The following is a 69,890-nucleotide window of genomic DNA, read 5'->3' as shown; positions in this document are numbered from 1 at the left end:
TTGTAGCCCATTTTGCATAATTGAGATACAGAAAGCAAATTGTAATCTAAAGAATCTACAAGAAAAACATTGGAAATAGAATGGTCAGGAGATATAGCAATTTTACCAAGACCTTTGACCAAACCTTGATTTCCATCCCCGAATGTGATAGCTCGTTGGGGATCTTTGTTTTTCTCATAGGAGGAGAACATTTTCTTCTCCCCTGTCATGTGGTTTGTGCACCCGCTGTCGAGTATCCAACTTGAGCCCCCGGATGCATAAACCTACAAAACAAGTTTAGTTCTTGACTTTAGGTACCCAAATGGTTTTGGGTCCTTTGGCATTAGACACAAGAACTTTGGGTACCCAAACACAAGTCTTGGAGCCCTTGTGCTTGCCCCCAACATATTTGGCAACTACTTTGCCGGATTTGTTAGTCAAAACATAAGATGCATCAAAAGTTTTAAATGAAATGTTATGATCATTTGATGCACTAGGAGTTTTCTTAGGCAACTTAGCACGGGTTGGTTGCCTAGAACTAGATGTCTCACCCTTATACATAAAAGCATGATTTGGGCCAGAGTGAGACTTCCTAGAATGAATTCTCCTAATTTTGCTCTCAGGATAACCGGCAGGGTACAAAATGTAACCCTCGTTATCCTGAGGCATGGGAGCCTTGCCCTTAACAAAATTAGATAATCTTTTAGGAGGGGCACTAAGTTTGACATTGTCTCCCCTTTGGAAACCAATGCCATCCTTGATGCCAGGGCGTCTCCCATTATAGAGCATACTTCTAGTAAATTTAAATTTTTCATTTTCTAAGTTATGCTCGGCAATTTTAGCATCTAATTTTGCTATATGATCATTTTGTTGTTTAATTAAAGTCATGTGATCATGAATAGCATCAACATCAATATCTCTACATCTAGTACAAATAGTGACATGCTGAAAGGTAGATGTAGATGGTTTGCAAGAATTAAGTTCAACAATCTTAGCATGTAGAATATCATTTTTATCTCTAAGATCGGAAATTGTAACTTTGCAAACATCAAAATCTTTAGCCTTAGCAATCAAATTTTCATTTTCTAATCTAAGACTAGCAAGAGAAATGTTCAATTCTTCAATCCTAGCAAGCAAATCATCATTAGTATCTCTAGAATTAGAAGTTGAAACATTACAAACATGAGAATCAACTTTAGCTAACAAATTAGCATTTTCGTTTCTAAGGTTGTCTATTGTCTCATGGCAAGTGCTTAGCTCACTAGATAATTTTACACATTTCTCAATTTCTAGAGCATAAGCATTTTTAACCTTAACATGTTTTTTATTTTCCTTGATAAGGAAGTCCTCTTGGGTGTCCAAGAGATCATCCTTTTCATGGATGGCACTAATCAATTCATTAAGTTTTTCCTTTTGTTGCATGTTGAGGTTGGCAAAAAGGTTACGCAAATTATCTTCCTCATCACTAGCATTATCATCACTAGAGGATTCATATCTAGTGGAGGATTTAGATTTAACCTTCTTTTTGCCGTCCTTTGCCATGAAGCACTTGTGGCCGACGTTGGGGAAGAGGAGTCCCTTGGTGACGGCGATGTTGGCGGCGTCCTCATCGTCGGAGGAGTCGCTTGAGCTTTCGTCGGAGTCCCACTCCCGACAAACATGGGCATCGCCGCCCTTCTTCTTGTAGTACCTCTTCTTCTCCTTTCTTATCCCCTTCTTGTCGTCGCCCCTGTCACTATCACTTGATAATGGACATTTAGCAATAAAGTGACCGGGCTTACCACACTTGTAGCAAACCTTCTTGGAGCGGGACTTGTAGTCTTTCCCTCTCCTTTGCTTGAGGATTTGGCGGAAGCTCTTGATGACGAGCGCCATTTCCTCATTGTCGAGCTTGGAGGCGTCTATTGGTTGTCGACTTGGTGTGGACTCCTCCTTCTTTTCTTCCGTCGCCTTGAATGCGACGGGTTGAGCTTCGGATGTGGTGGGTTCGTCAAGCTCGTTGATCTTCCTCGAGCCTTCGATCATGCACTCAAAACTTACAAAATGCCCGATTACTTCCTCGAGGGTCATTTTAGTATATCTTGGATTACCACGAATTAATTGAACTTGAGTAGGGTTAAGAAAAATAAGAGATCTTAGAATAACCTTAACCACTTCGTGGTCATCCCACTTTACGCTCCCGAGGTTGCGCACTTGGTTTACCAAGGTCTTGAGCCGGTTGTACATGTGTTGTGGCTCTTCCCCTTTGCGAAGCCGGAACCGACCGAGCTCCCCCTCGATCGTTTCCCGCTTGGTGATTTTTGTGAGCTCATCTCCCTCGTGCGCGGTTTTGAGCACATCCCAAACCTCCTTGGCACTCTTCAACCCTTGAACTTTGTTATACTCCTCTCTACTTAAAGAGGCGAGGAGTATTGTTGTTGCTTGAGAGTTGAAGTGCTCGATTTGGGCCACCTCATCCTCGTCATAGTCTTTATCCCCTACGGATGGTACCTGTGCACCAAACTCAACAACATCCCATATACTTTTGTGGAGTGAGGTTAGATGAAATCGCATTAAATCACTCCACCTAGCATAATCTTCACCATCAAAAGTTGGTGGTTTGCCTAATGGGACGGAAAGTAAAGGTGCATGTTTAGAAATGCGAGGGTAGTGTAGGGGGATCTTACTAAACTTCTTACGCTCTTGGCGTTTAGAAGTTACGGAGGGCGCATCGGAGCCGGAGGTCGATGTTGATGAAGTGTCGGTCTCGTAGTAGACCACTTTCCTCATCCTCTTTTGCTTGTCCCCACTCCGATGCGGCTTGTGGGAAGAAGATTTTTCTTTCTTCTCTTTGTGGTGAGAAGAAGATTTCTTCTCCTTCCCTTTGTTGGAGGAGCTCTTCTTCTTCTCCCTCCTCTTGGTGCGGGACTCTTCCGATGAAGTGCTCCCGTGGCTTGTAGTGGGCTTTTCGCCGGTCTCCATCTCCTTCTTGGCGTGATCTCCCGACATCACTTCGAGCGGTTAGGCTCTAATGAAGCACCGGGTTCTGATACCAATTGATAGTCGCCTAGAGGGGGGGTGAATAGGGCGAAACTGAAATTTACAGATATAAACACAACTACAAGCCGGGTTAGCGTTAGTAATAAAGAAACGAGTCCGCGAGAGAGGGCGCAAAAACAAATCGCAAGCGAATAAGTAAGTGAGACACGCGGATTTGTTTTACCGAGGTTCGGTTCTCGCAAACCTACTCCCCGTTGAGGAGGCCACAAAGGCCGGGTCTCTTTCAACCCTTCCCTCTCTCAAACGGTCCCTCGGACCGAGTGAGCTTTTCTTCTTCTCAATCAAACGGGAACAAAAACTTCCCCGCAAGGGCCACCACACAATTTGTGCCTCTTGCCTTGGTTACAATTGAGTTTTGATCACAAGAACAAGTGAGAAAGAAAGAAAGCGATCCAAGCGCAAGAGCTCAAAAGAACACGGCAAATCTCTCTCGCTAGTCACTAAAGGCTTGAGTGGAATTGGAGAGGATTTGATCTCTTTGGTGTGTCTAGAATTGAATGCTAGAGCTCTTGTAGTAGTTGGGAAGTGGAAAACTTGGATGCCATGAATGGTGGGGTGGTTGGGGTATTTATAGCCCCAACCACCAAAAGTGGCCGTTGGGAGGCTGTCTGTTCGATGGCGCACCGGACAGTCCGGTGCACACCGGACATGTCCGGTGCCCCTGCCACGTCATCACTGCCGTTGGATTCTGACCGTTGGAGCTTCTGACTTGTGGGCCCGCCTGGGTGTCCGGTGCACATCGGACATGCACTGTTCCTTGTCCGGTGTGCCAGTATGGGCGCGCCTGACTTCTGCGCGCGCTGCGCGCGCATTTAATGCGCCGCAGGTAGCCGTTGGCGCCGATTAGCCGTTGCTCCGGAGTTGCACCGGACAGTCCGGTGCACACCGGACAGTCCGGTGCACACCGGACATGTCCGGTGAATTATAGCGGAGCGGCTGCTACGCGTGCCCGAGGCTGGCGAGTTCCGGAGGCCGCGCTTCCTTGTAGCACCGGACAGTCCGGTGAATTATAGCGCGCCGGCCTGAGAAATTTCCGAAGGTGGCAAGTTCGAGTTGGAGTCCTCTGGTGCACCGGACACTGTCCGGTGGTGCACCGGACACTGTTCGGTGTACACCGGACAGTCCGGTGCTCCCAGACCAGAGGGCCTTCGGTTGCCTCTTTGCTCCTTTGTTGAATCCAAAACTTGATCTTTTTATTGGCTGAGTGTGAACCTTTTACACCTGTATAATCTATACACTTGGACAAACTAGTTAGTCCAAATATTTGTGTTGTGCAATTCAACCACCAAAATTAATTAGGGACTAGGTGTAAGCCTAATTCCCTTTCATACCACATACTTCAACTGGTCCCCGTCTGGGCCGACGAGGACCACTCCTGCGCCAGCACTCTCTTGGCGGGCGGACCCGTCGAAGAAGATTGTCCAGTGGGGTTCGGTGAAGACTGGGCCCCCACGCCCCGCAGGTGTGGGGCCTGGCTCGGGGTCCGGCCCCCAGGGGCGTACGGGGGCAGAGTCCACTCCACAATGAAGTCGGCTAGGACCTCACTCTTGATAGCGTGGCGGGGCTGGAATTCCAGCTGGAATTCGGCGAGCTCCGCTGCCCATTTGGCGATGTTGCCGGTGGCGTTTGAGTTGTGGAGGATGGCCCTTAATGGAAAGGAGGTCACCACCACAACTCTGTGCGCCTGGAAGTAGTGGCGTAACTTCCTGGACGCAACCAGGACAGCATAGAGGAGCTTATGTGTCTCGAGGTACCTGACCTTCGCTTCATGGAGGACCTCGCTGACGTAATAAACTGGTTTCTGGACGGTCCGGGCGCCGGATGCTGGTTCTGAGTTCTCAGACCTATGTCCTTCTGGTGTCGCCTTTTCAGCGACTAACACCATGCTCACTACTTCTGCGGCCGCCGCAATGTACAAGTACAGCGTTTCTCCTGGCTCTGGGGCGACCAGGATCGGCAGGGAGGTTAGGTGTTGTTTCAATTCCCAGAAGGCTTGTTCCGCCTCTTCGATCCAAGCAAAAGGGCCAGATTTCTGTAGGAGCTTGAAGAAGGGCAGAGCCCTCTCAGCCAGCCTTGAAATGAAGCGGCTTAGAGCAGCCAAAGATCCTGTAAGCTTCTGGATGTCCTTGACACGGGCGGGAGGCCTCATTATCTCGATAGCCTTGATTTTTTCTGGGTTAGCTTCAATGCCCCGGTATGAAACCAGGAAACCCACCAGCTTTCCTACGGAACCGCCGAAGATGCATTTCTTCGGGTTCAGTTTGGTGCGGGTTGCCCGCAACTTGTCAAAGACCAGGGTTAGATCTTCTACTACAGTCGACCCCCTTCTAGTCTTGACCACGATGTCATCGACGTAAACTTCCACCTTGTCCCAGATCAGGTCCCCAAAGGTCTTACTCATCGCCCGAACAAATGTTGGCAGGGCGTTTTTTAGACCATAGGGCATCACAACATAACAATACAACCCATCTACCGTTACAAAAGCAGTGTGCTTCTTATCTTCCCTAGACATCCGGATTTGATGAAAACCGGAATAGGCATCTAGGAAGGACAAAAAGTCGCACCCTTAGGTAGAGTCCACGATCTGATCTATACGTGGAAGTGGGTACGGGTCCTTGGGGCATGCCTTATTCAGGCTGGTGTAGTCGATGCACATCCGGAGTTTCCCATTTGCTTTTGGCACGATGACTGGGTTGGCCAGCCACACGGGGTGGTGAACCTCTTCAATGAAGCCAGCGTGCAACAGTTTCCGAACCTCCTCACGGATGAAGTCCTGTCGTTCCACGGACTGTCTCCGAGGCTTCTGGCTTACTGGCTTGGTGTTCGGATAGATCTTCAGATGGTGCTCAATCACCTCCCTGGGGATCCCAGGCATCTGCGATGGCTCCCAAGCGAATACGTCGGAATTTGCCCGGAGGAAGGCGATGAGCACGAGTTCCTATTTCTCTCCCAGATCTCCCGCGATGCGGGTGGTCCGGGATGGGTCTGCGTCGACCTGGATGGTCTTCGCAGTCACCTTTGAGTGCCCGTCATCTGCTTCGGTTGTTTGCACCTTCGGTGCTTTGGGCCGGGGGCTGAGGAGCTTCTTCCTCCACCGTTTGGCCGAGCGGTCTCGGCCGCTAGAGTGTGTAGTTTTTCAACAGCTGCCAGCGCGGCTGTGCGGTCACCCCGCACGGTGAGGACTCCTGCGGGGGATGGCATCTTGAGGACCAAGTACCCGTAATGGGCGATGGCCATGAAGCGGTACAGAGCTAGCCTCCCAATGATGGCGTTAAATGGGAGGTTGACCTCCACGACGTCGAACTGGACGTTCTCCGTGCGGAAGTTTTCCTCCGTCCCGAATGTAACCAGGAGCGTAATACTCCCGAGGGGATATACGGGCTACGGGCCTACCCCGGAAAATGGGCGGGAGGCCTTCAGCCGGGACCCCGAGATCTGCAGCTACCTGAACGCTGCATGGCTGATGACATTGAGGCCAGCCCCTCCATCGATCAGTACGTGATGCATCCGCATATTGGCGACAATGGGGGCGGTGATGAGCGGTAGTACGCCGGGCCCTGCCATGTTGTCAGGGCAGTCGAGTGCCCTGAAGAGATAGTGGTGCCCCTCCATCGTTGGTGTGGGGCAACTTTGGGGATTCATGGGACTGTCGACAGGACCTCCCATCGGAGGGTCTGGACACTCCTACGGGAGACGAGCTCCCAGCTTCCGCCGTACATGACTGTAACACCCACTTTAAAACAAAAGTCTAGAAAGAGAAATTATATTACCTTATATCTATATGTGTTATTTATGTTTCTCATTTTGTGTGAGCACCACAATTAAACAAATAAATAGTTAAGAAAAGACACTCAAATAATACATGCATCATGATGGTATTTTATTTTGTGTGCATTTTTAGAATAATGTGAAAAGAAATATATTAATGCCCAAATGGAAATTTAAGGTCTAAAAGAAATTCTAGGATTTGGAAAGAAAGAAAGAAAGAAAATGATAAGTGAGTAAAAATAGTATCAAAAAAATAATAATAAAATATTATTCCTATGCTAGGAATTAAATGTGTACATTTACCCAAAGGTGCAACTCATAAAAATATTCAAATTCAAATTGGGAATTTAAAATAGAAAGAAGACTAAATAGGAAAAGAAAAGAAAATAAAAAAGGGGGGAAACGACGCCTGGGCCGGTTTATCTTATTTCGGCCCAAATTCCCTCTCACCCGCGCGGCCCAGGAAGGTATAACACTCCCGCAGCCCCTTACACGTGGGCCCCATGTCGGCAGCCTCTCATCCAGTGCGCCACGGAACCCAGCGGTGCTCTCTGCTCTTACTGGCTGACGCGCGGGCCCCGCGTCGTCAGGTCTCCTTCTTCCGCGCAACAGCCCGCGCATCGCGCGCACAGTGCGTGAGTCCGTCGCCGCGGACTCCGTGGGCGCGAGCTCAACCACCTCCGCGGATCTTGCTGCTCGCACCCGCTCGGACTTCGGGCACCGTCTGGGTATAAAACCGACCCCACAGCCCCCTGGGACCCAGGCCATAGCCGCACGCCCTCTTCGATGGGTGTGCTTCGTCGCCATGTCAATCTGCGCCATGACCGTCCTCGCCGATGCTGGTGGCTCGACCCGTGAGCGGAACCAGTGGGGGGCGCCAGACCCTTGCTTCTTTCCCCTACCGCGAATTCCTGGGTGGCGCATTGAGAATTGCTCGTCGGAGATGTTAGTCCACCGCGGGGCAGCGCACCATCGTGGACGGGAGACTAGGTGCTATGACTCACGGTAAGCATGTGTCCTATAGATTATCTGGCTACTTAGTTCGCATTGCGCTTGTTCGACTGAAGAAAGGAGCACGGGGGTGCGGGGCAGTGAGTTCGCCGGCGAAGAACCACCGTGCGATGCTCAGGCGCCGCCGCTTGCCGTCTGAGTGAGAGAGGGTGAGGGATAACGCCGTTGCCGTCGATTACCGGATCAGTGGCCTAAATTTACTCTAGCGTATTCTCTTCGCCGATGAGTCCTGAACCGCTAGATCTAGGTGAGCGTGTGGCTTGGATCGCGTCTGGTTGTTGGAGTAATGCGATCCGTGGATCGCCAATCTAACGGCCCATGTAACCGATTGATTTAAATGTTAAAGAGATCTAATCTCGGCCGCAGGCTGTGAATCCAACGGCTGAGGTTGGGGGATACCCCTTTGGCTTGAGACAATTGCAAAAGAGACCCTAGGGTTTTACCTATTCAATCCTCCGTCCTGATACGTGTAAAGGAATTTTAAAACAGGCCCAGAATTTTGCGCAGTGCACCCTATGCTTAGTTAAAATAGTGTCCACAGTCCAGAATCCTTGGGAAACTCAGAATTTATTTAGAAAAAGGATTTTTAGTGCAAAAATAAATCTAGGAATCTTGTTTAATTCGTATTAAATCCATTTTAACTCCAAATTAATTCATTCTAGTTGCAATAATTTTGTTTTAATATTGTCTATCAACTAGTAACACTATTTAGCCATGAAACTTGAGTTAAAATTGTTCATTAGGATTAATCTATTCTAAGCACTAAATAATTTCGAAAATTCATAACTTAATAACCGTAGCTTCGAATTTAGCAGTTCTTGTTTCTACGATCTTGTAGCAACACATAGATTATTATTACACAGTTTATTCTTATGTTTGGTGTAATGTTAATTTTGCCTATGTCGTGTTTGTTTGTATTGCTACGACTAGCGAGAGGTTACGAGCCACCCGAAGAGCAAGTTGGTACCTGGAATCTCAAGTCCCAGGCAAGTTGTGCCCTTGATCACTTCTTTTTACCCAGCCATGTTCTGATTAATCGTAATGATCTGCATAGGTTAATTTTGATGGGACCCAATAGGTTACCCTAGTTTGATTATCTTTATACCTTGTTACCACTGAACTTTTTGGGTAGTACTTGCTAGTGCTTTATGTGGTTTTGGGTATGAAGATACATTACTCATGATTATACTTTTGTTATCCGTTGTTATTTATCGTTCATGATAAGATCATTATGTTAATTGGAACATGGAGCGACCACCCGGGAAAACAGTGCTACCACAAGGGTATAATGGGACGCCCTTGGCTGATTAATTAGGAAAGCTAGTGGAGGACTACCTTACCTGAAAGGGGCAAGGGAAGTAGGGGAGTGGTCAGTGTAGGGAGGCCCTCGGGAGGATTTCGCTGCGATGGCGGTCCTGCAAGGGATTCCTGCATTGGAGCTTCCTATAAACTGTAGCGGGTTTTCTGAAGCTAGTGGAACTTTGTAAAGGCCTCGTAGTGTTACCCTGCCTCGCCTCCTCGGTAGAGGTGTATGGGAAGTCGCGATCCCTTGGCAGATGGGTAACATGACTTGTGGGTAAAGATGTGCAACCTCTGCAGAGTGTAAAACTGGTATACTAGCCGTGCTCACGGTCATGAGCAGCTCGGACCCTCACATGATTAAATTATGGAACTTAAACTCAATTTGTCATATGCATTGCATCGCAGGTGATGTTGTTACTTTTGTTCTACTACATAATTGGGTTGGTATTTACTTATACTTAGTAATTGCTAATAAAATTTTGACCAACTTTAAAAGCAATGCTCAGCTCTAACCATCCTTTTTGGTAAGCCTTACACTTCACATGAACTCCCACCTTTGGCGAGTTCATTCACATTATTCCCCACAACTTGTTGAGCGATGAACGTATGTGAGCTCACTCTTGCTGTCTCACCCCCCCCCCACAGGTCAAGAGCAGGTACCACAGGATGAGGCGCGTGGAGGATGCTGTGATGAGTTCGTGAGTGGTCTAGGTCGTCGTCTCCCAGTCAACTTTGGGTTGCTGGACCGTTGTCTCCTTATAATGTAATTATTTATTTTGTATAGAACTCCTATTATATAGTAAAGATGTGACATTCGATCCTGTGCCATGATTCATCATATGTGTGAGACTTGGTCCCAGCACACCTGGTGATTATGTTTACGCCCGGGCTATGGACCCCTAAAACCCGGGTGTTACAATGACATACAGCTTCTTGCGGCGGTCGTCGTCATTGCCGGAGTCAGTTTCTTCGGTGAAAATGTCTCTAAGGTTTTTCTCGGGTGACTGGTAGGTGAGGTCCTGTCCTCCCACAGCCGCAGCCTTTTCGTCAGCCCCTTCCTCGTGAAGCCAGCGACGAGGTGGCGAGCCGTCCCTGGGGGATCGCTTGCTGACGTGCTTTGCTAGCTTGATAATCTCCCGACAGTTAGCGGCACTGTGGCGACTGTTAGGGTGCACCGGGCATGTGTTGCTGCTGCCTTCCTGGGGCCGTGAGCGCTTGTTGCGCTTACCTTGGCCCCCAGCTGCGGTAGAGACGACCGGGGCAGCAACCCGTTGATTCTCGCAGTCGCGGCCCTTGTTTCTCTTTTTCTTCTTGACACCGTCCTAGGCGACGGCGCCGGAACCGTTGGCCTGGGTGACCCCAGCTTGCGGCGCCGAGTGCCAGGCACGGCCCTCGGCGGCCCTGGCACACTTATCAGCCAGAGCGAAGAGTGTGGTGACGTTGTCCACATCACGTGTGGCCAGCTTTTCCAGCATCTTCTCGTTGCGCACCCCCTGACGGAAGGCAGTGATGATGGAAGCGTCTGAGATACGAGGTATCGTCCCACGTACCTTGGTGAAGCGGGAATTGAATGCCCAGAGGTTTTCCCTGGGTCCCTGCCTTACTGCATGGAGGTGTGCTTCTACACCATGCTGTTGATAGGCGCTGGCGAAGTTCGCCATGAACCGCACGTAGAGCTCTTCCCAGGAGTATATGGATCCTAGGGCTTGGTTCATGAGCCAAGTCCGGGCTGGCCCAGACAGAGCTACATGGAAGTAGGTCGCCATCACAGCGGTGTTTCCACCTGCCGCTGCAATGGCGGTGATATAGACCTGCAAGAATTCTGACGGGTTTGTCGTACCGTCGTATTTTTCTGGTAGGAGTGGATGGAACTTAGCTGGCCACGCCACCGCACGGAGGTGGTCCGCTAGGGCGGCGCACCCTACTCCAGTCAATGGGATGCCCGCCTGGAATCGAGCATTTCCCGAGCCCGGCGGCATGACGGCTGCTGGACCTTGCCCGAGGTTGTGTGTCTCGGAGCTCCGGCGGCATTCACGCGCCTCCCTTAAGGAGAGGCGGGCATCCTTGCCCGCACGTCTACGGTTGAGTTTGTCCCGTAGGTCTTCTGGTCTCTCCAGGTTGACTTGCATACTTTCTGCCGCACGTCTACGATTGAGCTTTGCTCGTAGGTCTTGGGTCGGCGCGGCCCTCACCGAGGGCGAGTGCACCAAGGCCGATGCGTCGTAACGGCGTCGGGACGATTGAGGCCTAGGCCTAATCAAGCCAATGTGTGCTATGCCAAGGAGGCGATCCACGTCGTCGCGCCATTGTCCCACGGCCCCCGGCAAGGCTGTGGAACTCGGTGGGTGGCGCAGCAACTCCCTGGCCACGGAGAGCGCTCCGGTGGGAGCGAGCCCCGATGGACTCCTGTGCTGCCGTGCGGAGCGCATAGTTGCGGCAATGACTGCCGGGTAGTCGGACTCCTGTGGCGTAGCGGATGCGGCCCCCTCTTCCAAGGGGAAATCCTTGGAGGCTTCATCTTGGTGCTCGGTGATATGGATCATAGTGTCAAACAGGTAGCTAACAAAAACTTGAAGCCTAGCCCCTACCTGGCGCGCCAAATGTCGGAGAGGAAATCTCCTCGGTCAGGTGGCAGATTGCACCCGCCCTAAATCCTAAAGAGAGGAGGGGCCTAAGCGTTTTGCTTGCTACGAGACTGGTGGATGAACACACAAGAGCACACGAGGGTTTAGAGTGGTTCGGACCGCCGGGGCGTAACACCCTACTCCACTGTGTAATGTATTGTGAGTCTGAGCTTGGATCCCCTCTTCGTAACGTCGCATGCCTCCCCTTTTATAGCTGAAGGGGGCATGCACAAAGGGACTGGGCCCCGACATGTGGGCCCAGAGACATAATGTATATATAACACTTCAGGCTTCTATTGTTCGCTGCTGGGGCAATCTTCCCATGCCCTGACGCTGGAGATCTGCGCATCCTTCGGCGTGCTGGGGAAGCCTTCTTGCAGAAGGGACAATGAGCATGGTCCGCCGCATGGCACAGGCGCGCTGTTTGATGATAGATTGGACAGGCGCGCCGTCTGACACCGTCTGCCAGCGGAGAGGACTCGACGCATTAAATGCCGAGGGGGCACGTCTTTCGTTGGCTTGGCGCAGGCATCGCGTCCCTACTGCAATAAATGCAGAGGCTCCGCGACTCCAGTGACCCGACGTCAGACTCCTTCCGTTGGCTCACGTCATGGGCCACAAGCCATGTGGTAGTAGCAGGTTTTCGCCTTGGCGGGGGGGCACGGTGCAAGCCCCGGACACGTGTCTGCCCCGGACCCCTTCCAGGGCAGGGTCTAGGTATTTCCTGCCCCTAGGATCTGGGACCCGGTGGTGAACCGTCCGGACCACACTTGGAAGGGTCCAGGATCTTTCCCAGAGGTCTGCACGCTATGTATGGGGTCCGGTGCCTTCCATGCAGCAGCTCTAGGCCCGCTGCGTACGTTCGGAGCTCCTTCTTTCCCATGGCGACCCCCAAGGCGGTTGATGTTGCACGACAGTGGCCCGTTTACCGCGCAAACAGAGACTTGGCACAGTGCCTTTTCCTTGTAACAGGGGGTACCCCTGTTTCAAGGTACCGACAGCCCCCAACATATTTGGCAACTACTTTGCCTGATTTGTTAGTGAGCACATAAGAAGCATCAAAAGTCTTAAATGAAATATTAGGTTCATTTGATGCTATAGGAGATTTCTTTTTAGACAAATTAACATGTGTTGATTGCCTAGAGCTAGATGTCTCACTCTTATACATAAAAGCATGATGAGAGCCAGAGTGAGACTTCCTAGAATGAATTCTTCTAATTTTGTGCTCGAGATAACCAGCAGGGTATAAAATGTAACCCTCGTTATCCTGAGCCATGGGAGCCTTACCTTTAACAGAATTAGACAATCTTTTAGGGGTATTAAGCTTGACATTGTCTCCCTTTTGGAAGTCAATGCCATCCTTAATCCCAGGGCGTCTCCCACCATAGAGCATGCTTCTAGCAAATTTAAATTTTTCATTTTCTAAGTCATGCTCATTAATCTTAGCACTAAGTTGAGCTATGTGATCATTTTGTTGTTTAATTAAAGCTAGGTGATCATGAATAGCATCAACATTAATATCTCTACATCTAGTACAAATAGTAACATGCTCAATGGTAGATGTAGAGGGTTTGTAAACATTTAATTCATCAATCTTAGCATGTAACAAAACATTTTCATTTCTAAGATTGGAAATATGAAAGAGAATTAGGCTTACACCTTTTTCCTAATTGATTTTGGTGGTTGAATTGCCCAACACAAATAATTGGACTAACTAGTTTGCTCTAGTCTATAAGTTTTTACAGGTGCCAAAGGTTCACAAAAAGCCAATAAAAAGACCAAAAAAAGGGTCCAAACAAAGAGAGCCAAAAATAACCCAAAGGCACCCTGGTCTCGCGCACCAGACTGTCCGGTGTGCCACCGGACAGTGTCCGGTGCACCAGGGCACTCGACGCTAAACTCCTCACCTTTGGGAAAATGGGAGGCCGCTCCGCTATAATTCACCGAACTGTCCGGTGCCACACCGGACTGTCCGGTGTGCCAGCGGAGCAACGACTACTTCGCGTGCAACGGTCGACTGCAACGCATTTAATGTGCGCCTGCGCGCGTAGAGGACAGAGCACACGCAGTTGGCGCACTAGACAGTCTACAGGACCTGTCTGGTGCACCACCGGACAGTCCAGAGGCCCCACCTGTCAGAGCTCCAACGGTCGAACCCCAACGGTCTGCTGACGTGGCTGGCGCACCGGACAGTGTCCGGTGGCGCACCGGACTGTCCGGTGTGCCATGCGACTGTAGCCTTCCAACGGCCATTTTTGGTGGTTGGGGCTATAAATACCCCCAACCACCCCACATTCAATAGCATCCAAGTTTTCCACCTTCAACACATTACAAGAGCTATAGCATTCAATTCTAGACACTCCAAAGAGATCAAATCCTCTCCCAAGTCCGGAATCACTCCAAATCAAATAGTGACTAGAGAGAGTGACATTTGTGTTCATTTGAGCTCTTGCGCTTGGATCACTTCTTTTCTTTCTCATTCTTCTTGTGATCAAACTTAATTGTAACCAAGGCAAGAGACACCAATTGTGTGGTGGTCCTTGCGGGAACTTCGTGTTCCGTTTGATTGAGAAGAGAAGCTCACTCGGTCTAATGACCGTTTGAGAGAGGGAAAGGGTTGAAAGAGACCCGGTCTTCGTGACCACCTCAACGGGGAGTAGGTTTGCAAGAACCGAACCTCGGTAAAACAAATCATCATGTCTCGCTCTTTATTTGCTCATGATTTGTTTTGCGCCCTCTCTCAGACTCGTTTATATTTCTAACGCTAACCCGACTTGTAGTTGTGCTTAAGTTTATAAATTTCATATTCGCCCTATTCACCCCCCTCTAGGCGACTTTCAATTGGTATCGGAGCCCGGTGCTTCATTAGAGCCTAACCGCTCGAAGTGATGTCTGGAGCATCCGCCAAGAGGGGGTTCGAGACCGGCGAGAAGCCCGCCACAAGCCATGGGAAGGCTCCATCCGGGGAGTCCGCCAACAAGGTGAAGGGATCCCCTTCACACAAAAAGTCGTGTCGGAGCGGTGACAAGATGAAGAAGATGAGGAAGGTGGTCTACTACGAGACCGATTCTTCGTCACCATCCACCTCCGGCTCCGACACGTCGTCCGTAACTTCTAAGCGCCATGAGCGCAAGAAGTTTAGTAAGATTCCCCTACGCTACCCTCGCATCTCTAAGTGTACTCCATTACTTTTCGTCCCATTAGGCAAACCACCTATGTTTGATGGTGAAGATTATAATATGTGGAGTGATAAAATGAGGCATCATTTAACCTCACTCCACACTAGCATTTGGGATGTTGTTGAGATTGGAGTACAGGTACCATCACCGGAGGATGAAGACTATGATTCGGACGAGGTCGCCCAAATCCGACACTTCAACTCCCAAGCCACCACTATACTCCTCGCCTCTCTAAGTCGAGAGGAGTATAACAAGGTGCAAGGACTAAAGAGCGCCAAGGAGATTTGGGACGTACTCAAGACCGCGCACGAAGGAGACAAGGTGACCAAGATCACCAAGCGGGAGACGATCGAGGGGGAGCTCGGTCGCTTCCGGCTTCGCCAAGGAGAGGAGCCACAAGAGATGTACAACCGGCTAAAGACCTTGGTGAACCAAGTGTGCAACCTCGGGAGCACAAAATGGGATGACCATGAGATGGTCAAGGTTATTCTAAGATCCCTCGTTTTTCTTAATCCTACGCAAGTTCAATTAATTCGAGGTAATCCTAGATATACACTAATGTCTCCCGAGGAAGTAATAGGAAATTTTGTGAGCTTTGAGTTAATGATCAAAGGCTCAAAGAAAATCATCGAGCTAGATGGCTCCTCCACGCCCGAAGCACAACCGGTCGCATTCAAGGCAACGGAGGAGAAAAAGGAGGAGTCTACATCAAGTAGACAACCCATCGACGCCTCTAAGCTCGACAATGAGGAAATGACGCTCATCATCAAGAGCTTCCGCCAAATCCTCAAGCAAAGGAGGGGGAAGGATTACAAGCCCCGCTCCAAGAAAGTGTGCTACAAGTGTGGTAAGCCCGGTCATTTCATTGCTAAATGTCCATTATCTAGTGATAGTGACAGGGGCGACGACAAGAAGGGAAAGAGGAGAGAAAAGAAGAGATACTACAAGAAGAAGGGCGGCGATGCCCATGTGTGTCGCGAGTGGGACTCCGATGAGAGCTCCTCCGACGAGGACGCCGCCAACATCACCATCACCAAGGGACTCCTCTTCCCCAATGTCGGCCACAAGTGCCTCATGGCAAAGGACGGCAAAAGGAAGAAGGTAAAATCAAGATCCTCCACTAAATATGCTTCATCTAGTGATGAAGATAATTCTAATGAAAATGAGGAGGATAACTTACGCACCCTTTTTGCCAACCTAAGCATGCAACAAAAAGAAAAATTAAATGAATTAATTAGTGCTATTCATGAGAAGGATGAACTCTTGGACACCCAAGAAGACTTCCTTATTAAAGAAAACACGAAGCATGTTAAGGTTAAAAATGCTTATGCTCTAGAAGTAGAAAAATGTGAAAAACTATCTAGTGAGCTAAGCACTTGCCATGATGTTATTACCAACCTTAGAAATGAGAATGCTAGTTTAATTGCTAAGGTTGATTCAAATGTTTGTGATGCTTCAATTCCCAATCTTAGAGATGATAATGTTAAATTACTTGCTAAGGTTGAAGAATTAAATGTTTCTCTTACTAGCCTTAAGATTGAAAACGAAAAATTAATTGCTAAGGCTAAAGAATTAGATGTTTGCAATGCTTCCATTTCCGATCTTAGAGATAACAATGATATCTTACGTGCTAAGATTATTGAACTTAATTCTTGCAAACCGTCTACATCTACCATTGAGCATGTCACCATTTGCACTAGATGTAGAGATATTAACATTGATGCTATTCATGATCATATGGCTTTAATTAAACAACAAAATGATCATATAGCAAAATTAGATGCTAAAATTGCCGAGCATGACTTAGAAAATGAAAATTTTAAATTTGCTAGAAGCATGCTCTATAGTGGGAGACGCCCTGGCATCAAGGATGGCATTGGCTTCCAAAAGGGGGACAATGTCAAACTTAATGCCCCTCCTAAAAGATTGTCTAACTTTGTAAAGGGCAAGGCTCCCATGCCTCAGGATAACGAGGGTTACATTTTGTACCCTGCCGGTTATCCCGAGAGCAAAATTAGGAGAATTCATTTTAGGAAGTCTCACTCTGGCCCTAACCATGCTTTTATGTATAAGGGTGAGACATCTAGCTCTAGGCAATCAACCCGTGCAAAATTGTCTAAGAAGAAATCTCCTACTGCATCAAATGACCATAACATTTCATTTAAAACTTTTGATGCATCCTATGTGCTAACCAACAAATCAGGCAAGGTAGTTGCCAAGTATGTTGGGGACAAACACAAGGGCGCCAAGACTTGTGTTTGGGTACCCAAAGTTCTTGTATCTAATGTCAAAGGACCCAAAACCGTTTGGGTACCTAAAATCAAGAACTAAACTTGTTTTGTAGGTTTATGCATCCGGGGGCTCAAGTTGGATCATTGATAGCGGGTGCACAAACCACATGACAGGGGAGAAGAAGATGTTCTCCTCCTATGAGAAAAACCACGATCCCCAAAGAGCTATCACATTCGGGGATGGAAATCAAGGTTTGGTCAAAGGATTGGGTAAAATTGCTATATCTCCTGACCATTCCATTTCAAATGTTTTTCTTGTAGACTCTTTAGATTACAACTTGCTTTCAGTTTCGCAATTATGTAAAATGGGTTACAACTGTCTTTTTACGGATACATGTGTTACTGTCTTTAGAAGAAGTAATGATTTAGTAGCATTTAAGGGAGTGTTAGAGGGTCAGCTATACTTAGTAGATTTTGATAGAGCTGAACTTGACACTTGCTTAATTGCTAAGACTAACATGGGCTGGCTCTGGCATCGCCGACTAGCACATGTTGGAATGAAGAATCTTCATAAACTTCTAAAGGGAGAACACATTTTGGGACTAACAAATGTTCATTTTGAGAAAGACAGGATTTGTAGCGCATGTCAGGCAGGGAAGCAAGTTGGTGTTCATCATCCACACAAGAACATCATGACGACTAACAGGCCACTCGAGCTCCTACACATGGACCTATTCGGCTCGATAGCTTACATAAGCATCAGCGGGAATAAGTACTGTCTAGTTATTGTGGATGATTATTCTCGCTTCACTTGGGTATTCTTTTTGCAGGAAAAATATCATACCCAAGAGACCTTAAAAGGATTCTTGAGACGAGCTCAAAATGAGTTCGGCTTAAGGATCAAAAAGATTAGAAGCGACAAGGGAACGGAGTTCAAGAACTCTCAAATTGAAGGCTTCCTTGAGGAGGAGGGGATCAAGCATGAGTTCTCTTCTCCCTACACCCCACAACAAAATGGTGTAGTGGAGAGGAAAAATAGAACTCTATTGGACATGGCAAGGACCATGCTTGATGAATACAAGACTTCGGATCGATTTTGGGCAGAAGCGGTCAACACCGCTTGCTACGCCATCAACCGGTTGTATCTACACCGAATCCTCAAGAAGACATCATATGAACTCCTAACCGGTAAAAAGCCCAATGTCTCATATTTTAGAGTTTTTGGTAGCAAATGCTTTATTCTTGTTAAAAGAGGTAGAAAATCTAAATTTGCTCCTAAGGTTGTAGAAGGCTTTTTACTAGGATATGATTCAAACACAAGGGCATATAGAGTCTTTAACAAGTCCTCAGGACTAGTTGAAGTTTCCTGTGACGTTGTGTTTGATGAGACTAATGGCTCTCAAGTAGAGCAAGTTGATCTTGATGAGATAGGTGATGAAGAGGCTCCGTGCGTCGCGCTAAGGAACATGTCCATTGGGGATGTGTGTCCTAAGGAATCCGAAGAGCCCTCTAATACACAAGATCAACCATCCTCCTCAACACAAGCATCTCCACCAACTCAAGATAAGGATAAGGCTCAAGATGATGAAGGAGAAGATCAAGAAGTTGAGCCACCTCAAGAGGAGAGCAATGATCAATGGGGAGATGCCCTTGATCAAGATGAGGAAGATGAACAAGTTCCAAGACCGCCACACCCAAGAGTCCACCAAGCAATCCAACGAGATCACCCCGTGAACACCATCCTCGGCGATATTCAAAAGGGGGTAACTACTCGATCTCGGGTTGCTCATTTTTGTGAACATTACTCTTTTATTTCCTCTATTGAGCCACACAAGGTAGAGGAAGCACTACAAGATTCGGATTGGGTGGTGGCGATGCAAGAGGAGCTCAACAACTTCACTAGGAACGAGGTATGGCATTTAGTTCCACGTCCTAACCAAAATGTTATAGGAACCAAGTGGGTCTTCCGCAACAAACAAGATGAGCATGGTGTGGTGACAAGGAACAAAGCCCGACTTGTGGCCAAGGGATATTCACAAGTCGAAGGTTTGGATTTCGGTGAAACCTATGCACCCGTAGCTAGGCTTGAATCAATTCGCATTTTACTTGCCTATGCTACTTACCATGGCTTTAAGCTTTACCAAATGGACGTGAAGAGTGCCTTCCTCAATGGACCAATCAAAGAGGAGGTCTATGTTGAGCAACCTCCCGGCTTTGAAGATAGTGAGTATCCTAATCACGTGTATAAACTCTCTAAGGCGCTTTATGGGCTCAAGCAAGCCCCAAGAGCATGGTATGAATGCATAAGAGATTTTCTTATCACTAATGGCTTCAAAGTCGGAAAGGTCGATCCTACTTTGTTTACTAAAACTCTTGACAATGATTTGTTTGTGTGCCAAATTTATGTTGGTGATATTATATTTGGGTCTACTAACGAATCTACATGTGAGGAATTTAGTAGGATCATGACACAGAAATTCGAGATGTCGATGATGGGGGAGTTGAAGTACTTTTTGGGATTTCAAGTGAAGCAACTCCAAGAGGGCACCTTCATTAGCCAAACGAAGTATATTCAAGATATTCTAAGCAAGTTTGGGATGAAGGATGCCAAGCCCGTCAAGACACCCATGGGAACCAATGGGCATCTCGACCTCGACACGGGAGGTAAATCTGTCGATCAAAAGATATACCGGTCGATGATAGGCTCTTTACTCTATTTATGTGCATCTCGACCGGACATTATGCTTTCCGTATGCATGTGTGCAAGATTCCAAGCCGACCCTAAGGAAGCTCACCTTACGGCCGTAAAACAAATCTTGAGATATTTAGTTTATAATCCTAAGTTTGGGCTTTGGTACCCTCGGTGTCGGTGTTTTGGGTCCGACCGCATACCTGGGGTTACCCCTCAAGGTGTTTTTAGGAGTAGGACGGTGTCAACGACTGTAGCAAAATGGTTCGTGCCGATTGCACGAGGGAAAGTGGACAGTATTTGCAGGTTCGGGCCGCTTAGAGATGCGTAACACCCTACGTCCTGATGAGTATTCGAGTGTGGTTACAAGAGGACTCTCTGGATTGAAGGCGCAGAGAGTTTACGTGGGTGGCTAAGTAAAGTAGGGTCGATCGTTCTGAAGGGGTGCCCCCTAGGCCTTATATACTCGACCGTGGGGCAGTACACGTGGATATGATAACAACAAGTAGCTAAAAGATAGTGAACCTCTTGAGTTTATCCCTACGTAACCCTCGCCGACTTATCCTCGCATGACTCTGTTGCATGAGGGCTTCAGCGCGGGAAAGTCGGGTCTTTGTTGCGATTTACTCGTTCGACGTTGTGGGACATCCGGGTTTGCTCCAATCCAGTCTTACATCTTCTCTGCTTCGTTGATTGTCTTTCCCCAGGCCCACGAAAGAACGACCTTACGATTTATTGGGCCCTTGGGCCTTTCGTGAGGTCTTTTACTTCTTTAGTGGACCCAGGGGATATCTATCCCCCACAAGCCCCCGATCTTTGGGTTGATTTAGAGGTAATCAACTCAAAGATCCAAGGTCCAAAAAATGACTTCCCGCTGTCTTCTCTTGCTCCGATCACTCGTTCGACCAAAGTTTAGTTTTGTGCTTGTGCCTTAGAGGTCGGCATTTTGAATTGTAGGATTCTGGACTTCATTGGGTGGTGTAGCCCCCGACCTTTGAGTAGATTTTAGAAGATAATCTACTCGAAGGTCTTCCCCAAAGATTATCTCCATTCGCGCTCCTGCATCTCGGTTGAGGATTGGTCTTTTCAATCTTGTCCCACGCCTTAGAAGTCGGCACTATATCGGTTTAGAATGATAATCCATGGGGTGCACCGAAGGTGCACCCAATGGGTGTAGCCCCCGACCTTCAAATGGATTTTTTAAGGATAATCCATTCGAAGATCTTCCTTTTGCTTGTAAAAGTTGGCATGAAGCTATTCGCATTATGCTTTGGAGGTCAGCATTATGTCATCCGGATTTTGCTGCCGAGGTCAGCATATATTTTGTCTTTAGCAGCCGAGTTTGCAATCCATCCATATCTTGCTAGGTAATGCAATTTATTTGCTTCTGCGACTTGATTGGACGTTTGATGGACGTTCTCTGTCTAGTCCTCACATCGCTTCTGTCGGCCATCTCTTGTACTTTGCTGGCTATATTTGGCTTTCCTCTGATCCTTACTGATATCTCATTTTTGTCTTGAAGTATTTTACTGCGTGCCCTGCACGGATGTGACCGTTTTGAAAAATATACTGATAATTCCTGGGCGTCCCCCCCCAATGGGTGTGGGCAAGGGACGGCTTGGTACGCTGAGTGTTTTAGCCGGTTGCTTCTGAGTAGTAATGTGATGTGACGGCTAGTGAAATCATATCCTTTGCGCTGTTGACTGGAGTCCCAATGGGTGTGGTGCTGCATGAAACGGCGTCTGCCGTCTGACGTGTCTTCAGATGGGTGGGAGTGCTTATTGAATGCATTGCGACTGTTCAGTGACCGCGGTTGGAAATGAGCGGTTGCCTTTCCTTTCTATAAATAACGCCCTTGCTCCTCTGGTTTTTTCACATCTCTTCGCTGTTCTTTACTGCGTCCTTCTTCTCCCCTCTGTCTGCTTCCACCATGGGCAAGGGTACCAAGCGCAAGCGCGAGCCGACTCCTCCGTCGGATGATTTCGGTGACTCGGAATACTCGGAGGAGGAGTTCTCCTCCGAGTCCGAGGGATCTCTGGCTCCCGTCTCTCCCCCGGCGTCGTCTGATGATTCAGACGACTCCCAGGGGATTGCCGCGGAGGTCTGGACGTACATCCGGGCCGTCGAGCGCTCCGGGCTCGAGGGCTCGGATGAGTCTGAGTTCTCCTCGGACGAGGAGGACTCGGACGGCGGCGAGGACGAAGATGACGACGACGACGACGGCGACGACGACGACGACGATGGCAACGGCGACGGTGACGGCAGCAACGGCGGCGGGGGGAGCGGCGGCAAGGGCAGCACCAGAGGCGGCAGCAGTACGGGCAGCACCAGAGGCGGCAGCAGCAAGGGCAGCACCAGGGGCGGCGGTGGCAAGGGCAGCAGCAGCAAGGCCAGTGGCTAAACGCCACTGGTTTTTAGATATTAGTATAGCGTAGTTAGAATAACGTAGTAGTAATGTAGAGTAGTATAGTGTAGTTTAGTAGTAGTAGTAATGTAGAGTAGTATAGTGTAGAGTAGAAGTAGGGAAGCACCAACTCGCGAAGAGTTGGTTTGTAAACTTATTAACTTCCCCTTAACGAAGAACTGTCGTTGGCCCCATCTCGATGATTCGCTTTCTCTGATTGTTGAACTCGTTCTTTTGATATAGTAGATGAATAACTTGCGCATCACATTGACGCTTCCAGAAGTAGCTGCCGAGTAATATTGTAGTCGGTATCGGCGTTTTAGAAGCAACGCCGAGCGATTGAAGGTTGACATCAGCGTTTTAGAAGTAACACCGAGCAATCGAACACGAGACCATCGTTTTAGAGGCAGCGCCGAGTCAGTGAAGGTCGACATCGGCTTTTTAGAAGTGACGCCGAGCGATCGAACACGCGATCGGCGTTTCAGAGGCCACGCCGAGTGACTGAAGGTCGGCGTCGGCATTTTAGAAGTAATGCCGAGCGATAGAATACAAGTTCAGCGTTTTGGAGGCAACGCCGAGTGATTGGAGGTCGGCGTCGGCGTTTTTAGAAATAACGTCGAGCGATTGAACACGAGGTCGGCGTGTTAGAGGCCACGCCGAGTGATTGAAGGTCAGCGTCGGCGTTTTAGAAGTAATGCCGAGCGATAGAATACAAGTTCAGCGTTTTGGAGGCAACGCCGAGTGATTGGAGGTCGGCATCGGAGTTTTTAGAAATAACGTCGAGCGATTGAACACGAGGTCGGCGTGTTAGAGGCCACGCCGAGTGATTGAAGGTCAGCGTCGGCGTTTTAGAAGTAATGCCGAGCGATAGAATACTGGGTCAGCGTTTTAGAGGCAACGCTGAGTGATTTGAAGGTCGGCGTCGGCATTTTAGAAGTAACGTCGAGCGATTGAACACGAGGTCGGCGTGTTAGAGGCCACGCCGAGTGATTGAAGGTCAGCGTCGACATTTTAGAAGTAATGCCGAGCGATAGAACACAGGATCAGCGCTTTAGAGGTAACGCTGAGTGATTTGAAGGTCGGCGTCGGCATTTTAGAAGTAACGTCGAGCGATTGAACACGAGGTCGGCGTGTTAGAGGCCACGCCGAGTGATTGAAGGTCAGCGTCGGCATTTTAGAAGTAATGCCGAGCGATAGAACACAGGATCAGCGTTTTAGAGGTAACGCTGAGTGATTTGAAGGTCGGCGTCGGCATTTTAGAAGTAATGCCGAGTGATTGAATACGAGGTCAGCGTCTTAGAGGCGACGCTGAGTAATAGCCAGCCGCGCGAGTTATTTTGAGGATAATATCCGAGTGATGAAATGGCACGTCGGCTTTTTCGGAAATAACTGCCAGATGTCCACGTGGCATGCTGAGGTTTCGGAAATAACCGCCGGGTGATGACTGGGCACTTTTTGAAGCGGTATCTGGCTCAAGAATATCCCATAAGAGTTGCGCTTTTAGCCGCCTTTGCTTTCCGTGCCCTAGTTCTTGCATTTCCGCATCTGAATCTTCTCTGCCACTCGCCTCCTACTCTGCTCGCCAGTGAGAAGCAAGATGGCGCCTAAGAGGAAAACTGCGAACTCGTCTGCTGCGGTGATCCCCGCAATCGACCCCAACAGTCAGTTACCCTTCGCAGGTAACCACATGTCTGTTATTTCCGAAGCTGAGCTTCTCCGCCTCGTCTCCATCGGGGTTCTTCCTCCGCGGGAACTCTGTTCTTGGCGGATTTGCCACGGGACTACTGTCCCAACCGAAGATACCCACGAGTCAGTAGTTTACGCTCCTTTTCTTCTCCGCGGCCTCGGCCTTCCCATCTCTCCTTTTTTCCGTGGCCTTCTTGACTTTTATCATATCAACCTGACTCATTTGAACCCTAATTCCATTCTCCAAATCTCCATTTTCGTTCACCTATGTGAAGCCTATCTCGGGGTGCTGCCGCACTTCGGTTTATGGAAGTATCTGTACCATTGTCGCCCTGGGATGGCCGGGGGACAACACCAGCTGGTCGGAGGTGCCAGTTTGGAGATGCGCCGTGGGCGGAAGACCGAGTATCTTGAGATTCCCCTCAAAGATAGCATTAAGGGGTGGCGTCTAGAGTGGTTTATAGTTGATAATTATGGAAATTCTCTCCCCTCCCGGTCGGGAAGACAGCCGGACGTTCGCACTCCGAGTTGGACTGAGTCTCCCACAGATCAGGAAGTGGCCGAGGCAGGCGTGTTGCTTACTGAAGTCGGATTACTGAAAGAGAGAGGTTTGACTGCCGAAGCTGTAGTCACTGATTTTGTTTTCAAAAACATTCAGCCACTGAAAGACAGGGCCTATCCGGCATATCTGTATCGAGGGCTGGCCGACTCAACTCGGGTTACCAATAGGAAAATTCCTTCTGTTGACTTGGTAAGCCGACTTGAAATGATCCTCAGGGGTAAAGTTTCAAATGTTGGTGCTCCAGTGGCATACTCGGCTTGGAACCTACCTCCTCCCAAAGCTTTCACCCTTTTTATGTCCAATCCGCCCGTGACTGATAGCAATTTGGGTCTTAGAGTGCGACCCTCTGCTGAAGAAGTCTGTACTTTGGTTGCTTCGCTCGGGGATATTCCTGATGATGAACGGCAGGTTTATTTTGAAGTGCCCCTGAACCCTAGTGATGCGGACATAAATGACATGCTTGATCTGTTAGCTGAGGATTCATCTGATGCTGCTCTTGATGGTACATTGGCAGTAGTGCCCCTTCTAGAGGTTGATACAACTTTGGATGTCCCGAAACCTGTCAGTACTCGCCCGAGGCGTCCTAGCCGAACCAGTCAGCCCGAGCCTTCTGCTGATGAGCAAAAGAAGAAGAGAAGACGCCTCCGACGAGTATCCAGTTTTGATGAGGACGCCAGTACCTTAGCTCCTGCTACTGAAGAAATGCCTGCAACTGGCCTTGCTGACATTGATCTCAATGGGTGTGCTCCACCTGCTGCTGACCTCAATGAGGATGCTGCTTGCGTTGTTACTGTGGAAGATGAGGAGGAAGAAAATGAAGCTCCATTAACTCGGAAAAACAGTCGGCAGTTCATCGCCAGCGGTGGAAGTAGTGGAGTTCCTTCTCCTGCATTGTCTGCCCTTATGGGTCTGCAGGAACTGTCTCTGGCCAACTTTGATCAAACTCTAGAGGATATGGTCCCGGAGAACTTGTTGTCAGAGCCTGTGGATGATAATGCAACAGAGGCTTGTGTTGCCGTGCCCGATGCTGGGTTGAGGTCATCCCGTGCCTCGTCGACCTTAGAGCACGATCTCGAGGGTCGGGATGCTGACTTGGATCGTTCTGGCCCCATGGAAGTAGCTGAAGGCCCATCAACCTTAGAGGTGGTTACGGCAGAGAGCTTGGACCCCTTGACTAGTGCTGACACGTGCCCAGCCCCCGAGGATGTCGCCGGGGAAGACTTAGCTCGGGTGAAGAGTATAAGCCACTGCCTAGCCCCCGAGGGTGTTGCCGGGGATGATCCGGCTCAAGTGGGCAGTGCCAACTGCGACCCAGCCCCCGAGGGTGTGCAAGCAAGGTCTCCTTCCTGCACTTCCATGGATGTTCATGCGGGTTCACCTCCACACTCTGGCGGTATGGTGGTGGCCCAAACTCTGGATCAGGGAGTCGCTTTAGAGGGCAGCGTCCCCGCTGGTCTGGCGTTTGGCTCTATTGAAGGCACTGAGCTCGTTTCTACTGGTCTGTTGCAAGCTGTTCCGGGTGGTGGTCTGGCATCTGATTATCAGCTGATTTCTCCTGACTTGGGGATCCCTTCGCTCTTTTCCAATCTCCAGGTACTGTGCTGTACTTTTAGCTTGATCTTTACGTTGCGTGAATTTATGTCATTATGTTCATCCGTTCTTCTCATCAGGCTTTGGTGGATGGGATGGTCAGCCAGCTGAGATCGCAGGGTGCTTCCATCCCAGAAGTGGCTTCATCTCTTGAGCGTTGGAACCCGGTGTCACTTCATCGTCGTGTATCCGAGTTGGAGGCAACTAATGCTGGTTAGTGCCCTTCTTCTTCTTCCTTGCTTTTATTTGTGGACTGTTTTACCTTCTGACCTCATTTCGTTTGATTACTTCTTGATAGGAATGACTCGGCAGATTGCAGTTCTTGAGGAAAAACATTCCCGAGATCAAGCTGAAATGGCTCAACGGTGTGCTGACTTCGAGGAGAAGTATTCTCAGAGCCAGACTGAACTGAATCAGGTCTCCGCTGCTTTGGATGACGCCAACGCTCTGAGTTCTTCTCTTCACGCTCGGCTTGACTCTGAAAAGGTAACTTACCAAACCGTGCCTCGCCTTGCTATGCTTCTTATTACTTGCTCGGATTCTGAAGGAGTTGATTTTTGTTTGTAGGAAGAAAAACGTATCCTTGCTGCTTCTCGCGACAATCTGGACATATTGTATCGAGACTCTAGCAACTTGCTAACCATCTTGGAGAGGAGCCACCGTTTTACGATGGAAGAACTGGACAATCAGCGTCGCAGGCTGCAAGAATCTGCAGACGAAGTGACCCGCCTCAAGCAATTGATATCAGCGAAGGATGCCACCATCAAGGGACTCCGAGCTTCTAAGAAATCCATTGCTCAGGAGTTAGAGACTGCTCAGCTGGCCGCTAAAGTTGCTGAGGAGACTGCTGCTACTCTCAAAGCCCAGCGCGATAAAGACATGGACAAGGCTATTCGGGCGGGACGAATCTTGATGAGGAGACCCGGAGTGGTAGTTCCTGAAGACATAAAGGCCGACGTGCAGGCTGCCCCCGATTCCTCGAATCGCCCTTCTTCGTCGATCGTTCCTGAGAAAGATATTGGAAAATAGAGAAACATTTTGCGTGCCATGAGCGCGCGGTTAGCATGATCAAGTACTCATTAGAGGACATCAGCTTATCGTTCGAATGTCATGATTACTCTCTTATTGTATCAGAATTTATTAGTTCGCAAGTTTGTGGTAACGCTGCACGATGATTATGAAGTTTGTTTGTGGGATATGGAAGTCATCCCCTGAATTGCATGAGCGCGAGTATGCTGTACCGACTTAAGCCATCAATGACTTTAGCCGATAACTCTGTTTGTAGGGCATAGTGGTCACCCCGAATTAAGTTAGCGTGAGCATGTTGCACCGCCTTAAGTCATTGCCGACTTAAGTCGATTGCTCCATTTGTAGGGCATAGTGGTCACCCCGAATTAAGTAAGCGTGAGCATGTTGCACCGCCTTAAGTCGTTGCCGACTTAAGCCGATTGCTCCGTTAGTAGGGCATAGTGGTCACCCCGAATTAAGTAAGCGTGAGCATGTTGCACCGCCTTAAGTCGTTGTCGACTTAAGTCGATTGCTCCGTTAGTAGGGCATAGTGGTCACCCCGAATTAAGTAAGCGTGAGCATGTTGCACCGCCTTAAGTCGTTGCCGACTTAAGTCGATTGCTCCGTTAGTAGGGCATAGTGGTCACCCCGAGTTAAGTAAGAATGCAAGTCAACCGTGAACGAGCCGAGTATCTTTGAAATCTCTCTTTATTGATGACGTATTTCCATTTTACAGAATACATGGTCGCCCCAGCTGTTTTGAAATACAGCTAGGGGTAAAACTTTCTGAGGTGCTCTATGTTCCAGGAGTTCCCAACTTCTGTGCCATCCATCTGAGTGAGGCGATACGATCCGGGCCGAGTGACCTCTGCTACTATGAAAGGCCCTTCCCATAAGGGTGATAACTTGTGCCGTCCCTCCCCCGTTAGAATTCGGCAGAGGACGAGGTCTCCTATCGAAAAGAAACGTTGCCGCACAGCCTTGTCGTGATAGCGCCTTAGAGTCTGCTGGTACCGTGCTGATTGGATTACTGCATTCAATCGTTCTTCCTCAAGTACGTCAATATCCTCCAGCCTGGTGGCCTCGGCTTCTGCTATGCTTTCGAAGATCAATCTTGGCGCCCCAAACTTGAGATCAGCAGGTAGCACTGCCTCCGACCCATAGACCATGAAGAAAGGAGTGTTTCCATGCAGGGCTCGGCTAGGTTGGGTTCTCAGGCTCCAAACAACATAAGGCAGTTCTCTTATCCATTTTCCTGCGAATTTTTCATTCTTATCGAAGACCCTTTTCCTGAGTGCCTCCAATATCATTCCGTTGGCTCGCTCAACCTGCCCGTTGGCTCTTGGATGTGCTACAGATGCATACTTGATCTGAATGCTCTTTTGTTCGCAGAAGTCAAAGAATTCTGAACTGGTGAAGTTGGATCCCAAGTCAGTGATGATACTGTTTGGTATCCCGAATCTGAATATTATGCTTTGTATGAATTCCACGGCTTTAGCAGAGGTTAAAGAAGCAATGGGCTGGAACTCTATCCATTTAGTGAATTTGTCAATCGCCACTAATACATGGGTATATCCTCCTTGAGCTTTCTTGAAAGGTCCAATCATATCCAGTCCCCAGCATGCGAAAGGCCAAGTTACTGGTATGGTCTGTAGCTGCTGTGCTGGCATGTGCTGTTGCTTTGACAGGTATTGGCAAGCTTCGCATCTCTGAACTAACTCGGCTGCATCGTTCTTCGCCGTCGGCCAATAGAATCCTGACCTGAAAACCTTCCCAACTAGTGTTCTGGATGCTGCATGTACTCCACACTGCCCTGCATGGACTTCCTCCAGAAGTTGCTTCCCGGTGGACGGGAGAACACACTTCATGAGGACGCCTGACGCGCCCCTCCTGTATAATACCTCCCCAATGAGTGTATAGTGAGCTGATTGTCTGGCAATGCGCTCTGCCGAGTTCTTGTCATCTGGTTCTTCTTCATTCTTTATATACTTAATAATCGGCCGTCTCCAGTCATCAGAGTCTGACTCGGGTTGATCTATGACGTTGCACTCTTCTGTTTGATCCATCGAGATACTTGGCTGGAGAATTTCTTGCACGAAGACCCCGGGCGGGACCTGAGTCCGACCGGATCCGAGCTTGGACAGTACATCGGCCGCCGTGTTCCGATCTCTTTCTATATGATGAAACTCCAGACCCTCGAATTTATCTTCCAGCTTTCGGACGGCGGCGCAGTATTTTCCCATTGAATCACTTGAACAATCTCATTCCTTGTTTATCTGGCTGATGACTACCAGAGAGTCTCCATATACCATCAATCTCTTGACGCCCAGTGATATGGCGATGTTTAATCCGTGTATCAAAGCTTCATACTCGGCTGCGTTGTTAGAGGCCGGGAATAGCAACTGGAGAGCATACTTGAGGTGTTCGCCTCCAGGTGCAGTGAAGAGAATCCCTGCTCCTGCTCCCTGCAGCTTCAGCGAGCCATCAAAATACATTCGCCATACTTCTACCGTTTCTGGATTGTCTGGAACTTGCTGTTCTGTCCACTCTGATACGAAATCAACCAGTGCTTGAGTTTTGATAGCAGTGCGAGGTCGGAACTCGATATCGTGGGATCCCAACTCGCAAGCCCACTTGGCTATTCGGCCAATGGCTTCCTTGTTGTGAAGAATGTCCCCTATTGGAAAACCAGTAACTACTATGACTTTGTGGTCGTCAAAGTAGTGACGCAGCTTGCGGGCAGTTAGAAGTACTGCATATAATAGCTTCTGAACCTGAGGATACTTTTTCTTCGAGGGGCCTAGAACTTCACTGATGAAGTAAACAGGATGTTGTACCGGATAAGCATGCCCTTCTTCTACTCGCTCGACTACCAACGCGGTGCTTACCACGTGAGTCGTGCAAGAGATATACAACAACAAATCTTCAGCCGGTTGAGTCGGCTAGCTCGCCGGGGTGGTTTCAATACTGGTGGTGTTGTCAAGAATTTCTTCAGTGCGTCTAGAGCTTCTTGTGCTTCTGAAGTCCACTGAAACTTATCCACCTTCTTGAGTAGTTTGTAAAATGGCAAACCTTTTTCTCCCAGCCTAGATATAAATCTGCTCAGAGCTGCCATACATCCAGTGAGTCGCTGAACCTTCTTTTGTGACCGAGGAGCTTCCATCTTCATGATAGCTTCAATCTTATCTGGATTAGCCTCAATTCCCCGGTGGCTGACGATAAATCCGAGCAACTTTCCTGCTGGTACCCCGAAAACACATTTTTTAGGATTGAGCTTCCATCTATATCTTCTCAGGCTATTGAAAACCAATTGTAAATCTTCGATGAAGTTTTCCGAATTCTCTGTTTTGATCACCACGTCATCTACGTAAGCCTCCACACGCTTGCCCCAGTGATCGGCTAAGCATGTTTGAATGGCTCTCTGATAAGTCGCTCCAGCGTTTTTGAGGCCGAACGGCATGGAGGTATAACAGAAAGCACCAAACGGAGTGATGAACGCCGTTTTTTCCTCGTCTTCTTTTGCCAAACTAATCTGATGATACCCGGAATAGCAATCCAAGAAAGACAGCACAGAACATCCAGCGGTGGAATCCACCACTTGATCTATCCTCGGGAGCCCGAAGGGGTCCTTCGGACAGTGTTTGTTGAGATCAGTATAGTCGACGCACATGCGCCAATCCACTTTATTCTTTTTGAGTACAAGAACAGGGTTGGCTAACCACTCGGGGTGTAATACTTCTCTAATAAATCCAGTCGCGACCAAGCGAGCTAACTCGGCACGAATGGCCTCTCTCTTGTCGGGCGTGAAACGACGTAGCTTTTGCCGGATCGGCCTCGCCTGAGGATAGACCTTCAATTTGTGCTCGGCCAGTTCTCTTGGGACTCCCGGCATATCCGCAGGTTGCCATGCGAATACGTCTCGGTTATCTTGCAGGAACTGGACGAGCGCGCTTTCCTATTTGTCATTCAAACTGGAGCTGATGATGGCCGTCTTGCGCTCATCAGTGAACCCCAGGTTGATCCGCTTGGTTTCTTCAGTCGGCCGCATAGAGGTCACGACCTGAGCTTCGTTTGCCGGTACGGCGTGGTCTTCCTCAGGCTTAGAGTTCGCCGGCGTAGAAGGAACCGTTGACGGCTTGGTGGTGAGGGCTGCTTGGATGGCCACTCGGAAACATTCTGCGGCGCCTTGGAAGTCGGCGCGCACAGTTATGATTCCTTGCGGTCCTGGCATCTTCAGTATCATGTATGTATAGTGCGGAATGGCCATGAATTTGGCCAGTCCCGGCCTCCCGATGATGGCGTTGTACCCGCAGTCGAAGTTCGCCACCTCGAACCTCAGGAACTCGGTTCTGTAGTTCTCCGGAGTCCCGAAGGTGACCGGCATGTAGATGTGGCCCAGCGGGTATTCCCCTTCCGTCGGCACGATGCCAAAGAAAGGAGTGTCCGACTCGTGGAGCTCTTTGAGGTGAACTCCCAAGCCTTGGAGCGTACGGGGGAAGGTGACGTTGATGCTGCTCCCCCCGTCCACTAGCACCTTCTTTACCCGGCTCTCTCGGATCACCGGATCGACGAGGAGCGGATATTTGCCTGGATGGTCGAAGTTGAGCCATTGATCCTCCCGAGTGAAAGTGATTGGGTGCTCCGACCACCGGTATGGGGCGGGAGGACCGGTGGTCGCCACCAGTATCTGGCGGTCGTTGAGCTTTTGTTGTCTTTTGTTCTCCTGCGACCCATGTCCACCGAAGATGACGTTGACCTCCCTGTCAACGCGTGGGAAAGCTCCTCCTCCCCCCTCCTCCTGCTGATGGGGCTGTCGTGGTTCATCAGGTCCTCCCCTCGGCGGAGGAGGCGGTAGAGGTTGGAAGGGTCGGCCGTGCCCGACGGAGTGCTTGAAGTCCCGGCAGTTACGGAGAGTATGGCGCATGTCCTTGTGGTACGGGCACTGGGCGTCGAGGATGTCGTCCAGCGTGCGCTCGCCTCCACGAGGCCCTCCTCGGGCGTGAGAGGCGGGTGGTCCGGCGGCGTGTACTTCTTCACGAGGCCTCTTCTCCCAGCGTTTGTCGGGTGGCTGGTTCGCGTCGCGTCGTGGTGCTGCCGGTGCAGGCTTTGCTCCTCCGATGAGATCCTGGGCCCGCTCGTCGGCGGTGATGTAGAGGTCGGCTTCCCGGAACAGCTCCTCGGAGGTAGTCGGCGCCTTTTGTAGTATGGCTCGGACGAAAGCCGAGTCATTGGATCCTCTGTAGAAGTCCTCGATCACGGCCGCCTCCGTGACCTCGGGGATGCGGTTTCTCATGGTCTGGAACCTTTTGAGGTATGACCGGAGAGTCTCATCCCCCCGGCGCTTGATGGATTTGAGGTCCCATGGTTGCGCTGGTTTGTCGGAGAGAGACTGGAAGTTGGCGGTGAAACGTCGACTGAAGTCTCCCCAGTCGTCGATGCAGTGTCGGGGTAGATGTCGTAGCCACTGCAGCGCATCTTGCCCAAGGACGATGGGCAGATACGCGGTCATGACGTCTTCGGATGCTCCGGCAGCCCGAGCAGCGGTGGTGTAGACGGCTAACCAACCCCCTGGATCCTGCTTAGGTTCATATTTGTCGACATTGGATACCTTGAAGTTGGGAGGCCATTGGATGGCCCTAAGGCGCGGAGTAAGAGCGGATACTCCGCACGTGTCCTCCTGTCGTCGGGGATGACGTCTGTCCCGGGGAGGGGAGTGGTGGTGGTGGTTCCTCGACCGTCCCCGAGTGGTACCGCCAGTTGAGGCTGTTGCCGACTCAGTCCTGGTGGCCTGGCTTTGAGTCGGGAAGCCATGATCTCGGTCATACTCCTCCCGACGGCGAATTTCGTTTTCATGCCGCCGTTCGCGCGAAGCATTGATAGAGCTTCGCGCGTCTCGGTGACTGTTGATGGCGTGTCGCAAATCGTTCGGCGGGTGAGCGAGCGGCAGAAGATGGTTGGCCGCCTGAGTGAACAGGCGTCGGTATCCCTCGGCGTCGGGAGTCCGAGGAAGTCCGTCAGCTATCCGAGCTAGTACGCCTCCGACTTCGCTCGGCGTGTTCATAGCTCGGGCGAAGTCGGGGTTCAGGTTGCGCCCGAAGAGCGGATTCTCCCGGCGTTGCCTTGCATCTTGCTCGGCTTGCTCCTAAGTCCGTCGGCGATCACGTCGTCGGGAGTTCCTTCATTCCCTGAAGACGCGTTCTTCCGGAGTTTCTCCTATCTCCGAGACCTCGTCTCGCGAGACAGGCTGCTCCGGATCCCGTTCTCCGGCCGCGTGATGTCGTCGAATGTTCCTGCGTCGGTTCCTCCGTCGGCGGGATTCTCGTTGAGGTGGTTCTTCTCCAGGCGCGGTCGGTTCGTCGTCAGAGACGGCGGGCGACTCCACTCTCCCGATGAAGAGGACGTCGGGGTAGAATGGTACCGCTGTCGAGGCGACTTTCTTTCCGTTCTCCTTTGAGGTCGGAGGAACGGGAAGAACGACTTGCCTTTCCCTGGTCTCCTTCTTTCTCGCGACCCGTGTCCATTCTTTCGTCGGGGAAGTAGACAGCGGAGTCTTCCGGGTCAGCAAGCTTCTAGCTCCAGCCTTCCCGGAGACGATCTTTTTCCGAAGAGCCGGAGGTAGCGTCTTTCCAGCATTTTCGGAGTTTGTTGGAGGAAACTTCTCTTCTGGCAGATCTGCGATGCGGTGTAGAATTCCCCCTTCATCCGCTATAGATGAGATTGTCCCGAAGCAGAATACAGATCCGGGACGCACGGTGATCTTGCTGTGGAAGGTGACGGCCATTGAGCTAGCTTGGATCGTCGACACACCCCCTACCTGGCGCGCCAGCTGTCGGTGTTTTGGGTCCGACCGCATACCTGGGGTTACCCCTCAAGGTGTTTTTAGGAGTAGGACGGTGTCAACGACTGTAGCAAAATGGTTCGTGCCGATTGCACGAGGGACAGTGGACAGGATTTGCAGGTTCGGGCCGCTTAGAGATGCGTAACACCCTACGTCCTGATGAGTATTCGAGTGTGGTTACAAGAGGACTCTCTGGATTGAAGGCGCAGAGAGTTTACGTGGGTGGCTAAGTAAAGTAGGGTCGATCGTTCTGAAGGGGTGCCCCCTAGGCCTTATATACTCGACCGTGGGGCAGTACACGTGGATATGATAACAACAAGTAGCTAAAAGATAGTGAACCTCTTGAGTTTATCCCTACGTAACCCTCGCCGACTTATCCTCGCATGACTCTGTTGCATGAGGGCTTCAGCGCGGGAAAGTCGGGTCTCTGTTGCGATTTACTCGTTCGACGTTGTGGGCCATCCGGGTTTGCTCCAATCCAGTCTTGCATCTTCTCTGCTTCGTTGATTGTCTTTCCCCAGGCCCACGAAAGAACAACCTTACGATTTATTGGGCCCTTGGGCCTTTCGTGAGGTCTTTTACTTCTTTAGTGGACCCAGGGGATATCTATCCTCCACACTCGGGGATCCACATTTGATTTAATTGGTTATTCGGATGCCGATTGGGCGGGGTGTAAAATTAATAGAAAGAGCACATCGGGGACTTGCCAGTTCTTGGGAAGGTCTCTGGTGTCTTAGGCTTCAAAAAAGCAAAATTCCGTAGCTCTTTCTACCGCCGAAGCCGAGTATATTGCCGCAGGCCATTGTTGCGCGCAATTACTTTGGATGAGGCAAACCCTTAGGGACTATGGTTACAAATTAACCAAAGTTCCTCTTCTATGTGATAATGAGAGTGCAATCCGCATGGCGGATAATCCCGTTGAGCATAGCCGCACTAAACACATAGCCATTCGGTATCATTTCTTAAGGGATCACCAACAAAAGGAGGATATCGAGATTGCTTACATTAACACCAAAGAACAATTAGCCGATATCTTTACCAAGCCACTAGATGAACAAACTTTTAACAAACTTAGGCATGAGCTAAATATTCTTGATTCTCGGAATTTCTTTTGATGTTTTGCACACATAGCTCATAATTATACCTTTGATCATATATCTTTCATGTGCTATGACTAATATGTTTTCAAGTGTATTTCAAACCAAGTCATAGATTGAAAGGGAATAAGAGTCTTCGGCGAAGACAAAGGCTTCCACTCCACTCCATCAAGTTACAATCCTTCGTCGTCGCTCCGAGCCTCTCTCCAACTTTGGTATAATCTTCACTTATATTTTGTTTGCCAAAGGAGGAGAAAGTAGTTGAAAGGGCTTATATTTCACTCAAGTATCCGTTTTTGGCGATTAATGCCAAAGGGGGAGAAAGTATTAGCCCAAAGCAAAAGGACCGCACCACCACCAATTTTCAAAATTTAAAAAGGTCTTGAAATGATGAATTTTTCAATTGATATCTTATTTTTGATAGAATTTCAAATTGGATCACCCTCTTCAAAAACTAATATATAAAACCCTCTTGAACACTAAGAGGAGGATTTTATTAAGGGGGAGTTTTGTTTAGTCAAAGGAAAAGCATTTGAAACAGGGAGGGAAAATTTCAATCTTGAAAATGCTTCTCAAAATCTTATTCATCTACCTTTGACTATTTGCAAAAGGACTTTGAAAAGAATTTACAAAAGAATTTGCAAAACATGTGGTGCAAGCATGGTCCAAAATGATAAAAATATAAAGAAACAATCCATGCATATCTTATGAAAATATTTATTGGTTCAATTCTAAGTAATCTTTGCACTTACATTATGCAAACAAGTTCAATTATGCACTTCTATACTTGCTTTGGTTTGTGTTGGCATCAATCACCAAAAAGGGGGAGATTGAAAGGGAATTAGGCTTACACCTTTTTCTTAATTGATTTTGGTGGTTGAATTGCCCAACACAAATAATTGGACTAACTAGTTTGCTCTAGTCTATAAGTTTTTACAGGTGCCAAAGGTTCACAAAAAGGCAATAAAAAGACCAAAAAAAGGGTTCAAACCAAGAGAGCCAAAGACAACCCAAAGGCACCTTGGTCTGGCGCACCGGACTGTCCGGTGTGCCACTGGACAGTGTCCGGTGCACCAGGGCACTCGACGCTAAACTCCTCACCTTCGGGAAAATGGGAGGCCGCTCCGCTATAATTCATCGGACTGTCCAGTGTGCCAGCGGAGCAATGGCTACTTCGCGCGCAACGGTCGACTGCAACGCATTTAATGCGCGCCTGCACGCGCAGAAGACAGAGCACGCGCAGTTGGTGCACCGGACAGTCTACAGGACCTGTCCAGTGCACCACCGGACAATCCAGAGGCCCCACTTGTCAGAGCTCCAACGGTTGAACCCCAACGGTCTGCTGACGTGGCTGGCGCACCGGACAGTGTCCGGTGGCGCACCGGACTGTCCGGTGCGCCATGCGATTGCAGTCTTCCAATGACCATTTTTGGTGGTTGGGGCTATAAATACCCCAACCACCCCACATTCAATAGCATCCAAGTTTTCCACCTTCAACACATTACAAGAGCTATAACATTCAATTCTAGACACTCCAAAGAGATCAAATTCTCTTCCAAGTCCGGAATCACTCCAAATCAAATAGTGACTAGGGAGAGTGACATTTGTGTTCATTTGAGCTCTTGCGCTTGGATCGCTTCTTTTCTTTCTCATTCTTCTTGTGATCAAACTCAATTGTAACCAAGGCAAGAGACACCAATTGTGTGGTGGTCCTTGCGGGAACTTCGTGTTCCGTTTGATTGAGAAGAGAAGTTCACTCGGTCTAAATGACCGTTTGAGAGAGGGAAAGGGTTGAAAGAGACCCAGTCTTCGTGACCACCTCAACGGGGAGTAGGTTTGCAAGAACCGAACCTCGGTAAAACAAATCATCGTGTCTCGCTCTTTATTTGCTCACGATTTGTTTTGCGCCCTCTCTCTCAGACTCGTTTATATTTCTAATGCTAACCCGGCTTGTAGTTGTGCTTAAGTTTATAAATTTCAGATTCGCCCTATTCACCCCCCCCCCCTCTAGGCGACTTTCAAAATAACATCATTGCAAACATTTAAATCTTTAGCCTTAGCAATTAATTTTTCATTCTCAATTTTAAGGCTAGAGAGAGATGCATTCAATTTGTCAATCTTAGTAATCAAACTAGCATTATCATTTCTAAGACTAACAATTGAATCATCATAAACATCTTACTTTTCAACCTTAGAAATTAATTTGGCATTTTCATTTTTAAGGTTTGAGATGACATCATAGCAAGCGCTTAGCTCGTTAGTCAATTTTTCACACTTTTCTACTTCCTGAGCATAAGCATTTTTAACCTTAACATGCTTCTTATTTTCTTTAATTAGGAAGTCCTCTTGGCTATCCAAGAGTTCATCCTTCTCATGAATAGCTCCTATTAATTCATTTAATTTTTCTTGCATGTTGAGGTTGGCAAAAAGAGCAAGCAAATTATCCTCATCATCACTAGAGTTCTCCTCATCGCTAGATGTTGCATATTTAGTGGAGGCTCTAGATTTTACCTTCTTTTTGCCGTCTCTTGTCATGAGGCACTTGTGGCTGACGTTGGGGAAGAGGAGACCCTTGTTGACGGTGATGCTTGCGACGTCCTCGTCGGAGGAGTTGGTGGAGCTCTCATCGGAGTCCCACTCCCGGCAAACAAGGGAATCGCTGCCCTTCTTTTTGTAATACTTCTTCTTCTCCTTCCTTCTTCCCTTCTTGTCGTCGCCCCTGTCACTATCACTTGATAATGGACATTTAGCAATGAAATGACCGGGCTTACCACATTTGTAGCAAACTTTCTTGGAGCAGGGCTTGTAGTCCTTCCCCCTCCTTTGCTTGAGGATTTGGCGGAAGCTTTTGATGATTAAAGCCATCTCCTCATTATCGAGCTTGGAGGCATCGATGGGAAGCCTACTTGAAGTAGACTCTTCTTTCTTCTCCTCTGTTGCTTTGAAGGCAACGGGTTGCACCTCGGGTGTGGAGGTGGCGCCTCGCTCAATGATTTGTTTGGAGCCTTTGATCATTAATTCAAAGCTCACAAACTTTCCTATCACTTCCTCGGGAGACATTAGTTTATATCTAGGATCACCACGAATTAATTGAACTTGAGTAGGGTTAAGAAAAACGAGTGATCTAAGAATAACCTTGACCATTTCATGGTCATCCCATTTTGTGCTCCCGAGGTTGCGCACTTGGTTCACCAAGGTCTTGAGCCGGTTGTACATGGCTTGTGGCTCCTCCCCTTGGTTGAGCATGAATCGACCGAGCTCCCCCTCGATCGTCTCTCGCTTGGTGATCCTTGTCACCTCATCTCCTTCATGCGCGGTCTTGAGCACATCCCAAATATCTTTGGCGGTCTCCAACCCATGCACTTTGTTATACTCCTCTCGACTTAGAGAGGCGAGGAGTATAGTTGTTGCTTGGGAGTTAAAGTGTCGTATTTGGTCGGCCTCATCCGAGTCATAGTCCTTATCCACCACCTGTGGTACCTGCGCTCCATACTCAACAACATCCCATATGCTTTTGTGGAGTGAGGTTAGATGACCTTTCATTCTAGCACTCCACATAGAATAATCTTCACCCTCAAAAATGGGTGGTTTGCCTAACGGAACGGAAAGTAAAGGAGTGTGTTTAGGAACGCGAGGATAGCATAGGGGAATCTTACTAAACTTCTTGCGCTCATGGCGCTTAGAAGTGATGGACGGGGCGTCGGAGCCGGAGGTGGATGGCGATGAAGAGTCGGACTCGTAGTAGACTACTTTCTTCATCTTTATTTTTCTTCTCGCCACTCCGATGCGTCTTGTTGTGTGAAGGGGATCCTTTCATCTTGTTGCCGGACTCTCCCGATGGAGCCTTCCCGTGGCTTGTAGCGGGCTTCTCGCCGGTCACCATCTCCTTCTTGGCGTGATCTCCCGACATCACTTTGAGCGGTTAGGCTCTAATGAAGTACCGGCTCTGATACCAATTGAAAGTCGCCTAGAGGGGGGGTGAATAGGCAAATCTGAAATTTATAAACTTTAAGCACAACTACAAGTCGGGGTTAGCGTTAGATATAAAGTCGAGTCCAAAAGAGAGGGCGAAAACAAAATCACAAGCAAATAAGACGGAAGACACGGTGATTTGTTTTACCGAGGTTCGGTTCTTGTAAACATACTCCCCGTTGAGGAGGTCACAAAGACCGGGTCTCTTTCAACCCTTTCCCTCTCTCAAACGGTCACTTAGACCGAGTGAGCTTCTCTTCTCAATCAATTGGGACACTTAGTCCCCACAAGGACCACCACACAATTGGTGTCTCTTGCTTTGATTACAAAGAACTTGGAAGCAAGAATAGAGGAAGAAGAAAAGCGATCCAAGCGCAAGAGCTCAAAAGAACACAACAAAACTCTCTCTTCTAGTCACTATTGCTTTGAGTGGAATTGGGACTTGGAGAGATTTTGATTCACTCTATTTGTGTCTTGTATTGAATGCACTAGCTCTTGTATTGAATGTGTTGGCTGAAAACTTGGATGCTTTGAAGTGTTGGTGGTTGGGGGTATTTATAGCCCCAACCACTAAAGTGGTCGTTGGGGAAGGCTACTGTCGAAGGGCGCACCGGACAGTCCGATGCGCCACCGGACACTGTCCGGTGCGCCAGCCACGTCACCCAACCGTTAGGGTTCGACCGTTGGAGCTTCTGACATGTGGGCCACCGGACAAGTCCTGTTCACTGTCCGGTGCGCCATCTGGCGCCTGCTCTGACTCTGCGTGCGCAGTCGGCATTGTTCACTGTTCACTTTTGCAGTCGACCGTTGGCGCTGTAGTCGTTGCTCCGCTGGCACACCGGACAGTTCGGTGCTACACCGGACAGTTCGGTGCTACACCGGACAGTCCGATGAATTATAGCGGAGAGGCAATCCTAGAAACCCGAAGGTGGCAAGTTTGGAGTTGATCTCCCTAGTGCACTGGACACTGTCCGGTGGTGCACCGGACACTGTCCGGTGGTGCACCGGACAGTCTGGTGCGCCAGACCAGGGCAGCCTTCGGTTTGTCTTTTGCTCTTTTTATTTGAACCCTTTTTTGGACTTTTTATTGGTTTGTGTTGAACCTTTGGCACCTGTAGAACTTATAATCTAGAGCAAACTAGTTAGTCTAATTATTTGTGTTGAGCAATTCAACCACCAAAATTATTTAGGAAAAGGTGTGAGCCTATTTCCCTTTCAGGAATCTCACAAACAATTCACATAATTCCTAATCAATACAATGTGCCTTTCATGAATATTAAATGAAGCAATATATATATATATATATATATATATATATATATATATATATATATCATGGACACAAAGAAATATGCTCATCTAGAAGTGTTGCAAAGCTCAGATTCATCTAAACTTACTTTTGGAGCTAGTTTGAGCAAAACAGAGAATTTGAGTTAGAAAATTTAAATTGCCCAATTCTATGACTTAGTGTCACACCTGGATTTAGGGGCAAAACTGAATGCATACCATATGTGTGTTAGGATCTATTTCCACACATATGTTGATGTCACAAGTATAATATATCAAAAGAACAATACATAGAAGCGTAAATAAAGATTATATTAACATATTACATTTTGAATCGATATAACGTCTTAACCTTTATTCATCAAAGTACAACAGAACATGGGCATCCTTCCATAGGAAGATCACCGGGGGAATCACTAGACTATCATCCATCAAGTTCACCATCATAATTTTCATCTGCAAACTTCTGATCAAAATTAAGCAAGGGTGAGCTCACTTACGGTGGGGGCTCAACATGTGGGGTGAAGATGCAAGCTTAACAAAGTGAGGCTAAGGTTTAATGTGGATAGCATTTTAGTTGGTCATCATTTTATTATCAACACCTGATTACTAAATATAAGTATATACCAGACTCATTAAGCATAAGCAATATTCATCATATATATCATCAACATAAAGTTTAGAACTACTTGAACCAAAATATCATCGACATGAAGCTCAACCACTTGAGCGCAATAGAACACGATTTATTTTCATCTTCAAGTTCAATTACCATGTGAGGGTCTAGGCTGCTCTTAACCGTGAGCACGACGGATATATCAGTTTTACACTCTGCAGAGGTGGTATCCCCTCTAGCCTGGGTTGACCAGACCCTTAAACACTTCCGAGGTGAATGGCTAGAGATCCACTATGAGTCTTTCACAAAATACACTTAATACAAAACAACCTGCTAAGGTTTTTAGGCCAGTGTGGAGGCCCTATGGGCGAGGTAGCTTAGCCAAGACTACGTCCCTATGTTAACGTGAACTGCCACCACTGTTGTCCCCCTCCTTGCCCATATTTTTTATGAATAGCTAGTCTTATACACATGTTAGATTTTAAAATTGTGTAAGGATGTTGTTTGGAGTTATTTATATTACGAGTTATATGTTAACATGTGTAGAGCTAGTAACAAGCTTATACATATTAGCGATAGTTTCTGTGCTAACGCTAGGGTCCTAAGGAGGGGAGAGGGAGTGGTCGACGACGACAACACATGTGAGTGAGGAGGAAGGGAGTTAGGTCGCGAGGAGGAGAGAGGGAGGGGCCGACGACTTAGACATCTACATGAGGGACTGAGGGGGGATGGCAGCGGCGACGACGCGAGAGAGGGAGGAGCTGTGGGGGAGTGGAAGGGGTGAGGGTGCCTTTAGAGCATATTTAAAAGCTCCATTAAAATCTCCTCTATCTTAAATTGTTTAGGAAAAATAAAAAATAGCCTCCAACAGCCCTAAAACCCTCCCAACTTTTAATAGCCCCAAAAAGTTCGTCATTTATAGTTTAATCAAGGAGTTTTTTTATTCCTCCAATATTTTTTCTCACTGTCGTATTGTCACTATTCTCGCTAGTCCATCGCCAATTTTGTTTTTACTGCCCCATTACCACCCACCACCGAGTCGTACGTCATTCGCTATCCAACATCGGCTAGTCATCCTTCATCGGCTCTTCTACCTATGGAGCCTCTTCGCTGATGTCAAAAAATAACGCGATAAAGATTACCTGGGTTAAAAATGACCTAGCTCGTGAATAGACGTGAGGGCTAAAGATGTCTGATATAGTTTAATTTTTAATACATATTTAGGGAAATTGTTGGAGATAAGAAGAAAATCCACTCCTACTAAATTTTAGGTTGTCCCTAAAAACTATACTTTGGGGTGATTTTTAGGAGTTAGTTGGAGATACTCTTATGCACATAATTAAATGGGTAATCATTTTCAAAGAAAAGAAAAGAAAAGAAAATGAGAGATCCACAGAGAAGGGTATAGGTATTTCCAGAAGTGCCCTCGAGGGCTCGAGGCCTCCAAGTGGTTCACCACTCACCACCCCCTCTTATCTCCTTCCCCCAGCCGCCCTCCGCCTCCGCGCCATCGACACGCTCGAGAGCGTCGCTGCCTGCTGCTCGCGGTACGTTCACCCCTCCTCGTCTTTCGTTTCTCCTCTCCCGTTCAGCTCTCCCTGCCCCCTCTCTCGGCGTGCCGTGGCCTTCCTTTTTCTGGCGGCGTCGACTGGGCGAGCCCAGTCAGCGGCGCCACATCGCCACGGCACTGCCGGAGACGAGTGCCCACACCAGGTATGCGTATGCCTCCCCCTCTCCCCCTCGTGCTGTGCGGTACGGGGCGCCCCAAACCCTAAAGTAAGTTGTTTCATTCGGATCTGACCCTGCTACGAGTATGTATGTACATGGATTGTACCTACCGACCTTGATTTCATCGCCAAAGTTATCGGGGTCCGCCCGTGCGCTGTGGCATGCTAATTTCGGTTTTGTTTTTGGGATTTCGAGTGAGACCTCATTTGTTTCTGGGCTCTGAATTACAACTATGTTTCTTGATTAGTAGTTAGGGATAGTTTGTTACGCAACAATGCCTGGTGTCATTGGCACTTGTATTCCTGGAATACCTAATGCAGCAAAGCTCTTAACTTTGCCCTGTCATCTTTCAGCGGCTACACGCAAGTAATAAACATTATATGGCGCTAGTACAGTTCAACGGTGCCTTGGTTCCTCAACTCGGTGAAAAGCCTCGGCTGCTATCCTTGTCAGCTGCAATCGCAAAGGCTGCCTATTCTGATGCAAGATTCCTGACACCAAAAACTGGGTATGTTTGTGCACAGTTCAGATATTGTTTGGTAGGTACCATGTAGTTGACTTTAGGAGTTCCATGGCGAACCTGTAGCCTGTGTCATATGTTGTTGCCACTGCAGTTTATTTCTAGCTTCCATGGTTTTCATCAGTTCTTGTCATCTAATCATTTTTTCGCATATGCTCAAAGTAGACTGCAATCTATGGGCTATGTAGTGTGTTTTTATACTAAGGAAAAGAAGTTGACAATGGAATGAACAAAGAGATTGAGCTAGCTAAAATGTAAGATGTAAAATATATAGCCTAATGACATAGTAAGGCCGAGGGACTTGAGCAAGATGCATTTCTATATTTTCTCAAGAATCCTGTAACTCGTAACAACAAAATACTCGAATGTTAAAAAATATATATTCTACCATGCACATACAAATTCTTAGCAAACTGAGTTTGATTTTACTGTCTCTGCAGTTCAAGAGGTAGAGGTAAACACCTGCTATCACCTAGTTATAGTTTGCATTCACAGACCTCTTCTGAACAACTAAACCATGTACCATCGTCAAGATTTCGCCAGAAAAGGGGTTCACGTTTTATCGTCAGAGCTGAAGCTGTGAGCTATTCTTTTGTCTTTCTGCTTTGCTTAATTTATTGCTTCAAAATATCTTCCATTCTGATTTGATTTTAAATCTTAAATGACAGGATTTCTATAGTGTACTTGGTGTCTCAAGAAATGCTAGTAAATCTGAAATCAAGAGCGGTTGGTATCTTCTGTTTGGTTGATCATGCTGTTAATGTTTGGTTGTGGTTGTCATGTAATATGCCATGCAAATACCTGCAATTGTCACTTTTGTTAGAACCCAGATTTTTTTTTCGAAGTTCATCTTCCATACTTCCACTTCAATGCTGCTCCAAAAATGTAGTGCACTTCTGAAAACAAAACCGCTGATTTAAGATATGGTGATATATTGATATCACTTGTAAACTACTATCTCCGGTCATAATTATACAATGTTTTGGACACGACCCAGTCAAACTTTCGAAACTGACTGCCAATGACTCCTAAAATATTAGTTTGAAAACATAAAGCTGGCATGCGTAGATTTATCTTCAAAGGTTCTTTCATATAAAGTAAATAAATGCATTCTTTGGTCTAATCTAGGCTTAATTGAACTTTAGGTTTATTTTCTTTGCACACAGAAGTGTAATGCAGTTCTGCAAAAGCCTGTATTGTTAAGATACAATTGCATGGTTGGCCCCACTCTGAGACCTTACTATGAGTGTTCCCTCCTTTGTTTCATTTTGCACCATTGTACCTTGTTTGTAAACAAAATAGGGGCACCGATGCAAACATTTCGGAAACAGTAGTGGTTTTGGTGCAAAATGGGAAAGGAAGGCAGACTCATAATTAGGCTCCATAGTGAGGGTAACTATGCAAATGCACTGAATTGTTACTATTTCATCTAATTTAAGATGTGATGTCCTTGGTGTCTCTTATCACATCTGCTTAGCTGGTATTATTTTATTTTTTTAGATCAAAGGCCCAGCCAAGATTTATTACGAAATTTAAGTTTGAATTAGCTGGTACTGTTAGCTGTTTATTACTTATTTTGGTGAAAATATCAACTACAATGCTGAAACTAAGAAGTTTTTAACTTGAAAGCATCATGGTCAGTAGTAGTACCTGATACTGAATAGAGTATGAATTTGATATACATAACATGATGTTGTATTGTTTATTTTCTGTGTTGGTCCTGAATCCTTTTATTTTCCAGCCTATCGGAAGCTTGCTAGGAGCTATCATCCAGATGTAAACAAGTGAGTTGGCTATTGCAATAGAGAATCACTTTTCAGCTACTATCACCATCATCATTTTGTTGCTTTTCGGGTGCTTATAGCCAGCTGTACTGCCTGTATATTCTTCTTTGTACATTAGACATCTCTCTCATTTAGTCAGTCAAATAATGAAAGTATCTATTTATGATCTATTTTAGAGATCCTGGTGCTGAACAAAAGTTCAAGGATATCAGTAATGCTTATGAGGTTGGGCCCACTGTTCATACTCAACTCCAAAATCCAAATTCCATTTTCGGTAGTAGGATTACACATTTATTTATGCTTACGTAGAAAGGATGTCTGTAGGTTCTGTCTGATGATGAGAAGCGATCGATCTATGATAAATATGGAGAAGCAGGTCTGAAGGGTGCTGGCATGGGCACAGGAGTAAGTGTTCCTATATGTTTTCTATATCAGAAGTTTGGTCAGCAGGATCATTGAATTGTTCTAATCATATCAATTTTGTTTCCTACAGGATTACTCAAACCCGTTTGATCTCTTTGAGTCCCTGTTTGAAGGGTTTGGTGGAATGGGTGGAATGGGGGGTGGCCGTGCTGCTCGGAACAGACCAATGCAAGGTGATGATGAGAGCTACAATCTGGTACTCAATTTCAAGGAAGCTGTGTTTGGTGTGGAGAAGGAGATTGAGATAACCAGATTGGAAGGCTGTAACACCTGCGACGGAAGTGGTGCCAAGCCAGGTACAAAGGCAACCACATGTAAAACTTGTGGAGGTCAGGGCCAGGTAGTCTCCTCCACAAGAACACCGCTTGGAATATTCCAGCAAGTCTCCACCTGCAATACTTGTGGTGGCACCGGTGAATTCTCCACTCCTTGCAACACCTGTGGGGGTGATGGCCGGGTGCGAAGGACAAAGAGGATCAGCCTAAAGGTTCCTGCTGGAGTGGATTCTGGAAGCAGGCTGAGGGTCCGGTCTGAGGGTAATGCTGGGCGGCGAGGAGGCCCTCCTGGGGACCTTTATGTCTTCATTGATGTTCTCTCTGATCCTGTTCTTAAGCGAGATGGGACAAACATTCTCTACACATGCAAGGTTTCTTACATTGATGCAATCCTTGGGACAACCGTCAAAGTCCCCACTGTTGACGGAACGGTTGACCTTAAGATACCCTCAGGGACTCAGCCAGGCACAACTCTGGTGATGTCCAAGAAAGGTGTCCCGCTTCTCGGGAAGTCAAATGCCCGTGGAGACCAGCTGGTGCGTGTCCAGGTTGAGATTCCGAAGCGTCTGAGCAGCGACGAGAAGAAGCTAATTGAGGAGCTTGCAAACCTGAACAAGGCTCAAACAGCCAATAGCAGGAGATGATTATCGCACATGGCTTCGTAGGACAGCGTGCTTGTGTGATAGGCAATTTTGATGCAAACTGCAGTGATGATTGGATGAAAAGAGTTGGTAGTGATAAACTCTTCTACGAACTACATACAGCAAGGGGTCTGGAGCAAAAAAATGTGCCGTTCCACATCTGTAACCTCGTTTTTAAGCTATTGAAAGTTGAGTCAGTGAACTGGACGTTTTTGCAATAGCTTAGCATATGCACTAGGCGACTTTATTAGCCATTTTTTTTTGTTGTTATACGGCTTTTGTATTCTTGGAAGCCTTAGGCAAGATATCTGATGGTGGAATCAGGTTTAGACTTGACATTTCTTGCACAAATGCTGCACCATGCATTCATGGAATCTGTAAGCTGTACCATGGAAATGTTAACTGTAGTTTTATGGTTTGTGATGCATTGGGGGTTTATTGGTTTGCTCTTCAAATACGTTATGCAGACATTACGTTTTTTTCCCCTTCGGCAGCTGTTGATTTGAAGCTGCCTCTCGTAGAGCAGGTGCGTTTTGCTCTAGGGCAGGCTGCTGTTGATATGAAGCTGTTTGTCCACCGGACATGACATCGGACATGACATTGGATAGGATAAGGTAGTGTTTGGTTACTATGGACTAATTTTTAGTCCCTCCATTTTATTCTACTTAAGTTTATAAATTGCAAAATATGGAAACTATAACTCTATTTTAGTTTCCATATTTGACAATTTAGTGACTAAAGTAGAATAAATTGGAGGGACTAAAAATTAGTCTCTAAAACCAAACACCCCCTAAGTATGTTTACTATATTCAAATTCGTAGTATAATAATAACTCGGACGTATCCGATGCGACACTGGCGCTAGTTTGGACCTTGTCATTACCTGTTCAGTGCAGTGGAAAAGCTACATGAAAATTTCAGTTGAGGTTCTAAAGGCTAGTTTGGACTATAGATGTCCAAACGGGCCGCCCGGCCCGGTCCGGCCCGGGCCCGGTGAAGCCCGACCCGTTTTGGACCCGGCCCGCTAGGCACGATTAAAAAACCGGGCCGGCTAAGCACGCGGGCTCAATTCCTTGTTCGAGCCCGGCCCGCAACGGGCCTAAACGGGCCGGGCCGGCCCGTTTAGCACGAAAAAAGCGGGCCGAAAAGCGGGCTATGCGGGCCGAAAAACACGTTTTAGTGTAAAAAAGCGGGCTTAACGGGCTTAGAGCTAAACGGGCCGTGCCGGGCTAGCCCACCGTGCCTAATTTCCTGTCCGAGCCCGGCCCGCTTATTCGTGCCGGGCCGGCCCGGGCCCGCATATAACCGGGCCGTGCCGGGCTCGGACCGGGCCCAAAAAACGGGCTTCGTGCCGGGCTCGCGGGCTTCGTGCTTATTGGACATCTATGGTTTGGACCTTTGAGGCTATTTATACCCCTCTATCAGTTTCACAAGGGGTCCTGCTATATATTTGCGGACGCGCGCGGGTGATCGAGATGGCCGGCCGGATCAGGGCTTGATGAGCGTGTAGGTGGCAGCCCCTGCGATAGCCCCCAGAGGCGGCGCCAGCAGGTAGACCCAGATGTCCTTGTACTTCCCCGTCGCCAGCGCCGCCCCGATCGTCCGCGCCGGGTTCATGGACGGCCCAGTCGACGGCCTGCATCTCATGCACACGCAGCGTTCATCTGTCGGATCGGAGCCCCAGTTCATGCGTATCGATTTCTGTAGTAGCAGCTAGCAGCACTAGTCAGTACTTACCCTCCGATGAGAGCGTTCATCATTATCGCCGCCGCGATCGCGATGGCCACCAGCTCTTTGCTCTGGATTGAAAGATCAACAAAACATTCGTCAGATTTACGTTTTCCAAGGCTGAAGAACTGCAGGCATAGATACCATCGTCAAATTTACGGCGCACTTGCCGAGGTCGGGTCGGTGGCGACGGCGGCGATGACGAACATGAGCACGAACGTGAGCACGAGCTCGAGGAAGAACGCCTGGGCGGCGCCGACGCGGGGCACGGTGGCCATGACGGCCGGGTCGGCGGGGCGGTACATGGCCTTGGCGAGGAACGCGGCGGCAGCGGACCCCGCCGTCTGCGCGGCGGCGTAGGGGAGCACGTGGGCGCGCGGGAGGTAGCCGAACACGCCCATGGCCAGGCTGACGGCCGGGTTCAGGTGCGAGCCGGAGACGCTCACCACGGCGAGCACCACGGCCACCACGGCCAGCCCCGCCGCGGCCGCCACCCCCACCAGGCCCTCCGCGCCGCCGTGCTGCGCGTCCGCCACGACGGTCGACACCACCGCAAACATGAGGATGAACGTGCCCACGAACTCCGCCGCCACCTTCTTGGCCAGCGGCACCTCGCGCCCTTGCTGCTCGTCGCCGTGCGCGTCAGCCTGCGGCGGCGACTTGAGCATCAGTTTCTGCAGGGACGACGACTCCACCGCCACCAGCTTGCTGGGTGTTGGCGCCGAGCACATGCTGATGGCCACCTGCCTCTGCTCTTCGACGCCCGTTGTGGCGTGCTCGGCCATTTCTCGGTTCAACTCAGCTCCAAATACACATCTCTAACTCGTCTTCTTTGACCACACCAATCTACCTATATATGCATATAGTTTCTCCTAATTGCCTAGCTGAGCACAATTTCCAAGCAAAGTTTCATATGATCTATGCACACGTGTTCGAGGTGATCTTGCAGAGTTATTCAGCTACTCCTAGTCCTATATAAGTGCGCGCGCAGCATGTCGAGTCAAATTTGGAGAATATTTGTTAATTTGAACGCATTGGAGAATTGTGCCCTTAGGAGAATATGACGAGGAATATGTGATGCGAGCTGGAGCAAAATGTTTGTGTCAGCACTCAGGAGCCAATCAGCAAGAAACCTCAGATGAGTCACTGACTACTCTGTTTGTCATTTGGCCCTTGTCGGGCAACAGAGTCCTCCGTCAGGTGTGACGATGGCAAGAGCATTCTCATGCATATTCCCAGCAAGTTTCGACAAGACAAATGCTCAAATACCAAGACGACAAGAACGTCGCCTATGCTCCGTGGGCACAAGAGGCGTACACTTCTAAAGGTCTGTAGATAAGATGAGCTACTGGCCTCGTTCTCAGTTTACTATGTAAACCCTCCATTCCAAATTTATGTTCTTTTCAAAGTATACGATGTTTTAACTTTTTTAATAAATACAAATTTTCACTTAGCATACGCTCACATATATACTATGAACTAGTTTGAAAACTCAAATTCCCTTCAAAACTAATTTCTTCTTCAATCCTCTCTAATCCGAAGGAAATTTGAGTTTACAAACTAGCCCTATGTCTAGATACACAGCAAAAATAATGAATATAGGGGAAAACACGTCTTACAGTAACTTCGGAAAAGAGGGACTGTTAAACGAACTATATGTCGAGCAGTAAACATGAATGCATGAGTGATCAGAAGACCATCAAGAAAAAAGTAGCATAAAGGCTTCAATCTATCATCCTCATCAACCCCTCAAAGGGCAACCAGGTTTATTTCAAGCTGGAAATAGCCGACGCAGGTGCACTGAAGAATGTTACAACCCCAGTGGGAATAGATTCTATGTAATTGTGCGTTATTGCTGACGTGGTCTCGACGCTATGAACCGCTCGAGCAGCGCACAGCCTCGGGTTCAAGAAAGTACTAGATTCTGAGAGCTAAACCATGGCACTGGACCGGAGTGAGCTTCTTGCAATCTCTAATGCATCTTCAACAGAAGTCGCGGCCTGGAGCTTTGACTTGTCAACAACAGGCTGAGATTTGGCGAGCTGCGGAAGAAGCGAGAATTCCTGAAATGTTGCAGAAAGTTCGTCATGGACATGTCCAGTATCACACGATCTCTCGTGCTTGATGTGGCGTATAACTTGGTAGTAAGTTCAGCAGAAACAAGAAACCATCCTAGATTAGCAAGATCTTATTCGAGACAAAAGCGATGCAAAGTGCAATTACCTCTGAGGTTCCACTCTCGAGGAAAACACCCTTCAGCCGGCTATCTACAATTACGACAAGGCGGAATCGTCATGCTATGGTTAAGCATAACTGAGAGGAATCGAAATGTACTCCAAACTACTGATTACCAGAGTCGATCCAGAAAGTCGCAACCTTTGGATCAAAGTTCCCTACTTCGACTGCTTCGCCGACTGCTCAGAGCACAAACCAAGGGCATTAGTCTCATGAATATGCATGCTTAAGCTTAATCACAAGGATCAACTTGTGATGTATAAAATGGATGTCATGGTACTCACCATTGTCGCCATAAAACTGCCACCAGACTTTCCTCGAACTTCCCTCGTACTCAAAAACCCTCGAGTAGAAGTATGGAAGGTAGTCATACCTGCATCCAAAACGGTGGATCAGAACAAGCATTGGGGGCTAAACTGACAAAGCACACTTGATTGCCATAAACTCACGCTTTTGTCTGGGATGTTAGGAGCGTCTCTACACAGTGGTGCGCAGACTTCCGAGCATGATCCACATGTTCCACTCGAGCAATTCTATTGTACATCTGCAATGGGTTTGGGAAAAAATAACATATTCTGGGATCCAACTTTGCCTCAGAAGATAGAAAACATAATAATGATTACCAACCTTCAGGGGGAACGCTGCTACATCTCCAATTGCAAAGATGCCAGGTACACTAGTTCTGAACAAGGAATCAACCTACAAAAATATACACAATTAGCTCTCTTGACCAAGGATAGACCACAAGTGATTTACAGGATGCCAAACACTTGAGCAAGTAACTATCGAAATTAAAATCCATCATATAATGAAGCAGCGCACGTCCAACAAGAAGGAACAGAACGACAATGAAACAGCTAGAAACCAATAAATTGATACGGGTAAAATGTAACTTTAAAATGTGATCCAATTTGAGGGGGTTTATGTGTTGTTTGCTGCTAATCCAAATTAATCCAATCAGTATCTCAGGTAGAAAAGAAAAAGGAAATAGTTCCATAGAAACTTTGAACAACTATTATGATGCAGAGCAGTAGATTTAATAAGCCTAATTAACTTTGGCATGGAAACAAACCTCTATTCCACCAACTTTAGGGTTAACTCCAACAGCTTCAAACGGGCTGACAACTGGTTTTGCTCCTATACCAACAATTACCTGCACTTAATCTTGTTAAAACAAGAGGACATGATAAACCCAGTGTTGGCAGCTCCCACATGAGTGGGGTCTAAGGAAGGTATAACCGAGGCAAGCCAATGCAGAGAGGCTGCATCGAACCTAGGACCTTTGGCTCAGTGAAAAGGCTTCTCACCACTGCGTCAGGCCTGTCCTTTCATCTTGTTAAAACAACAAGAATATCAAATACTTTTTGTCTTCTTTTTTACTTTATGGGCTTAAGTGAATGAGACAATGAGTAAATATATCAACTACCCTTGTATTGAATATCGAGTGAACAAATCTATCAAATTGAGTCTATAAGTAACTACAGAAGGTTGAAGATTTTGTATCTATGAAGAAGTGAAGAACATTGGTTCTCACAGAGAAGTGGATCAAAAAATGAATATGATATTTAAATTTATCTGGCAGTAAAAGTAATAATTTCAGTTGTATAGTACTACTGCATGAACCATTAGAAGGAAATAAATAGCATAACTGTATCAGCTTCAACTACAGATCCATCCTTAAGTACTGCAGAAGACACCCTTCCATCAGAGCCAGCTCCAAGTTTTTCGATAAGAGCTCCCTGGTTACCAATAAAGATGCTCATACTCAAATCGACTGAAAAAAGACTAATAAATGAACTCAAATATTTGATGCAACAATTACCTTTATGAATTTGACACCATTTTGCTGATACAGTTCCTCATACTTCTTAGCAAGCGAGGGTGTAAATAATCTTGGCATAATGTGGTCCTCTGGGAATATAATCTATGCATGTAGCAGCCCTAATTAGAGAAGTGACTTTTTGGCATATAGGAAGAAGTCCAAGCTTCAGCGTATCAAACTGAAAAAAAAAGGTAGCTCCTTACAGTTGTGTCAAGATTCCAGCCACAAGCTGCTGCAGCTACCTCCATGCCAATATAGCCCCCACCAATAACCACCACCTTCTTTGCACTTCCCTACAAAAAATAAGCAAAGAAAAAATAATTCCTTGCAAATATCAAAGAGGTGATGTTGTCAAATGAGATGGCATTAACTCTGGTGGATGAGAAATGATGACAATTACTACATTAATCTACCGAACATACCAATGAGGATACTAGAGCATCAGCATCAGCAACATCCCGTATGTAGTGAACTCCAGGTAATTTCCCTCCAATTTTCTCAGGTAATCTGAAAAAAATGGACGTTTGGTATTAGAAGAGCATAATGTTTAGGTTCATTGTAACCATGTGAGTAGACAAAGCTTGTGCATCCAATGCATACATAAAACCTAACAGGAATTCATAAAAATGTCTTAAATCTCGGGAGAAAAAGTTTAAGAAAAATGGACATGATGATAATGACATCAGAAATATGGTTTCCCATACATTTAAATGCACCTCATTCGCATAAGTGTAGTTGTATACCTCGATGCTTCACATCCAGTAGAAATAATAAGTGAGCCGTATTTCAGAACTTTCCCCGATGAAGTCTTTAAGGTTTGCGTTTTGCCATCAAATGCTACAACTGGATCCTCATACAGCACCTATCACAAAAGGACAAACAGCTTCAGATTAAAGTGTCAGTAAACACAGCGCATAGAACACAAATGCCAACATCATCACTACCTCTATACCATTCTCCTTGTACCATTCAGCAGTCTGTCGCTGTCCACCAGATCCAACGCATGTATGGAAACCCTACCACAAGAAAAAGATTAAGACTAAGAGCCTGTTTGTGCAGCTCTAAATTCCAATTGAGGGAATGAACAACAGACTATCAGGTCAAAGCTTCCTTAAAAGTTTTATGCAACATTCTGATTACTGAAGGTCTGAAGCAGATCATAACAAAGGCCAATAAACTAACATCAAGAAGCTGATCTCTTGTACACTATTTGAAGAATGCAAGATACTGCATTGACTTAAAACTGAGCAATTCAGCAGTCCTAAACCTGGCCATCACGATTCAGTTTTGCCTGTTGGTGTAAATTTTGTTGGTGTACTTACAGGTAGGCGAGCCGGTTTCTTGTCCGGAGGAAAAAGATAGCCTTTGGTCAAGGCTGGCCGCTCGTATGGTGGAACTGGCTGCATGAAAACAAGCACCATTACGGTCAAACATTACCAGATAGCCTTCGAAAGTTCAAATCAAAATATTAACAGAGGTTTGCAACAGATAACATTGCAGCAATGGGAAACAAACAGCGACTGAAATAGAACAAAGCAGCGATACCTCCTTGGAGACGATGCAAAGGCGGCCGTCAGCCATGCCATGCTCGACGAACGTCCTGGCGGCGTAACCCGCAGCGTTCCCTCCCCCGACGATCACATACCTGCAGTCCGGCGATCCGCCAACCAACCAACCATCCATGAGCATTCTTTTTACTTCTCGAACACCACCAGGCACCCGCCTATTTCAGAGTTTCCGACCCCAAGCAGCGAACTTGGATTCAAGAGAAACAGGGCACCCACTCGCGGTTCTGGTTGTCGAACCCGGCCGCCGCGGAGACCGAGAAGGTCCGCCGGGAAGAGAGCCGGAGCACGCTGGCACCGCCGCCCCGCTGCCGCAGAGCCCACGTGGCCGGCAACGAGGAGTAGCTGAAGCACTGTGTCGCCGCGGAAGCCATCTGCGCCGCCTTCCGCCGGAGAGCTGCGGTCACCTCCAAGAAATGGAGCCGAGGGGACGGCAATGAGTGCCAAAGGGGCTTAAATGCAATTAAGCGAAGCTGAGCGGGGAAGATCGGGGGAAGAACCTGAAGTCATCGTTCTCTCTCCTCGGCGGCGCCCTTATAGAGGACGGACGGGCACGGAAGGAGGCGTCGTCAGAGTTTGAGGAGGGGTTGGATCAGGGAATAGTTTAAACGCGAGGGGTTTCGCTGCTATTTGGAGGGGGCGGAGGGCCGCTGTCCGCTGCGAGAGGCCAAGGGACGGATCACGGACGCGACAAGGCGACAGACCATTCCAGCCCTGCGGCGGGGTGGAGTGGGGACTGGGGAAGACACAGAAGAGGAACTGAGGAAGAAGGCGGAGGCAGTGCATTTGCAATTTCTTCCTCTTTTCGATTTATGGCCTTTTTTTTGAAAATATCCTCTCCTTTGCAAAATAGTACTCCCTCCCATTTTTAGTTGACTTTTGTTAGTGTAAAATTATACTCCTCAGTTCTTTTTATTTGTCGTGTTTTAGTTAAAAATAAAATAATCAGCAACAAATATTAAAAAACGGAGATAGTACTACAGAGCGTCAAACAATAAAAAACTGAGGTAGTATTCGTTTTACCTCTTTACTTTTGTGTATATATTCAACTAGATAATGATGAATATAGACACATATATAAAACACTAGGTATGTTCTCGTGTGTTGCCATGGGAGTAAAAATTAATATGAAACATAGATACAGAACGTCAAATATTACTATGATGCAAAATTTGTGTGACAAAATATCAGCGTAACACCAATATTATATTGACGATATAAATATATAATATTATTATAAACACGTCGACCCAAATAGATTGAATTGATGTCGAACAACATTATCAATATCATATAAATTATTTCTAAAGAGTTAATATAAAATTTTTAATGATAGGTAAATATGTCGACAACTACACACTAATCTGATTTCGATGGGAATGAATTGTGCTCTTGTTTCTCAATCATTGATGGGTGACAAGTCTTCAGCACCAGACGGATGGGCGGTGTTGTCTATGGGCTCATCTCGCGACAAAAAAATAAACAATGTTGACGAAGAGTCGGAGCAGGATCACGCCAAATACAGCTGCAATGCGTACTTGGGCCAGCGATTTGTTGATCCAATAACCAGGTCGTGGAGGGATGGAGAGGCGTGGGAGGTGGTGGCCATTGGATTTGCAGAGGACACGATGCTGATAGCATAACTATATAGGCCCTATTTGGATACGCTTCTCCCCCACCATACTTAAAATCTGGAAATGCAAAGATTCCCGCGATTTAGTTCCACAACTGAAATGACGATTCTGTGAGAAACAGAAATAATTTAGATGTTTGGCGGGATTATTGTTTATATTCATTCATAAATATATAGTGAGCATAACCAAACATGACGCTAACTGCAGACTTTGTTCTAGATATCAATAGTTCAGAACACAAACAGTAACATACTAAATAGCATAAGAAATGACAGATGTGGTCATTTATGGGGGAAGAAATGTGTTGACTGCCTTAATTAGGCATAATATATCTTAAATTATGAACTCTCTCAGTGATTCTTGATGTAGCTGAGGTGCCCGATCTTTCGGCGAGAGGAGATAATTCCGATTTGGCGGAAGATGACCCTTGCGATCCGACTACGACGAGCAAGCCCGAGGCGCCAATACAATCGCTGAACCAACTCCCTGTGGTTACCGACCTTGCTGATGCGAGATCGGCCTGATCACGAAGATCGTTTCCTGTGCGCAATCGAAGAACGAACAAGAAAAAGATGCGAGCAATCTAATCTATTACTCGAGGGTGGAGTTCTGAATACACGAAGACAGCGCAGATTTGCGCGTGTTCGAGAGTAGCTAAGGCTAATGTAAAACAAAACTCGAAAACAAAGGAGGCGCAGCTCCTGGTTAAATAGAGAGGGGCGCAGCCCCTAGGGGCGGCCAACCCTAGGTCGTCCACTATGGGCCGTAGTTGGGCTGGTCATCTATTCTTCTGGGCCCTCATTCTTCAGTAGCATGACGAAGTTAAGATCTCTGGCACGGGCCCGAGTAATTGGCCCAGCTAATGAAGGAAGTGGCGCTTGATGTGGAGGTGCTGCTGGTGTAGTCGTACTCATAGTGATGTCCTCATCATCCTCCCCTTCTTGAAGTGAAGTCGTCCTCGACGACAACTCCTCATCCTCAGCCATATATGGTTTCAAATCTGCAACATTAAAACTAGATGAAACACCAAATTCCGCAGGCAGTTCAAGGATATAAGCATTATCATTAATCTTTGTTAGCACCTTAAAAGGACCAGCAGCACGAGGCATTAATTTAGAACGGCGCAAAGTAGGAAACCGATCCTTTCTCAAGTGCAACCAAACCATATCACCTGGCTCAAAAGTAACATGTTTTCTTCCTTTACTACCAGCAACCTGATTTTTTGCATTAGTAGCAGCAATGTTCTATTTCGTTTGTTCATGTATGGTAATCATTTGTTCAACATGTGCAGCAGCATCTACATGTGGGGCGTTCGCAGCATTAAGTGAAATCAAATCAATAGGTGCCCTAGGGATGTAACCATAAACAATCTGGAAAGGGCACATCTTTGTAGAAGAATGTGTGGCATGATTGTAAGCAAATTCAACATGAGGCAAGCAATCCTCCCAACGTCTCAAATTCTTGTCTAAAACAGCCCTAAGCATGGTAGATAAAGTTCTATTTACTACCTCAGTTTGTCCATCAGTCTGAGGGTGACAAGTAGTGCTAAACAACAATTTAGTTCCCAATTTATTCCAAAGAGATCTCCAAAAATGGCTTAGAAACTTAGCATCGTGATCAGAGACTATTGTTTTTGGAATACCATGTAAACGAATAATTTCTCTAAAGAACAATTCAGCAACAATGCTAGCATCATCAGTTTTATGACAAGGTATAAAGTGAGCCATTTTAGAGAATCTATCAACAACCACAAAAATACTATCCCTCCCCTTCTTAGTTCTAGGCAAGCCCAAAACAAAGTCCATAGAGATATCAAGCCAAGGAGAAGAAGGGACAGGCAAAGGCATATACAAACCATGGTTGTTCAACCGTGACTTAGCTTTCTGACAAGTAGTGCAGCGTGCAACAAGGCGCTCCACATCAGCGCGCATCCGAGGCCAAAAGAAATGGGCAGCCAACACCTCATGCGTTTTGTAGACGCCAAAATGCCCCATGAGACCGCCTCCATGCGCTTCCTGTAACAACAAAAGACGAACCGAGCTAGCTGGAACACACATCTTGTTAGCGCGAAACAGGAACCCATCATGTATGTGAAATTTGCCCCATGGTATCCCATTAATACAATGGCCAAAAGCATCTTTAAAATCAGCATCGTCAACATATTGATCCTTCATAGTGTCCAAACCAAAGATTTTAAAATCTAATTGTGACAGCATGGTATAGCGACGAGACAAAGCATCAGCAATAACATTGTCCTTCCCGTTCTTGTGTTTAATAATGTAATGAAAGGACTCAATGAATTCGACCCATTTAGCATGACGACGGTTCAGATTTGTTTGGGTACGAATATGTTTTAAAGCCTCATGATCAGAATGAATTATGAACTCACGATGCCAAAGATAGTGCTGCCAAGTATGTAAAGTGCGCACTAAAGCGTAAAGCTCCTTATCATAAGTAGAATATTTTAGACTAGCACCGCTTAATTTTTCACTAAAATAAGCAACTGGTTTTCCTTCTTGTAACAAAACAGCACCTAGCCCAATACCGCTAGCATCGCATTCAAGCTCAAAAACTTTATTAAAATCAGGCAATTGCAAGAGGGGAGCTTGGGTTAACTTATCTTTCAAAGTGCTGAACGCTACCTCCTGCGAATCACTCCAAGCAAACGGCACATCTTTCTTTGTAAGCTCATGTAGAGGCGCTGCAATGGAGCTAAAATCACGAACAAATCTGCGGTAGAAACCGGCAAGTCCAAGAAAGCTCCGAATTTGTGTGACCGTCGTCGGTGTAGGCCACTCCCGAATAGCAGCAATCTTGCTGCTATCCACCTCAATGCCCTGCGGAGTAACCACATAACCAAGAAACGAGACACGTTGCGTGCAAAATGTGCACTTTTCCATGTTACCAAACAAGCGAGCAGCACGCAAAGCATCAAAAACAGCACGCAAATGTTCTAAATGCTCCTCTATAGACTTGCTGTAAATAAGGATATCATCGAAATAAACAACAACAAACAAACCTATGAAGGCCCGTAGAACTTCGTTCATTAAACGCATAAAGGTGCTGGGAGCATTAGTCAATCCAAATGGCATAACCAACCATTCATATAAACCAAATTTCGTTTTAAAAGCTGTTTTCCATTCATCACCGAGTTTCATTCTAATCTGATGGTAACCGCTACGCAAATCAACCTTAGAGAAAATAACGGCACCACTAAGCTCATCTAACATATCATCAAGGCGTGGAATAGGATATCGATAACGAACTGTGATGTTATTAATAGCACGACAATCTACGCACATACGCCATGACCCATCTTTCTTTGGAACGAGTAAAACAGGAACCAAGCAAGGGCTAAGAGACTCACGAATGTAACCCTTATCAAGCAGCGTCTGCACCTAGCGCTGGATCTCCTTCGTCTCATCTGGATTTGTACGGTACGGTGCGCGGTTCGGAAGAGAAGCGTCGGGGATGAGACCGATCTGATGCTCAATGCCACGGAGGGGAGGAAGACCCGGTGGTAAGTCCGTAGGATAAACATCAGCATACTCCTGCAAAAGGTTAACAACAGCAGGGGGTATATCCAAAGACGGTGCATCATCAAGCGGAACAAGCATTCGCGAGCATACAAGTGCATAACAGGGCATATGAGCTTCATGGAGATCATCAAAATCAGCACGTGTAGCAAGTAAAACAGGAGAGTGCAACTTGATTTCAGATTTAATAGGTGCGGCTGATGTCGATTTGACTTGTTGTGCAGTTTTAGCAGCCCTAGTAAGATCATCTTTCAAAATTTGGTCAGGGTCATTGGATGTATAATTATTTTCTGGCCTTTAAACATGAAAGAATAATGATTTGAACGACCATGATGTAAACTATCAGTATCATATTGCCAAGGTCGACCCAATAACAAAGAGCATGCTTCCATAGGAATAACATCGCAATCAGCATAATCAGAATAAGAACCCAGCGAAAAGGGGACACGTACTGAACGTGTTACCTTTATTTTACCACCATCATTAAGCCATTGAATGTGATACGGATGTGGGTGTGTGCGAGTGGGCAAGGATAATTTCTCTACCAATGTTGTACTTGCCAAATTGTTGTAGCTGCCACTATCGATGATGATACGAATCGACCGTTCGTGCACAACGCCCTTGGTATGGAATAGAGTGTGTCGCTGATTTTTTTCGGCCTGGGCAACCTGTGTGCTGAGAACACGCTGCACAACAAGACTCTCATACCTATCGGCGTCGATGGGATCAACGTGGACTTCCTCATTTTCTGCATGGTTAGTGGCAATCATAGCATGACTAGTTTCCTCAGAATCACTGGCTGAAGAGTACTCACCATTGTCACGTATAAGCAAGGTACGCTTGTTTGGGCAGTCCCGAATCATGTGTCCAAACCCTCTGCAATGATGGCACTGAATATCTCGTGTACGTCCTGTGGAAGAAGCGGCGCCTTTGGCAGGGGGCGCCACTGGCTTGGTCGTCCCTGTGCGCGATGTAGTGCTAGGCGTAGAAGGTGCAGGGCTGGAAGGAGTTGAGCTGTGTGTTGGACCCCGGCCTGCAAAAGAGTTAGTATATGTCTTTGATCGTCGTCCTTGCACTTCACGTTCAGCTTTGCAAGCATATTCAAACAATGTGGTTATATCAAAATAATCCTTATAATCAAGTATATCCTGAATTTCCCTGTTCAAACCACCATGAAAACGCGTCATAGCAGCGTCATCCGACTCAACCAAACCACAACGAAGCATACCCTTTTGTAACTCCTGGTAATATTCCTCAACAGATAGTGAACCTTGTTGAAAACGCTGCATTTTGTTAAGCAAATCACGAGCATAATAGGAAGGAACAAATCTGTGGCGCATGGCAGTTTTTAATTGGGTCCAAGTAATGACACTGTTAATGGGAAGTTTTTGTTTATACTCACGCCACCAAATTAAAGCAAAATCAGTAAATTCACTAATGGCAGCCTTCACTTGGCTATTAGTAGGAATATCATGGCATGAAAATTTCTGTTCTACCTCCAATTCCTAATCAAGATATGCAGCAGGATCATATTTACCATTAAAAGATGGAATTTTAAATTTAATCTTAGAAAATAAGTCATTAGGGGGATGACGAACCACACGACGTGCACGACCACGGCGATCTCCATCGTCCTGCTCAGTGTCACCGCCGTATTCCTGCTCCATCTTTGTGGTCAATGCATCAAGGCGTGCCAGGATGGTGTCGAGTGTGGTGCGAGTCGCCGTTTGAGCAAGGTCTAGTTGGTTGAAACGCTCGGTCGTCGAAGTGATCGTTGAATCAAGTCGTTAATGCATCGTCCTAATGTCAGCAGCAAGTCCATGAACTTGTCCCCTTACTTCCTGCAACTGGGCATCCACCATGTCGTGTGCTCCTGCCATAGTTAGCGCAAACACCAAAACACCAAAAGGAGAAAAACCAACGACAAAAACAGGGGTGTACTGCTCACAAGGCGCTCACACTAGTGCTGTTATCAAGTTCTTATCCGTTCTTACCAAGCCACAGTGGTGAACTGCAACCAACAGGTGGAACCGGTAAAAGATTGGATGAGCGATTGCTTGGAGAAACAGAAACCTTTTCGTCGTAGAAATATGTGGAGTTTTGGGTAGGCTGCACTCAAGTCAAGGATTAGCACGATCAAACAATAATGCAAAGTTGAATTATAGTGCAAAACACGAAACTATATTGCTGGCCACAAGTGCAAAGGACGGCTGGAACTAGCAGAATGGCAGTACCGTAAATATTGTACTAGCGAGGCCACTGGTAGGAATCACAAGTGATTTTGTTTTTCTTTTTTGTATGATTTTTTTGATATTTTTCTCAGCACAAGAAGCAACAAAATAGGAGCTACACGAAGTTTCACCTAAAACAGAAATCAGATGTGGTCTATAGAAAATCAGGAAGTTCTCTGAAAAGCGTGCGAGAACTTTGACGAATTTTTTTCTTTATTTTCCTGAATTTTTTTGACAATTTTGTCGAACCCCAAACTGACCGTTTGGCCGGCCTCAGAATGGTGTCAACAAGCTCCTGTAAAAATTTCAGATTTTTTGGACACCCGAGCGAAAAGTTATGCCCATTTTACGGAAGGTACCTCAAGTTATGTTTTAAAAACGACCGGGATGAAACAACCGTATCCTTTCTCCTTCGTTTTCTTTTTTTTGTTTCTGTTATTTTTTGACGTAACTGAAGGAGAAAAACAAGGAAGCGGTTGTTGACTCGGTTTGTTTTTTTCTGTTTTTTTCGTAACCGAAGGAGAAAAACAAGGAAACGGCCGTTGACTCGGTTTGTTTTTTCTGTTTTTTTTTGACGTAACAGAAGGAGAAAAACAAGGAAACGATGTTGACTCGGTTTGTGGCGTGATCAAACGGGAGATGGTGGCGGCGCTAGGGTTTGAATGGTGGAAGAACACAATGTAACCAGCAACAAATGACGCGAAAGCACACAAATTCAACAATGCAGATTATTGAAAGAAAGTGCGAGACTCAAAAGGGTGCTGGGATAAGGTCTAACCTGAATTTTTATGTGGTTTTGTGGACTGTAGGAAAAAAACACTCGATAAACTCACCGATCAACCTGGAAATCTGATACCAATTGATGTAGCTGAGGTGCCCGATCTTTCGGCGAGAGGAGGTAATTCCGATTTGGCGGAAGATGACCCTTGCGATCCGACTACGACGAGCAAGCCCGAGGCGCCAATGCAATCGCTGAACCAACTCCCTGTGGTTACCGACCTTGCTGATGCGAGATCGGCCTGATCACGAAAATCGTTTCCTGTGCGCAATCGAAGAACGAACAAGAAAAAGATGCGAGCAATCTAATCTATTACTCGAGGGTGGAGTTCTGAATACACGAAGACAGCGCAGGTTTGTGCGTGTTCGAGAGTAGCTAAGGCTAACGTAAAACAAAACTCGAAAACAAAGGAGGCGCAGCTCCTGGTTAAATAGAGAGGGGCGCAGCCCCTAGGGGCGGCCAACCCTAGGTCGTCCACTATGGGTCGTAGTTGGGCTGGTCGTCTATTCTTCTGGGCCCTCATTCTTCAGTAGCATGACGAAGTTAAGATCTCTGGCACGGGCCCGAGTGATTGGCCCAGCTAATGAAGGAAGTGGCGCTTGATGTGGAGGTGCTGCTGGTGTAGTCGTACTCAGTGATGTCCTCATCAATCCTTGTGCTTGAATAACTTAAATTACAAAGATGATTGTGGAGCAGGAAGCAAGAAATTGAGGAGGCCTTGACCGGTTCAGGTCCTCTTCCTAAGGCATGTGGTTGTTGTCCTCGAGCACCTCCAACCTAGCATTTGCTCCAAGTTACCTGCATTTGCATTTTATCTTCTGTAAGTTTTAACTGGCACGCGTGAAACCATGATGTACATGTGAGAGCGGCATGCACCGACCTTGCCACTTCAAATGCCTTCTCAACAGGGAATATCTGTTTATGCTCCCCCCCATAACACAAGAGCTTGTTGAACAATGGACAAATGTTGGGTAAAGAAATTAAGAATATCAGACAGATATGGCAATATGGCATGACAATGTGTTGTTGTAGCTATGTATGTAGCAAGTCAGACCTAGGGGAGAGGTGTAAGCTGGAATTTGTCTTTGTTACTGAGTGTTATCCCCATAATTAGCTATCTTATTTCAGCTTATTTGAGATCCTAAAGTGATATTTACCATCCTACCCTTCCACTATAATCCAACTCATATAATCTAGTGGGGAAACAAACATATATGGCCTTACCTTCATCGGCCTCTTCTTCGACAATATCTTATCTTGATCACCATTGACAATGTTATCATCATCGCTTGTATTTGTGTCTATAGTGTGAATCTCAACCTGTGTTGGTGGTATTGGGTTGTCACCATGACTGCCATCAACATTAGGAATAGGATCTTGAGTTTCTCTCATAAAAATCTATCAAGAGCACCCTTTTGAGACTGAGTTGCTGCTTCTAGTCTCCGTCTCTTCTTATGTTTTTCAGCACCGACTCATACTTTCTATTTCTAGTAATCATGATCAGTGCCAAGAAAATCAATGTATCCCTTATTATAATCCAAAGAAAAATAATTTGTACTAATTCATATGTTACATCTACGTGAAGATAGATAAATAAAGACATAAAGTAAACAATTTGTATTAATTCAAATGTTTCTGCTCATCTGCTACAGTGCAGTGCTGCAAGGTGCCGTTTGGTTCATATATTAGTAACGCTTTATGTTTGTTTAAGTCCAACCATAATCGATATCACACTATAAATGGATAACAGCTTATTCAAAGCTGTTATCACCCGTATTCAAGTGTAAATCATTATCATTATCATTTACGTTACATTTCGTGAACCAAACTGCACCCAAGTTTTTAAGAAAAAAAATTGTATTCATTCTTTACATGTACGTATTCCACTACTCCTGTGTATTTATTGGGTCAAATAAAAAAAATGGAGGCCCATGCGATTTGAGGCCCTGTGCAAAGGCACACCCTGCACATGGCCATTGGGTCCCACCTCCTAAATTTTAGTAACTAAAGTTTAATCATTTTTATTATCTAAAATAGGTTTTTCTAATATATCTTTTAGGGGCTAAAGTTTAGCCACTAAAGTGTAGGAGGATGACTAAAGAAATCAAACACCGTCTAAGTATTATATAAATCCAATAAAAAACAAAACATATTTTATTTTGCTTCCGAGAGGGTAAAAAATCAAAATTCTATCTTAAATAATTTCTAAAAATATTTTTTAAAACAAAAAATGCTAAGAGAGTACTACCTCTATCTCAAAAAGAATGTCGTTTGACTTTTCTGAAATCAGGTTTGATCGGCTCATTTTATTAAAAAAATTAAAATTCTCATTTATTTTCATTCCGATTTAGTTTATCATACCATTTACTTTAACTATAAACTAAAGTTTTCTATATTTTCATAAATATTTTGAATAAGACAAACTGATCAAAGTTGGTCTAAAAAAATCAAACGACATTCTTTGTGAGAAGAGAGCATATTTGTTGGCTTGCATGAGTGTTATTAGTTGTTGTACACCTTCCATCAAAAAGTAGTATTCGTTTTAACTCTTGATTTTTATGTCTATATTTAAATGTAAAATGATGACTATACAAAACAAGTACATCAGTTATGGCAGCTAAAATCTTTGAAGAAAAAGACGGGAGCTGGTGTAGCTGTCCACTAAACATCCTTTTCAGGGACTCGAGAAGCTCAACACTTGCACTACTTCACAAACAAACAAACTAGAAGCGCCATACATGCCCGGTGTCCTGTTATGATTGGATGGTTAGATCCAACACAGCTGACGTGTAGTGTAGGTAGGCTCTCCCAAGCCCACACCACCTCCCAGAACCTACCATCAGACTCTTCAACAAACTTGTTTCCCTCTTCTGCTGCATCCAGCTGCCATGTGATGAAACCAGGGCTATGTCCAAGCTGAGCCAGAGGTGTGCTCTACAACTATCCACACGTAGATCAGCTCAAGCACAACAGAGATACACGTTCAGTTGTTCGACAGCACGCATTGCATACCGACACAGCTGCATGCAGGATTTAGGTTCAGCTAACCAGGCTCCATGCGGCACAACATATTCATTCAGTAGCAGGATCATCTCTTGCCAAAGAACTGATGGATCTGGGACTGGCCACCTCTGCCTGCAACCTTCTGCGCCTTGGGCCACAGCGCTTGGGACTTGCTATCCTGCAGAAAAAATAACACGCGTTGGGATCAGTTGTTGGAGATCTAAACTGCCTTTGTTATCTGACAAAGGGGGGGGGGGGGGGGGGGGGGGGGACGTGAGAAGAGCTCTCGCCCAACTGACCTGGGGTCGGCCAAGGTCCCTCAGGATCTTGACCTTGCCTCCTCGGCCATCCGGTCCCACGGCGATCAGGTTGCCTCTGCTCCCACTCGCAGAACTGGGATCTGCTGGGCCCTTGCACCATTTGCCAATGCTTCTCCTTGCTCCATCCGTGCCAGGAATTCCTGGCGCTTGGAAATCATCTGGTCGTGGGGGAAATACAGTTGCTTTGTAAGTGCAGTTTTAGCGTGCAGGAGTAGGTAGAGATGGCATTCAGCAGATATCCACAGTTTCTTAGTAATCCCTAAACACTAAGACACATAGACAATCAGGAATTCGGGATCAAATTAGCGTCAGTTTTTAGTTAGATTTAGAGAAAGTTGTGCCTTTTTTTCTTTTTGCAGGTTCAATGGAGGGACAGTACGTAAAATCCTGGTTGCAGCTTGAATGCAAAAAAAATATATTTACCAGAACAGCAAAAGATCTCACCAGAAAAAGAGTTGAAGTTGTGGATCTGCTGAGGTCCAGTGCCAGATGCCAATCTCGTTGCTTGTTTGGAGATGCCATCAATTGTCAATGTTTCACTCTCCAGCGTTGAACTTGTCGCGTTAGTTCTCACGGAAGGACTCTCCCGAGGAATATGCAGTTTGGCCCTAATGTTCGCCATAAAGGTTGATTTTACAGTTGCTTCTCTGTGTTTGAGGAAGGGTCCTCCATTTGCTGCGTGTGCGGTTGTGCATTCAGATGCCACGGAATGTCGGTCATCATTTTGGCAAAGGCTAGACTTGTTCTCGGAATTCGGTGTGCTATCATCGGTCCCGAATGGCTTGGCGGAAAACTGAGCCTTCTGTTCATCTCCAAAAACAGAATCATTGGCTTCTAGGTCTATCACATCTACATCCTTGTTGTCCAGGTTGTCTTGGGCATTCAGAACACTCCCAGCTTCAGATTTTAACCGGTCAAAGTGAGTCTTGTCGTTGCACGGATCTTGCATCACCTCATCGAGCTTGTTTGTTTGATTTTCATATCCAGGACTTGAACTAGTGAAAGCACTATTAGCTGTGACATTCCCAGATTTTATATGGTCTGCTTTAAATTTCTTTGAAGACCTCAAGTCCCTTAACAGACCATTTTCTTTATCTTCTAATTCCTTCTCAAGTTCCTGTACCCTTGCCTGTATTTGTTCACACTGATAAAGGTCATTCACATGAATTATGTACATTAAACCATAAATTTATATATGAGGCTGAGCTCACCTTTAACTTCTTTAAAATTTCTTTGGCCTTTTCAAGCTTCTGCTGCATGCGAGACTCTGATCTTCCCAAAACATTACACTGGACCATCAATTCCTTGTAGCTCCTAAATAAAGAACGCGTCACTGAAGCAATCCACGGTTGGGCTACTAAAATAATGTTCACAAGGGTAGCTTTTTTTTTCTTTATCTAGCATCATATTGAGCAAAATTCAGCTGTATCACCAACGAATCATCTTCATGTTGGAAAGTGGAAATAATGTAGTTCATCTTCGTTGTTAAAAAAATGTGGTCTCAACAAGTAGCAAAGTTCAGTGTGTTCTTTGCTTCTTCGCCATATTTAAAAATGACACAGGTGGTCCATTGGCTATGAAATCCTATCCAGAACTGCACAACAATTCTTCTCAGTACCTAATACATGTCAGATTATTTGGTGTTCAACATGGGACAGATAATCCAAATTAACACAATTCCAGTTTGACAGCTGAAACTATAATGACCTAGTTTGAGAACTCCATGGTACTATAAAAGATTGAAACCATGGCTACACAGCTATTTGCAATAGCTTATACACCTAGATACACATTATGTCTAGATACATAATAAAACTATGTTTCTAGAAAAGCCAGAATGACTTACAATTCAGAAGGGAGGGAGTAGTATAGTGCAGTTAACAAACACACACTGGTCACTAAACATGAGCAAATTGTTTGCAGATAAGGACATGCTGAAGAAGATAAGCATACTTGTTCCGAATAGCAAGTGATCTCTTCAAAACATCAACAGCATTCTGCAGGTTTCCCTGGTTACCAAGTGAAGCAAACTTCATGATTTCTTCCTCCTGAAGGTTCATGTCTGCGGACCTAACGAACAAGATATCAGAACAAAAGTCAATTCCTATAACCAAAAAACAACAGCAAAGTGATTTTTCACGAAAGTGATGGCATCATCAGTTTCAGGTTAAAACAACATACAGCTTCAGCGCCGCAAGCTCTTTGGCTAATGCAAGGCTCTTCTCCTGCAACCTCCCGCACTCTGATGTCTTCCTCGACAACTCCTACAACAAAGAGACTCTGTAATCCACTAATACATGGCTGGGTAAACAACCAGAGGCACCAAATCACCAACATATGTACCAATTACCTCTGTTTTCGCATTCAGAAGTATCTGGACAGATTCTTTGTCCTTCTTCGCGGCTTGCAGCATAAAGTCTCCCGCCTCCGCCTGCTCCCTCAACCAGGCAGCCTGGCCCAGAACCACCGCCAATAAACCATGAGCAAATGAAACCCGCGCGCCACTCAATGCAGTTCACAGATCGGGAAAGGAGAGGTCAGCACTAGCCTCGGACTTGAGATCGTTGATGCTCTGGCGCTGCTCCTCGACCACCTTGCCGAGCGACGCCGCCTTCTGCTCCAACCGGGCGACCTCGGCGGCGAGCGCCTCCGGGTCCGCGCCCCCAGAGGCGCTTCCCGGGGAGGGGCAGGCCTGGATCGGGCACGTGCCGGTGGAGCTGAAGTAGAGGCGGGTCGGCGGGTGCGCGGCGCCGCAGGGCTGCTTGCAGACGGGGCAGGTGCGCTTCTTCTTGCCCCCAGGGCAGTACTCCAGCCATTGCTCCAGGCTGCGGACATGATGGAGGGACAGTCGGTCAAGCGGGGGCCTGAGTTAGCCGGCCATTGCTGGATCCAGGCGAGAGTGAAGAGGAATGGAACGGAGAGTGAAGGGGAGAGGGGGAGACGAACCAGAGGGCGTGGAAGACGTGGCCGCAGGCGGGGAGGCAGTGGAGGTGCTGGTCGGAGAGCGGGCGGAGGTCCTCGTAGCAGATGGTGCATACCGGCCATGCGGCGGCCGTGACGGTCATGGCGGCGGCGGCATCCGACGGGGAGTGGCTGGCCCCTCAAATGGGCTTGGATTTGGTGGGAAAGATAAGAGCTTCCCGCTTTCGTCTCGCGCGATTTCGCTGAATTTCGAAATACAGTTGAGATTTCGTGGCGGGCAGGGTGGATTTTGTATTGGTTGTTTCTCAAGAGAGCCTGTATTTGTATAACAGTATATGGCTATCTATGTTTGGTCTGCCTGTATATACAAATACTGTACTTGCTGATAATCATATAAAATAAAATTAGATAAATAAATAATCTTTGAAATTTTAACTTATGTCGGTATATTTTAATAGATTTAAGTTTACTTCTATACTATACTTAAAGCACCAGTTTCAACGGTCGTCATGCACCATTTTTTTACAAATAACCCCTCACAGTTATTTTAAATTAATCCGCTACACGTCTATAGATGCCAAACGACGCCCGACACGGGCTAGATGCACGCGGGCCACAACTATGGCACAGGCACATCATGTCGGCCTGCTAACTGTGTCGGGCCAGCCCGTTAGCCCGTCGGTCCATTTAATTAAATCAACATAACGACGCCCGACACGAGCTAGATGCACGCGGGCCACAACTATGGCACAGGCACATCACGCCGGCCTACTAACTGTGTCGGGCCAGCATGTTAGCCCGTCGATCCATTTAATTAAATCAGCGTAAAATGTTAAAAACGGTGCAGGAGGTGGGTTCGAACCCATGCCCTGATAAAAGAAGGGCGGGAGACACCGGGTGAAACTGTCTAACCAGTAGAACATCACGCTAAGATGTTTTTAATATTGAATATAAATTGTATATAGGTATATACGTTTTTTGTAAAATAAAAAAATAATCGTGTCGGGCCGGGCCAGCACTACGGGCCAAGGCTACAGCCCAAGCACGACACGACGTTCTTTGCTCTTGCAAGCATTAGGTCGTTTCTGAGACCACATTGGCGCAATGGACTACATGCTGTTTGAGGTTGCTGAATTGGATGGAGCAGCAATGATTTGTCACACTAACAGCAAAATGAAAGGTTATTTGTTGGTTTTAAACGTTAGTAATTGCTACGAAGTAGCGTAATTTATATGGAGCGCATCCAGTTTTTATTGATGTCTGGCTTTAGCAATCACTTCATATTTTGATCTATCTTTTTTATAAGTTTAACTTCATGGGACTTATTTTATAAACTTGATCTCGCAAACTTTCTTTTATTTGGTCTCTGTATGATGGAATTATGTCATTTTATAATCTCTGTTCATTAAGTCAATCGTTGTGAACTCTCTTCTAATCGATCACTTCATTGGTCGTGTTGTTGAAAGGGAAATGTGCCCTTGGGCCATTTCTAAGTATTTTGGTGATTGAGTGCCAACACAAGTGGACTCAAGTTAATCTATGGATAAAGTGCAAATCAAGTAAAAAGGTATGTTTCTAAGACTTAGTACATTGTTTTGGAGACTAATGTATTATGTCTAAGTGCTGGAAACAGGAGAAATCAAGTTGAAAAAGAGATGGCTCTGTTCAACCAAAGACAGCTCGGTCTGGGTGCACCGGACAGTGTCCGGTGGTGCACCGGATGTCCGGTGTGCCAGACCAGAGTCTGTCAACTGGCTGCTCTCGGGAAGCAATTAACGGCGTACGGCTATAAATCACCGGACTGTCCGGTGGTGCACCGGACTGTCCGGTGGTGCAACAGTCGACCGGGCCAACGGTCGGCCAC

General features: G+C 46.8%; 4 protein-coding genes across 4 annotated transcripts; 1 reads left to right on the top strand and 3 right to left on the bottom strand.

The window, feature by feature from the left end:
• Positions 1-42,251: 42,251 nt before the first annotated feature.
• Positions 42,252-46,691, top strand: LOC103641303 (chaperone protein dnaJ A7A, chloroplastic). The gene is made up of 8 exons (XM_008664659.4): positions 42,252-42,429; positions 42,964-43,118; positions 43,571-43,709; positions 43,799-43,856; positions 44,872-44,914; positions 45,091-45,139; positions 45,239-45,319; positions 45,408-46,691. The coding sequence occupies exons 2-8, from the start codon at positions 42,991-42,993 to the stop codon at positions 46,254-46,256; spliced, it is 1,347 nt and encodes a 448-aa protein (XP_008662881.1). The 5' UTR covers positions 42,252-42,429; positions 42,964-42,990; the 3' UTR covers positions 46,257-46,691.
• Positions 46,692-47,628: 937 nt separating this feature from the next.
• On the bottom strand, positions 47,629-48,959 carry LOC103642560 (aquaporin NIP3-2). Its single transcript, XM_008665813.2, has 3 exons — positions 48,151-48,959; positions 47,990-48,051; positions 47,629-47,888 (listed from the first exon to the last, which is right to left on the bottom strand). Exons 1-3 carry the CDS (start codon positions 48,763-48,765, stop codon positions 47,741-47,743), a joined length of 825 nt encoding a protein of 274 aa, XP_008664035.1. The 5' UTR covers positions 48,766-48,959; the 3' UTR covers positions 47,629-47,740.
• Positions 48,960-49,692: 733 nt separating this feature from the next.
• On the bottom strand, positions 49,693-54,183 carry LOC100272772 (uncharacterized). The gene is made up of 17 exons (NM_001147225.1): positions 54,103-54,183; positions 53,822-53,999; positions 53,583-53,682; positions 53,360-53,437; positions 52,982-53,053; positions 52,781-52,899; positions 52,460-52,544; positions 52,241-52,330; positions 52,038-52,139; positions 51,865-51,954; positions 51,288-51,368; positions 50,843-50,914; positions 50,665-50,759; positions 50,500-50,588; positions 50,332-50,394; positions 50,204-50,247; positions 49,693-50,043 (listed from the first exon to the last, which is right to left on the bottom strand). Exons 1-17 carry the CDS (start codon positions 54,110-54,112, stop codon positions 49,912-49,914), a joined length of 1,500 nt encoding a protein of 499 aa, NP_001140697.1. The 5' UTR covers positions 54,113-54,183; the 3' UTR covers positions 49,693-49,911.
• Positions 54,184-64,319: 10,136 nt separating this feature from the next.
• Positions 64,320-68,197, bottom strand: LOC100279207 (putative RING zinc finger domain superfamily protein). The gene is made up of 9 exons (NM_001152231.1): positions 68,051-68,197; positions 67,653-67,929; positions 67,455-67,556; positions 67,286-67,368; positions 67,058-67,174; positions 66,316-66,418; positions 65,549-66,233; positions 65,084-65,262; positions 64,320-64,962 (listed from the first exon to the last, which is right to left on the bottom strand). The coding sequence occupies exons 1-9, from the start codon at positions 68,167-68,169 to the stop codon at positions 64,870-64,872; spliced, it is 1,758 nt and encodes a 585-aa protein (NP_001145703.1). The 5' UTR covers positions 68,170-68,197; the 3' UTR covers positions 64,320-64,869.
• Between the last annotated feature and the right edge of the window lie 1,693 nt (positions 68,198-69,890).

This window comes from Zea mays, chromosome 10 (assembly GCF_902167145.1).
Source record: "Zea mays cultivar B73 chromosome 10, Zm-B73-REFERENCE-NAM-5.0, whole genome shotgun sequence".
Lineage (NCBI taxonomy): Eukaryota > Viridiplantae > Streptophyta > Magnoliopsida > Poales > Poaceae > Zea > Zea mays.
Note: the sequence above shows the minus strand (reverse complement) of the source record. Positions and strands in the feature narration are given on the sequence as shown.

What these genes read in the sequence shown, in the direction of transcription:
- LOC103641303 (XM_008664659.4), top strand. Translation starts at nt 42,991, where the DNA reads ATGGCGCTAGTACAGTTCAACGGTGCCTTGGTTCCTCAACTCGGTGAA. An exon ending in TTATCGTCAGAGCTGAAGCT is followed by an intron (nt 43,710 to 43,798) that starts GTGAGCTATTCT and finishes CTTAAATGACAG; the next exon opens with GATTTCTATAGTGTACTTGG. An exon ending in ATATCAGTAATGCTTATGAG is followed by an intron (nt 45,140 to 45,238) that starts GTTGGGCCCACT and finishes GGATGTCTGTAG; the next exon opens with GTTCTGTCTGATGATGAGAA.
- LOC103642560 (XM_008665813.2), bottom strand. Translation starts at nt 48,765, where the DNA reads ATGGCCGAGCACGCCACAACGGGCGTCGAAGAGCAGAGGCAGGTGGCC. An exon ending in TCGCCACCGACCCGACCTCG is followed by an intron (nt 48,052 to 48,150) that starts GCAAGTGCGCCG and finishes CTTTCAATCCAG; the next exon opens with AGCAAAGAGCTGGTGGCCAT. An exon ending in ATGAACGCTCTCATCGGAGG is followed by an intron (nt 47,889 to 47,989) that starts GTAAGTACTGAC and finishes CATGAGATGCAG; the next exon opens with GCCGTCGACTGGGCCGTCCA.
- LOC100272772 (NM_001147225.1), bottom strand. An exon ending in TTCGACAACCAGAACCGCGA is followed by an intron (nt 53,683 to 53,821) that starts GTGGGTGCCCTG and finishes GCCGGACTGCAG; the next exon opens with GTATGTGATCGTCGGGGGAG. An exon ending in TCGAGAGTGGAACCTCAGAG is followed by an intron (nt 50,044 to 50,203) that starts GTAATTGCACTT and finishes GCAACATTTCAG; the next exon opens with GAATTCTCGCTTCTTCCGCA.
- LOC100279207 (NM_001152231.1), bottom strand. Translation starts at nt 68,169, where the DNA reads ATGACCGTCACGGCCGCCGCATGGCCGGTATGCACCATCTGCTACGAG. An exon ending in TCACTTGCTATTCGGAACAA is followed by an intron (nt 66,419 to 67,057) that starts GTATGCTTATCT and finishes TTCTTTATTTAG; the next exon opens with GAGCTACAAGGAATTGATGG. An exon ending in AAATTTTAAAGAAGTTAAAG is followed by an intron (nt 66,234 to 66,315) that starts GTGAGCTCAGCC and finishes GAACAAATACAG; the next exon opens with GCAAGGGTACAGGAACTTGA.